At 36.7% G+C, this 57,759-nt stretch overlaps 7 protein-coding genes and 1 long non-coding RNA gene across 15 annotated transcripts; 6 read left to right on the forward strand and 2 right to left on the reverse strand.

The window, feature by feature from the left end:
- Positions 1-712: 712 nt before the first annotated feature.
- Positions 713-7,976, reverse strand: LOC143460736 (integrator complex subunit 9-like). Of its 2 annotated transcripts, XM_076958346.1 has the most exons (19): positions 7,274-7,976; positions 6,828-6,955; positions 6,469-6,535; positions 6,331-6,393; positions 5,769-5,852; positions 5,360-5,415; positions 5,185-5,271; positions 4,963-5,089; positions 4,582-4,671; positions 4,249-4,405; positions 3,831-4,011; positions 3,368-3,471; positions 3,094-3,222; positions 2,729-2,934; positions 2,172-2,258; positions 1,854-1,952; positions 1,451-1,567; positions 1,214-1,270; positions 713-1,110 (listed from the first exon to the last, which is right to left on the reverse strand). In XM_076958346.1, the coding sequence occupies exons 1-19, from the start codon at positions 7,280-7,282 to the stop codon at positions 997-999; spliced, it is 1,962 nt and encodes a 653-aa protein (XP_076814461.1). In that variant the 5' UTR covers positions 7,283-7,976; the 3' UTR covers positions 713-996. The 2 variants fall into 2 exon arrangements, with proteins under 2 accessions (XP_076814461.1, XP_076814462.1); XM_076958347.1 differs by lacking the exon at positions 7,274-7,976 and having other exon boundaries at positions 6,795-6,870.
- Positions 7,977-8,483: 507 nt separating this feature from the next.
- Positions 8,484-14,152, forward strand: LOC143460734 (chloride channel CLIC-like protein 1). Its single transcript, XM_076958345.1, has 13 exons — positions 8,484-9,349; positions 9,624-9,777; positions 10,067-10,137; positions 10,357-10,458; positions 10,581-10,703; positions 10,951-11,091; positions 11,163-11,278; positions 11,479-11,551; positions 11,638-11,806; positions 12,101-12,215; positions 12,328-12,836; positions 12,955-13,012; positions 13,108-14,152. Exons 1-13 carry the CDS (start codon positions 9,209-9,211, stop codon positions 13,304-13,306), a joined length of 1,971 nt encoding a protein of 656 aa, XP_076814460.1. The 5' UTR covers positions 8,484-9,208; the 3' UTR covers positions 13,307-14,152.
- Positions 14,153-15,959: 1,807 nt separating this feature from the next.
- Positions 15,960-25,916, forward strand: LOC143459354 (protein NLRC5-like). 2 transcript variants are annotated; one of them, XM_076956470.1, is made up of 7 exons: positions 15,960-16,093; positions 16,550-16,694; positions 16,877-16,942; positions 19,969-21,309; positions 22,552-22,638; positions 23,637-23,905; positions 24,801-25,916. In XM_076956470.1, exons 1-7 carry the CDS (start codon positions 16,052-16,054, stop codon positions 25,035-25,037), a joined length of 2,187 nt encoding a protein of 728 aa, XP_076812585.1. In that variant the 5' UTR covers positions 15,960-16,051; the 3' UTR covers positions 25,038-25,916. The 2 variants fall into 2 exon arrangements, with proteins under 2 accessions (XP_076812585.1, XP_076812586.1); XM_076956471.1 differs by lacking the exons at positions 23,637-23,905; positions 24,801-25,916 and adding an exon at positions 23,300-23,479.
- Positions 25,917-28,107: 2,191 nt separating this feature from the next.
- On the reverse strand, positions 28,108-28,615 carry LOC143460670 (uncharacterized). Its single transcript, XR_013117927.1, has 3 exons — positions 28,485-28,615; positions 28,355-28,381; positions 28,108-28,248 (listed from the first exon to the last, which is right to left on the reverse strand). It is a non-coding gene; the product is annotated as an uncharacterized LOC143460670 (long non-coding RNA).
- Positions 28,616-30,669: 2,054 nt separating this feature from the next.
- LOC143459711 (acylamino-acid-releasing enzyme-like) lies at positions 30,670-34,322 on the forward strand. Its single transcript, XM_076956958.1, has one exon. The coding sequence runs from the start codon at positions 30,734-30,736 to the stop codon at positions 32,825-32,827; it is 2,094 nt and encodes a 697-aa protein (XP_076813073.1). The 5' UTR covers positions 30,670-30,733; the 3' UTR covers positions 32,828-34,322.
- LOC143459712 (putative RNA polymerase II subunit B1 CTD phosphatase RPAP2) lies at positions 34,284-37,668 on the forward strand. 3 transcript variants are annotated; one of them, XR_013117772.1, is made up of 12 exons: positions 34,284-34,412; positions 34,522-34,636; positions 34,895-34,993; positions 35,096-35,244; positions 35,442-35,545; positions 35,709-35,989; positions 36,142-36,277; positions 36,422-36,552; positions 36,767-36,864; positions 37,001-37,097; positions 37,173-37,241; positions 37,426-37,486. XR_013117772.1 is itself a non-coding variant. In XM_076956960.1 (12 exons), the coding sequence occupies exons 2-12, from the start codon at positions 34,578-34,580 to the stop codon at positions 37,562-37,564; spliced, it is 1,344 nt and encodes a 447-aa protein (XP_076813075.1). In that variant the 5' UTR covers positions 34,284-34,412; positions 34,522-34,577; the 3' UTR covers positions 37,565-37,668. The 3 variants fall into 3 exon arrangements, 2 of the variants coding, with proteins under 2 accessions (XP_076813075.1, XP_076813074.1); XM_076956960.1 differs by having other exon boundaries at positions 34,522-34,640; positions 37,001-37,075; positions 37,426-37,668; XM_076956959.1 differs by having other exon boundaries at positions 37,001-37,075; positions 37,426-37,668.
- A 1,620-nt stretch (positions 37,669-39,288) lies between these two features.
- On the forward strand, positions 39,289-46,309 carry LOC143460656 (proline dehydrogenase 1, mitochondrial-like). 2 transcript variants are annotated; one of them, XM_076958253.1, is made up of 13 exons: positions 39,289-39,770; positions 39,955-40,062; positions 40,342-40,474; positions 40,690-40,816; positions 41,303-41,384; positions 41,451-41,555; positions 42,009-42,173; positions 42,334-42,573; positions 42,782-42,945; positions 43,572-43,682; positions 43,842-43,933; positions 44,325-44,556; positions 46,174-46,309. In XM_076958253.1, the coding sequence occupies exons 1-12, from the start codon at positions 39,324-39,326 to the stop codon at positions 44,534-44,536; spliced, it is 1,986 nt and encodes a 661-aa protein (XP_076814368.1). In that variant the 5' UTR covers positions 39,289-39,323; the 3' UTR covers positions 44,537-44,556; positions 46,174-46,309. The 2 variants fall into 2 exon arrangements, with proteins under 2 accessions (XP_076814368.1, XP_076814367.1); XM_076958252.1 differs by lacking the exon at positions 46,174-46,309 and having other exon boundaries at positions 44,325-45,450.
- A 222-nt stretch (positions 46,310-46,531) lies between these two features.
- On the forward strand, positions 46,532-52,175 carry LOC143460657 (turripeptide Lol9.1-like). 3 transcript variants are annotated; one of them, XM_076958255.1, is made up of 3 exons: positions 46,532-49,170; positions 51,535-51,630; positions 51,774-52,175. In XM_076958255.1, exons 1-3 carry the CDS (start codon positions 49,088-49,090, stop codon positions 51,853-51,855), a joined length of 261 nt encoding a protein of 86 aa, XP_076814370.1. In that variant the 5' UTR covers positions 46,532-49,087; the 3' UTR covers positions 51,856-52,175. The 3 variants fall into 3 exon arrangements, with proteins under 3 accessions (XP_076814370.1, XP_076814371.1, XP_076814369.1); XM_076958256.1 differs by lacking the exons at positions 51,535-51,630; positions 51,774-52,175 and adding exons at positions 49,298-49,390; positions 49,541-49,790; XM_076958254.1 differs by lacking the exon at positions 46,532-49,170 and adding an exon at positions 51,152-51,451 and having other exon boundaries at positions 51,774-52,170.
- Positions 52,176-57,759: the final 5,584 nt, after the last annotated feature.

Consider the following 57,759-nt stretch of genomic DNA (forward strand, 5'->3'; position numbering starts at 1 on the left):
GTTCCTATGAACTGGAAAAAGTTCCGAAACACCTTGTTTTAAAAGTTTAAAATAAACAAAGCCTGCCTGAAACCAAATTTTGCCAAAATAACCTGTTTACGCCTCGAGCAAGTTCAGCTGAAACATTTAGCCTTTTTCTCACGAATCTCTTTGACTTCACATTAATCACACATTCAATGAAACGTGACACCAGACCTTGCTAGCAAAAGTTTTGTCCTAAACTATCAGTTTTTGCTCTGAACTTTTTCCAAACTCAGTGGTACGCTTAAAGTGTTTTGCTTTTGTCACACTCCAGTGGTTACAAGTGGAACCAATTTAGCAATCTTTTGCACTATCCTAAGCCATAAGTAAATTCGATTAAAATCGAATGTTAGCAAATAGTGTGTGCGGGGTGCTTCAAACAAAGTAGGCGATAAATAAGGTTCTCGTTTTGAAAAACAAATCTCTCCCGGTAGAATTTTCAGCCACAATACATAATCCTTTCTGGACAGAAGGTAGCAGGTGACGTAAAACAGCGCATAAAAAGCGAATAATCATTTTGCACGTGCAAAACGCTTTATTGACAATTGTAATTACAGCTCAATTTCTTTCACTTTACGATATCGCCGCTAATTTGGTTTCAAAGAAAGCCTGCTCAGTCTCGCAAGTTCAAACCAACTAAAATGATGTTAATTCTGTATATGTACGAGACACTAAAACAAAAAACACAAAGCATGAGAGTGGTTTTATTCAAATCAACTTTAAGCCGGCACGCAAACTGATGTCCTGGAAATACCGGTTCAGTTCGGTTATGAATCTGGACAATATCAGGAATTTACGCCTGTCAACTGTTCCAGTCATTTTTATGTAGCAAAAACGCTGTCTTTCATCATCGCCCTTTAATGCCTTGTTTGAAATAACAGGTTATCGAAATGATATAAGTTAATGCGAAACAGGCTCGGGGATACTTGGGCCCGACGAGGCAGTTGCATATTCCAATGGAACGTCAACATAACCCTAAATGCCATCCAGGTTCTTAAGAAGAATATCTCGTAGTTTTACACGCAGGGTTTCATTTCCTTGGCAGACGATATGCGTCGAATCCCCCTCTATTTGAATGACTGTGTCTTGCTAAAAACAAAGCAACATAATTTCTACAACCTTGCAACTACATGGAAACAATGTTAATGGATAATACATTCCGTGCATGAAATCAACCGAATCCCGTACTTACCAGCAATATGATTTTTCCTGCACTACCCTCTTCAACTTTCACATCTGCCAAACCTTCCTGCGAAATTTTTTAAAATATATAAACGACTGAGTCAAAAATGCAGGACTAAACTTCAAAAAAAAGTTCAAGCGTCACGAACGATAAGCATTGTTACTCACAAATGCAGCAAAAAAATCGCTCGTTATAAACATTTTGATCATCATCTTAAAAGATTTCCTACAACGGGCTCTATCCCACCTGCTTTAGATTCTCCACAAACGAACCGACGTTGAGTTTTCCACAAAGTAACGGCCTGTGAACAACTTCTTCGTGAAATTTTCGTTTTCGGCCGATAGAAGTGCGTTTGTGGATTGGCTGAAAAGAAGGGGTATATCAATTTTTATCCAACTTCAAGTTTTAGACGTCAACATGTTAAACAGGGTGCATTGTTACCACAAAAATCGCAGGTAAAATGCACACCTAAGTTCCTGTCACCTGATAGTTTAAATACCAAGCATAATGACATTATCAATAGAGCAGTTACTACACTCAATATTTTTACAAAAATAGGACACCTTATTTCTGACTCATAACAGTTTTCACCAAAACAAAAAAATTATTATTTGTACATCTTCTTTCTATGAATAAAATTTAGGAGCACCTTCAGGATATGTTTGTTGTCTCTGGTCACGATTTGTGCAGAAATTGGCGCCATCAAGACGCCAGGTAGGATTTCTGATGGCAGAAGCGAAGAAGCAAGCTAAACATAGCAACCAGTTACGTTCAAAACGCTATACATTGCCTTACTCAGAATTAGTTGTTCCTGTTCGAAGATGGATGGCAGTAAACAAGCTTCAGCTGTCTCGACTACATTATTCAAATTTACACCAGCTTCCATAATTTGTCTTTTAAATAAAAATCGCCTCACATATGAACTATTAATTGACAAATGTTGTGCTTCATGAAAGAACTTGCATACCTCTGGTTCCAGATCAACCATTTCATGTTTTCTTTTCACGTTTAAACTTAAAACTGCTGACTTTTCAAGAATGTTCATTGGGCATCCCTGCATTGTATAAAATGAATAAATTAATTAGTTAACGCATAGTAAAGTTAATGGCAAATAAATAATTCACAAAAAATTGCTCAAACTTCAAGTTGTTTACTGTAACTTCAAGTTGTTTACTTACTATTTACAATTTTTAAACTAATTAACTAACAACAACCAACTTTAAACTAACTGTTAGCCATGGCTTTGTGAAACGTTGGTTTCATTAAAGAATTCCATCACCAGTTAAGCACCTTTTGTTGTTAACTGTTGGCCAGTATTATTATTTCCAATTTTTATTACTTAGTGACAATTTTATCGTTTAGTTATATTTTTCCGCTTTTCTGTTGTAGAAACTGAAGTTAATTTGAAGGGCAAAAGATATATTTCTTAAACAAAAACTTTCTGGTTCATCCGATAACTGCGCTTTGTTAAATTGTATCAGTTATTATAACTTTTTATGACTTCGGACTTATTAGAAAACCAACCAAATTCAACTTGAGATCAGTTCGATGAGGAAAAGTCAATGGAGCTTTCATATAACTCAATGGCGCCACCACCTGGGCGGGATGAAGACTGTCAATTAAGCGACTGGCATCTTGATGGTTGGTTCGTGTATCGATTGGGTAATGAAAGACCTTGGCCGTGAGTGGTTGAAATGGAGCCAAAGCATCCAGGTAGGAAAAATTTGGCTCTGAAAATGTAAAACCAATAATTATAGCAGTTATCATTATTTAAAATGTTAACAACATTTCTAAGGAATAAATGCTAGTAAATATATGCTATAGACTATAGACCAAGAATTCAGCCGCCAAATTTCTGGATATAATGCATGCAGACAGCAACAACCTACCGACAAATATAATACTGTTCAGTGGACTTTTTCTCCACATTTCGATAAAATGAACAGCGTCACCAAACCGTAATGAAGGGTGGCCCGCAAAAACGATGCATGGTTTCTTAAATCCTGATGAAAGCCCATCTGCATTTAAACACAGCTGTTTAAAAGTAGGCCATTATACATGAATGGATATACGATATAATTTAACTGCGAAAATATATATTATCCCCATATCTCAATCTATTGATAGGGAGAAAGAAATAAAATGATGACAAAAACCACTTACCGAAAGTGCCAGAAAACACTTTTAGTCTACCCAGTTGAATCAACTCATCGTGTGGAAAGGGGGGTTCAGGAAGATATGCTTTGTTTTGCTTGTTGGGATGTAGCCTGGGAAACAAATCTACTATTTTTAATATTAATGGGAGAAAAATAGGTATTTAAAACAAAATGTATGCTGGCCTATATTAAACTTTGAAATTAATGCTGATGTAGTGTAAAATACGACTTGTCCAAGAAATATGTTTTTAAGAATTCAGGCAGCACAAAAAACGAGAAACATTTGAAACCTAATATTTTCAATCAGAGAAACCACAAATCAAATAAAGTAAGAAACCTACCTTGGTAAACACATTTGAGAGAAAAACAAATAATACCAAGCGTATAGGTCATATATGGCACCCCAATATACTGTGTTATGAGTTGCTCATAGCTATTTAACCAACAAAAGAAGCAAAATTGTCACAAACCATTCTGCATTGATCTGTGATAGTGCAAGCGAAGCTTTTGCGCTCGGAGAAACCAGGTAGATTGGAACATTGATAATATTAGATGTCTCCATATAGGAGAGTAAGCATTCAAGAAGATCATATAGAAGTCCAAACGGAAGACAAGGAATCAAGACATTGCCTTTTGCTTTAACCGTTTTACCTAAAACGATTGATGACATTATTAGAACTAGATTAACCATAACCATTGTCCACCCAATACAGCTACAAGATAGTAGACGGAGAACAGAAATGATAATGATAACTAAATCGATCATCTCCCAGATTCCAAGTGAGAACTGTATTTCCGAAAATCACCAATAATATAATTGGCAATGAGCCTATTACAATAGAAACAAATCTAGCGGCTAACAAAGATGACATAGAAATGTTAATTCACCTAAACATGAACAGAGTTCAGCCAGCATGCTATCTGGGTTATGGGTTGGAGCTTGTGTTAGGCCGGCGAATATTAGAAGGTCACTGTTGCTTAGAAACTTCGAATCGAGAGGCTGGGAATGGGTGGTTAGAGATGAACTACTAGACAAGTAGGTGATCTAGAAATGATAATAATCACAATCATTTATTTATCATAAAACTAGAACAATGTACACCAGACGTCTAATTATTACAAAATAATATGACCATATTTAAGCAAGTGTAAGAAGTAGTAACCTTGACATTGATACAAAGTTAACTAAAATACTTATATCCTGTTATTTTCAAAAAATACCTTTTCAAAATCAGACTCCACAAGCCAATTGCAGCTTCCAAGTGAATATCCAGAACTGTAAGCTGTGACTTTCAATGCCCCAAAGATACTCTTAGACAGACATAAAGTTTAAGACATAAAAATGCATCACTTCATATCGAAAATGCTTTAAAAAATATTCCAATATAACAGTGGCAATTGTATAATAATGCATCGCATACAAGCACAATATAATGTGCAAAACAAAATTAAATAATAGACGAGTAAAACCATAAACAAGTGTAGAAAAGCGAAAAAAAGCAAAAAAAAAAAGCAGTGGTTACCTGGTGGTCTGAATCTGAACAGAAGTGAACATTCATGAAAGCTATGAACCAACCAGAATAAAACTAATGTTCTACTTACCACAGTTTCTGCGAATCTCACAACGTGCATCCTTGACAAAGCAGACTGCAGGTCGTCTGAACTGTAGCAATGTCGCCATGACGATACATCTTGATCCCAGCAAGATGATAGAGACGAAGGAAGTTGCCTGAAACCAAAGCAAAAAAATTGTTTAGCAAAATTTAATTGCTACCGTGTAATATTTGCTGCTATGATCTCTGTGTGACATATTACTGTACTCACTTTTTTAATTTTCTATTTTTCCATTTTGTCGCTTGATTGCTTTTAGGCACACGGTGGCAGTACTCTATCAGCTCTTCCATGAGTAATCTTGCCAAAAATATTTTGTCGTGAAAAAGTTTTCAACATGTTTCTTGCAGGTTACAAGTTAATTTGATTGTTTTCAAACGAAACTTACTTGCCTAGCTGGTGAGTTGGTTCAGTAGCATAGATTGTTCCATGAAAACCGAAGTACTATAAAAGCTTTTCATTAAAAACTGAAAATAATGAGCTGTGCTGCGGTGCCTGAACAGTACCATAATGTAATGGTCGTAAAAGATCAATTTAAAACTTAAGTTATTTCAATAAGACAAAGCAAGGGCATGTATTAATAATAAGTAGTGTACTTCAAAGATTTACAACAAGAAAGATTACTCAATTTCGTTCTGACACAAATATCATGTAACTTGACTCAAACAAATTTGTATTAGTATCAAGTAACAAAATTTCATCAGTATTGGATTATATTGGCTGATAACATGTAAGCGCAAGTGGATGTTCTTACAAAATTAGTCATTCTTTACAAAAGTAAAAAATAAAATACCCACCTCTGTAATGAATGGCAATGCCAATATTGTGTGTGAATTTGAAATCAGAATAATGTCAACTGTAGATAGGTCAAGCAGCTCAGTCTGTGCATAATTGTTTGTTTAAGAACTGTTAAGCTTATATTGCCATAATTTCTGAAGCAATAAAATTTCATGAAATTTTTGTAGAAATGACTAGAACAAGTTAATACTTTCAACAACCATAAATGTGACTAACAACGTGATGATACAATGCTTATTAATGGCATCTGCAGATTGCACAAACAATACGCTGTACGCAATAAACATTATATGTACAATGTATGTATAGAGACCTCATTAATTCGAACCATTCTATCCCAAAGCATTGTATCATTAAGGGTGATTTCCAAAACAAACAAAAAAATAATAAATAATGCTTTAAAAAAATAGGAGAAAATTTATTCCTTGAAATTTGTGTGAGATAGTGATACATTTAGATGAATGAACTTCGAAATAAAAGGTCTCACTGCAATTTTATTTCCAAGCAGCGTACAAGTACTGGCATAAGGTATTCAAGAAAATTCATAACTTTTTCACTAACCTCTGGAAAGCAAAATTCAGGTGAACTATCAACAAATATTTTTCCAGAACATTCTTTCAAGTCCTGCACTCGAAGCAAAAGAAACCTTGTCAAAAACAACAAGCACCCAACAATAAAAGAATCAATTTGTGAACTCACCGAATCAGTCACTAAAATTCCATTTTCATCCTTTAACTTCCACTTTGGCAGATTCATTAGTCTTGCGCTACAAAAATTAAAATCTAATAAAAATATCATGTTGGTATTTACAAAAACATTAGAAATATCAGAAATATCCCATAAAATAAGTAGGCCACAACAATGATTTTACACTAAAGATGTTTGCTTTTAATTAAACAGTTACATAAAAGTCATTTAGTTTTTCTGGAGACCTTATTAAAAATGATTATGATGACAAAGTTTGACACCTATTGCTATGAATTTTTGGTTATTATTTTTGAAAATTTTGACTCTTACAACCTTACCCAAAAGTTAAAAAATGTAAATTCAATCCTCACTTATTAACTAAGCAAGATGGAAGAAAATAGTTAAGTGACGATAGATCTAAGGTACAGTCAAACATGATTGTGCACGTCTTGAATTTCATCACCACACAAGGGCATGTATCACTTGCTGACAGGTTGTACTGGAAAAAAAAAACAAAAAGTGTATCAGTCTGTAAGGAAATGACACGTTAGCTACACTCTAATGCTATTTAGGTCTATATCGCTTGTCACTAGCAAATGATTCAGTGCAGTTAATGACATACTGTAGATCTAGGCCTATAATGTTTTTATTTGGTACAGATTTACGGAGTGGAAGATCTAAAAACGGGAGCTTAATAGTTAGGATAGGCCATATTGTAGCTAAGTCAAAATGGAAAGACTGTAAGAAGACAGTGACAGACTGTAAGCTATATCTAATCTTTTAACAGAAACACAATTTCAATCTTTTTTGCTCTTACTAGCTTCATGATTGTAGACGTAGGTTGCTTGCTTCAGTCAGCAGACAATATTTAATATCCTGCAACTACCACATTAACATATCATTAGAGAAATATATCCTTATATATTTGACATCATAGGCGTACTCAATACTGCTTTTCATGAGCTTCAGTGTGACACTTAAGATGTGATATTTTGCACTTAACAACTTGGACAGAACTTCTGTGCACTCAATTTTCAATTGATTTAAAGATTGACTAAGTTAAACTGGGTCTAGTATACAAGAACATAACCACAGAATGCCTTTGCATAGCAGACCCCAGCGAATCAAATTGTCATCGTCATCTGGTTGTGCACTAGTTTACTAGTAGACCCTCAAAGTCCTCAAACTATGTACATTACTGTTTTTTACGCGCCTAAGTGCGCACTTCCACTGCGTCTAAGCATTTCTGTGCACCGTTCATGCCAATTTTGGTTGATTGGCGAACCCAAGATCTTGCTGAAAACAGCCATACTTTGCAGTCTGGCACAAGGCCGTTATATATTTCTAAATTCCCGGCTGATTCAGTTCGCTAAGCCGCCGCTGCAAATAGTGACAAAGGTGATATTCGGGTATGGAGTCGTATCGGCCTATCTATACTAGTAGAAGTATTTAGTAATCTTTGCTAAAACTATGAAACTTGAAGTGGGGGACAGTAAAAAACCATTCCGACTCAGTACTCAGTGCTTCCACTAGCATAAAAGTTATCTATTTACTAAAACATGAATAAAAAGTATTTTGGGGAAATACCCTAGTAAGAAATTTTCTCAAATCGAAGTTAAATCGGGTAAGTGTTGTTCGTCATAAAAAATACATACTTCATTGTTTTGTAAAGGGAGCACATCCTAAGCAATGCATAGCACATATTAATGAATAAGATTCTGTATAATATATTTGTCATACACACAAGTTTGTTTATTAACTCTAGTAGAATAACGACATAGAAACCTTACTTCATAGAGTTCATGAACTACAAACTAGGCTTGCTATTCATGAATTAATAATAGCAAAATAAACATACAGTAATTGAACGGACTGCATGCTAATTTGAGTCCAGTGTACAAGTGCACAACCACAAGATGTCTTTGAAAACTAGACCACAGATACTCAAATTGTGGCTTCATGTGGCTGTGCACTTGTATACTAAACCCGATAGTTTTACATCACTTTTATGTTGTATGCTGCAGCGGGTAACCTAGCATGCATAAGCTAACAGGAAAAACGTCAAAAATAGTTTGAGGAGTGGAGTCAGCTTAGCAAAGCAACCTGTCAGTACATCAGTATACTCCGAAGAGTAAAGATGGAATGCACGGTCTGATCGTAGTGTTCAGAAGGATTTTCGAGTCAACGTGCGGTTATATGGCTTTCCGCGGCTTTACTTCCTGTTTTCGCCATTTTAACCTTCTTCTTTTTTGCTATGACAAGTGGCATATTTTCAAAGGCAAACAAACATCGCTCTGACGAGAAGTTAAACTGAAAGGAATGAACATGACTTTTAAAAGTTGGTTGGGAGAGGTGTGATAAGGCAATATCTTTTTGGGTGATATTATTGAATGTGCGAAGCGCTAAGCAAGCCCAATCACTACAAGATTATCGACACAGTAGGTGTAAAAATGATAATACGGTATGTTTTAAAATGACGCAATGGTATTGGTAGGACTTCGATAGTAGGTGGCGATAAAATGCAAGCAACGTAAAAGTTTAAACAATATAACTGGATAGTAATTTTATCAAATTTTCATAAATTTGCTTATAAAGCCTTACTGTTAAAAGTTGGCAAGATTCATGCTACGTGAGGAATTCCCTGTCATCCAATTTTGACAACAAAAACTTTCTTTATCAGCAGCCGATAGTGATAAATTATTTAGGTTGGGCATAAAAGTTTTAAATTTAGCAGGCCATTTATAATTTTCAAATGCGTTATTGTGGCTTCATTTTGTTGTTGACTGTGTCTGTCTCTGTGTCCTATTGTCAGGAAATACCTGAAGATGAATGGGTCGATCCTGGTGACATGTTGACATTCGATCCCGTACTGAAAAAGAATCGAAAGCTTCCAGTAAGTGTTGAATAGTTATACAGAGTAAGAAAGTTTACTTTACAATATCGATATGTACTTCAATTCCAGATTGATCACATGTGATCTCAGATTTTAACAAAACCTTTAAGTTTTAAGTTGAGGAATTCATTAATTGCATCTTCTGCTGCTAAACTGTTTCTTCCTAGAAATCATTATAGTTACCATTTTGATCATAACATGTAGGATAAATACGGTTGATATCATAGTGTTAAATAATGACTAAACTTAATTGATCTTCAACTTGATATAACAGAATGATGATCAAATAACTGACCCAGCTGTAAGAAAAGGGACTACTGAAGTCAGACATCAAAAGCAGTGTCCTACATGTCCTGATTGCCCGAAGTGCTCCGAAGCAGTTGCACAGAAATGCTCGTGTGACAGTCCTTCTATCATATCTGACTCAGGTATGATTGTCGTGTTGGTCAGTCGATTTAAACCCGGATGATTAACAGTTTAACTAAACCCAGGACAATTCAACTTGAGGCCTATTCAACCCATAAATGTTGGATCCTCCTGGGTTTAATCACTCTGGGTTGAATCAACCTAAAACCAATTGCCACACGCTCAATTGTAAATGACTCTATTGGTGGATTAATTAAATTATCGACTCTATAATTTTTCACATTAATTTTAGTAGTTTTCTTTTTTTATAAAAACCACCTAATGGTGAAAATTTGTTGTTGTATTTCATAGTGGAATTTGAATCTATGTTTATAAAGAGACTTGCTGCTGTATTTCAACGAAAACTGCTTGATTTAGGCCAAGTAAGCAATGACTGTAGTTTTATCTCATTTCTAACTTCATTTGTAACTCTTGTTTTCTGCAAACTTTAACGTAAAAAATTATTTTAACATTTTTGTAAAATACATCCTGACCTACATTTTTTGTATTATGCCGGTCTTTAATGTATACTTGCTACAAAGTTAGCCCTGTGTGTCAATTCTCATTTATGAAATATATATTTCAATATTATGTTGATTTAGCCTCCAGATTTTACTGAATACGACCTACGAGTTGAACTTGATAAGCGTGATTGGAACATTTTGCAAGACTTTATCGATGATTCCTCTCATATTTCTGTTCAGGTACAAACTTTAGAATACTTCGTTTTTGTAAGTCAGGCAGGCGAATTTAACACCCATTGCTTGGATTAATACTTTTCAATAAAACATCACAAACTTTATTCTCGTCAATGTATTTTGTGCAGGAGGTAACAGAAATAATAGAAAATTCATTCAAAAAAGTTTTTCCAACCCATAACGATCGCCAAGCAAGATGGCGTTGGAAGTTTGAGGATACATTTCTTATAGAGGTCGATGACGCAATTAAGGTAATATGAAAATTTTTTTACCAGAGTTGTGCTATGTTTAGGAGCAAGTTTTCTTGTATAATTATCTATCATAACCGAAACATGATAAAACATGATTTGTAGCCATTTTCTTACCTCTAGTACTAATTGTATTTAATTCTTTGAAGATTTTTGAACTTGTAGTTATAAGTATTTCAACATCAATCATGTTTAAAATTTGGTTTTGCTAGTTCACTTGAATTGTTGACTTTGGAATTTTTATTTTTAGTTTTGTGTTGTGCTTTGGTTGCTTGTTGCAATTCTTTCCTTCGAAGTCTTTAGTTCCATCTCCTGGTCATCTCAGCTGAAGAGATTTTTTGTCGTCATGTTTTTGTTGAGCTTTATCTGGACTTGGAGGCATCAGTATCAGGTTTGGAATTTCACTGTGCTTGTCTTTACAACCATGTGTACTTTGAAATTAAGATACTTTTTTGTTTTCAGCTGGCAGTTGCTGAAAGTATGTCATCAGCTACCGATGTGCCAGAGCACTGCAAGAAAAGTGACCATGTTCATTCATTTGCAGAAGATGTGTCCAACATTGCAAGATATTATTTTAGGTATGTTAACTTATTGTTTTATTGTCATTCGTACTCAATAAGGAACATATTGTCCAGATAACCAGTAGTATGTAAGAAATTTCCAAATTTTTTTAACCCTGTCTAAATTGCTTTCCTTGTTGGTTACATTATATATTTGTTAACTTTATATAGTGTTATAGACACACACATATATTGTAAGCTATGCATGTTTTCCTCAGCACTGGCAAAGATCCTTGTGTAAAATATCATGAAGCTTACATCAATCCTATTCTTAAAGTACCACCGACGAAAGTAAATCTAACAGAAATTTGGTACAGTACATAGTATTAATAATATGTTGCTAATTGTTTAATGCAATAACTAATGATATATTTCAGATACTGGCAGTAACAATATCAGGATTTGTATTCGAACCCTTGTCCCACATGGGAGCGGCTTTTAGCAAAACTTTCAACAATATGTTTGCTGAGTTACCAGTGCAGTTATGGATTCCAGCATTTGTGTTTGTCATTATTGCTATGCTTGCAGCTATTCTTTTACTGACAAGTAAATGCTTTAGTTTTATTCATGGTTTTGTGCACTGCTATAGTACAGATCATTTGCAACCACAACTGCAGTAGTTTTGAGGTAGTATTAGCATTGTCTTTTTTACTGTAAAGCCTATCACTATTAGAATATTGATTATTGCCTAGGTTATATGAATGTGGTGTTTATATACCATCATATACTAATCAAAGACTTGTATACCGAAGCCAATCATAAGGCATGTTGTAGCGCATGCCAATTGTAAAATTTATGAATAACTTAAAGGCAAAATAATCACTAGTGCATTTTTTGCAGTTTGCTTTGGATATAGCTGGAATCTTCATCTGCCGTTTTGGTCAGGAATAGAAATCGGTCCACAACGATATATAGATAATACTCCTCAAATGAATCAAATGCTAACCGATCAGAGGTTGGCATTTTTTTATTGATTTCTTTAGAGCCTTGCAGACACATACGGAGCAGGTTTTTTCTTAACATTATGAAGTTAAAGTTGAATATTTGACTTTTTTGTCGGAACCTAGGCAGCAGATCGAAACTCTGCAAAATTTTCTTCAAAATATTGACCAGCCACTACAAAACGCACCTGCCATAGAAGCACCACCACGACAAGGCAACGGTTGGTTTTCCGGTCTGCGGAGGTGGTTTTCAAGGAGCCCTCAGACACCTTCAGCATCACCACCTTCTACAGAGCCATCAAACACCACGGACTTCCCCATGCCCGCTCCTCCACCAACTTCAGCAAGCCTGACGTCACAGGGTGGTACAAGAGCCCCCAATCTTTCTCAGCAAATGCAGGAATGCCCTTACCCTAATTTTAACCCAAGAACGGTATCTCAACCCCACCTACCATATCCCCCGTCTCCATTCATCCCTGCCCAGCAACAGCCAGTGCACCGCTCAAATTCCTCACCAACCAGTGATGCTGACCACAGTAGTTTTGACGGGTTGCGTTATCGTGGAACCCCTCGACCTTGCCCTGTAGATACCAGTGAAGATAGTGTTTACGATGGCCTTGAAAACACGCACCTGGGTATTTTTAGCGTTTCTTCAGTATTTGTTTTCGAGATGATTGTTTAGTTTAGTTTTGTTTTCATTTTTGTTTCGTTTGAATTGTCGTTGTTTTATTTTTTTAACCCATCTTTATGTAGGAAATCCACCACCTTACTCAAGTAGACTGGATGAAGCTGGAGATCGCCGTCCAACCGTGTAAATTTTAATTATGATATCATTTATAGTTTTCCACATCAGTACGTTAAAACGTGCACGTTATGTTTTCAAAAAACTAAATCTTCTTTATTCAGGCACGTGGGTTTCGCCCGCCATGTGGTTGATGAACGGCCTCCGTCATACAGAGATGACAATAATGAAACGAAACCAATGGTTAGTGCTCAAACCTCAGCAGTAACCACAACAGCTGAGGAAGTTGTTGATGCGGATAATGAGAGTACGACGTCCAGTGTGGAGGTCTTATCGTTTGACCATAATGATGACCACCTTTGACCACATTGTTTTGACTTGAAAAATCATGGGTCATTTACCAGTGTTCCGTCTGCTGTAAATGCCACGAGTATTATTGCGCGTTCTTCTATTCTATTTCGTATTCATATTTTCTTAAACTTTTCTTATTTCTTGTTAAAGCTTTGATTCAATTGAATTAGCTCCCGCAATGGGGCTGTCCCCACAATAAAATCGAATTGGTAAATTGCAAAGTTAACGTTTCTAAAGTGCTTGTCTTGAAATAACCTTGCAAAAGGTTGCATTTGTGGTAGCGTTTACAAGCTTTGGCCGTTCTTGCTCGGTTATTAGCTTCGATTATTAGTTCGGTTATTAGTTATTATTAGCTTCGATTAGTTGAAACAGAAAGAAATCAGCACCTTTGCTCCCGCGTTAAATTAACAACTGTACTCTTCCATAAATCGTTACAATACGTACGTGACTGCCAAATTTCAGACTTGCAAATGCATTGTGATTGTGTCAGAATTTATATTGGATATTGATTGGTTTTGTAGCCGAATTTTGATAATTTGTAAGCGAATAAATGGTAAATTGGAAACTTTTATACAAGATCTTCGTGTAGTGTAACGAATTGCGGCGTATGCCCTTTTTAACACTCTGTGTTTTGCCCACCACTTTTATACTTTGCGGTGGAACCTATTATGACAAATTTCTATTTTTCAAAACTTTTTCACAATTCCAAATTTTTTACTGCGCATTTCTAAGTACTGTACTGTTATGGCGAACTAAGAGTGGTGGGAAAGAAGGCTTGCTGGCTTTGTTTTATGATGTGTGATGAAGTCACTGTCTTAATTTGACATTTGTCGCAAGACTACATTTGACTGCACAGAAGTTGCGTGCTTGCCAGCCTGAAGTTCGCGCATATATTCTCTAAATTAGAATGAATAGTAAAGCAATAAAACAAATGTATATGCTACGAGCCTACAGTAGGCTACATTTTATTCCTTAAATGGAAATATGATACCGACAAGGAGAAAATCGTTCAAAGGTCGCTACACTGTAAGCCTACATATGCCTTACGAGTTTACGGTATGTTTGCAAAAAGTAAACTTTACTTAAATATGTTTTGAAAATGGCATATAATGTTTAGCCGTGGACACCGAAAGCATTTCGGCAACAGTTTTCATCAACTGGCCCACGCCACTAAGGTCAGAGCGCATGCAGCAGGCGCGTTATTATCATTATTCCTTGGGAGGGATGCTCATTCTAGAGTCTAGACTGACGCATCCTAAACAACATATTCTCAAAAGATTCTAATCTAATTTTCGTATTTTTTCCCACTCTTTGGAACCGGTTTTATTTTATGATTGAAGTTTTTCATTGGCACGTGCAAGAGATGATGTTGTCGATTGTTACTTCACATTCCAATACTATGTGGTGGGTGCGTTAATCGTCATGAATTAAACAGTGTGTTATATCAATTTGACAATTGTTAACTTGCTTGAACCATACCCTTAATTTTGTGACCCTATTGCTAGTTGAAAACAAAAGCTCTACCGGTGCTTAATATTTTTAATTTTTATGCTATTCTACAATAGGTCTCAAAATTCTAGATCCGGAATAAACTATTCTAGACTGTTCTAGAATAGTCAGTTATTCTGTATTGTACATCGATCAAGATGTCAAGATGTATGCTGGGTTGCAACATAAATTGCTGTAAGCTCAATATCAACATTGTATTGTATTGTATTGAATGGCACGTTATGGCACGGAAAGTTATTGTACATAGTGAAAATAGCCTAGTCTTGGAATGAAATACAAAACAAAATGTAAACGTACAAAATTCATGACATACAAAACACGACACTCGAGTCAAGTCATTGAAGTCATTACAACACTGCTCCACTGTGCTAGCGTTTGTTTTCCATTGATTCAAAACCATAATCGGAATGAATATTATCACGTCGCAATGCTGGGAGGACAAGTTTTGGCACTATACCTATGATTGCGAACATCCACCAGTGCATTGCTTGGCTGAATTCCAAAAGCAAACGAAGGTAGACTAACAAAGGTAGATTCTTCAGCTTCCTCCGACAGATCCAGTACTCCTGGTTTTACTTTGTACCTAAGTAACATAACCGGACATAATGACGTAATAATATAACCCCAGTATTGCAAAACGCTCTTCCTTTTGTTGTCATGCAATGGGGGTTTCCCATTCAAAGAACCAAATCGGTAATTTTTTGCAATTGACTGCTGGGGCGAAAAAATTGTGCTGACGTTGTCACAGGCTGCAGTAGAGTGACGTAGCCAGCTCAAAATTTGGAAGGGGGGCGATATATTGACTTTAAGCGATTAACAATACAGTACTTTGTTTGGGGTACCGTTTATCCGAGAAAATAATGACGAAGAATGCTTTGTTGGCAAACTGATTTAAAAGTTAAGTCGCTCGCTTTTATCAACAGAAAATCTGTATTGAAGTGCTATCTTTATTGTGTTGTCTTATGATATCTATGTTGGGTCACTACGTCATGGTTTTAACATCTGGGTTAATTCAGTTTTTATAGAATCGTGTTTGTATTTTGTAACCGGCGTGATTATGAGGAATACAATACAAAAGTAGTACAAAACACTACACATAGTTCGCTTAATATGACCTGTTATGCCTCCTCTACCGTTTATACTGCTCAACTTTTAACTTTTGTTACATCAACAGATCTCTTAAATGTTACAAATATCTGCTGGGAGTGTTAAGTTTTGTGCTGTATTGATCATCAACCTGCGAGCAAGATGAGCGTGCTGAGACACATTTTCAATCGATTTCGAAATGAGGTATTTTGATTTGTGCTAACTACAAATGATTAAAATGTTATAATTTGACGATTATCAATAGTTTGAAAATGTCATGTTTAGTCTGTTTGTGTGTGTTGTTTAAATCACCTTTATTGCATTGTTGTGTGTGATGGGGGTGGACAGGTGTGTGATGATGGGGGCATGTTGTACCATACAGATCGAATATAATATAGGCGACTTCCTGTTTTCGCAAATCTGCTTTGCGAAGCTTCGCATTGTGTATCAATGACTTCCTGTTTATCGTTTTAAGTCGTGACATGAATATCGTGCCTGCCTATATTGCGGGTTATGAGTGTGGAGTACTGAGTTATTCACAGTTGTTCATTCATTCGTGTACTAAGAAAATAGCTGCAACCATATATATATACTTTGTAATGATATTATATCAATAAATTACAAATACAGCATGAATATTTTTCCATTTATGATTTTTAGCGCGATGCTCCAAACACTGATAATAATTTAGAAGTTGAACCAACAACTTCAAGCAATGTGGCGGCGATGTCAACCGTACAAATTCGTGAGAGCAATGTTGAAAATTGCCCCATGGTTTTAGGTGGTCAGCCCAAAATTAATTATGGTAAGAAAGGTTTTGACATAGAGGCCATACGCCATTGTGTTTACTGGGCGAGGTATAATCAATTGTTTTCAGATTTTACACAAGAGAATTTCAATAAAATTTCAGCCTCAAAATTTGATAAACTTTGGAGTAACTTTTTATGTCGTTGTTAGTTGTAACTCACCTTTGTAATTATATTCTAGTCACCATCAACCATCCAGTACCACAGCCAGTGGCAGCAGAAGGAAGTGGAAATGAATCAGATAGAAGTAAGTTTTATAATTCCATAAAGAAATGTTGTCATTATAAATTTATGGACAAAGTTGTTGTCATAAGTTTTTACTTAATGGACGGCCAACTTGGGTATTATGTGCACAATGTGTGTATTACACAACAATGCGCATAGAAGCCACAGTTAAAAACTGACCCGTTCTGTTACCCGTGTATTCGGTTTTGTTTATTAACAATTCGGACGACAATACAGTCTCCCATTTTTCTTGTAATGTAGAGAATGAAGGTAAAAACCGTAAAATCAATTGAGGCATCAGGGTTCATGCACCATAGATGTTTCTATTCTGTGTTCTAAAATCTAGTTGCAGTTTGTCAGATGGAGATTCCTGCATCACACATATATGGTTTCTGTATCTTCAACTATCTCGTGTGTTTTGTTTTCATGCTTTTGGGTTTTTTTCCCCATATATGTTGGCTTCTTTATTTTCCTCCTTCTGTCAATTTGCTTGACCATGTGGTCCAGCTTTCTGTGTTTGGTCGCTGTTCTTTCTCTTTCATGTGCTGTTGAGGCTTCTTCGCTCCCATTCTTTGTCATGGTCCATCCATCAGCTTCCATGTCCTCTCATGCATCTCTTTATGTTCCTCTTTTCTACCCAGTTGTGTTGTTTGTTGCTATATAATCAATGTTTCTTTAAATGTAGACGACAATTCCTCTACATCACCTTGTTCTTGTTGTCGTAAAACTTTGAATCTGTTTTTGATCTCGAATTTGTACCCTGATGCAGTAATAGGGTCAACATTTCTACTGCAAAAAGTTTTGTCTTTTCTGGTTTTGTAAGTTTTTAGCCGATTTCTTAACTTGGCTTTTTCAAAGTTTGCAATCTGATCCGATATTGGCACCTCTCTGGATTCTGACATCCTGGATTGCCAACCTTCATCGTTGGAGATGCTGGTATAATACTTCGTTGCTGCTCTACCATCAGATGATCTCTAAGTGTTTTTATGAATGGTTTTATGGATAAAGACGTTGGATATACGGAAGTCAGTGACTACGAAGCTTACATTAACAGACAGTCACCATTGTCTTTGGTTTCTCAAGCAGAACCATATTGGCCTACAGTGGGTTGTGTTCTTTTTCTGTGTTTCCCAATTTGTGCATTCTTGTCTCCTATCCTGTAGTTGCTCGTAGAAGAAATCTTTTTCTGTATCATCATTTTTTATTGTTGCATCTGAATCACTGTTGCTTCTGTTCGGAGACTTTGAAACCACCCAGTTATGATGCGATCACTTGCAGGTTTCCATCCGAGCAGGATGTTCGAAGCTGTTTATTGCAATTCCCACAGCATATTGATGATTCTCATCATGTTCAGAGCATATCATTGATTTTCCTTCACAATCGATCTTTAGACTGCCAGTCCATCACGTTTCACTAACGAGCATGTCCAATTGGTAATTAGCTAATTCGTGTAGCGATTGTTCCGGATTTCCTGTTTGTTGTAGCATTCTTACATTCCAAGTCCGAAATGTTGTTTTATTTTTGGTACTTTTCATCCATTTCGCATTCTTCCATCGTAGTCATACGTAGATTTGCATTTCTTCTTCTTTAGTCTTTGTCCTTGTACCGAATTACAGAGTTATCTTTTAATAAGACCGGTTGTGCCCGACCCTTCTCTTCAACTGGGCATGGAACCAGCTAATACGTTAATGAGTATCAAGTTATACAGGATTATAAATTGATAACTGAAGCAATTGTTATGAAACGTCAACGGCTATTATGACATCATAGCACATTTTAGAAAAAAGTGCTATCATGGTCAAATGCATATGCATGGCACGCAAAGCATAGCACGTATTTGAAAATTCAAATTCAAAAATGATTGATCTTTTCAGTAATAATCCGAATTACAAATATATCCTTCGTTAGATTCAGAAGTATTATATTTATACCCATGTTGGCTGTAACTGCTGGAATGGTATCGGAACTTTTTTCTTTAGTCATTGAAAGATTTTACTGGTGTTGCACATAACTGACACTAATAATAATATTTATATAGCGCCCCCTGTTGCCAGAGATCTGGTTCCCCACATGACAGTTCGTTGTAATATTGTGAAATAAATCATATTAACTTTTTTATTTTAATTACCGTAAAACCTCTATTTCACCGCCATGGCGCTCTATTTTTCAACTCTTGTTTAAAAGTGGCGTTCTATTAGAGGTGACGTTCAATTAGAGGTTGGCGCTCTATTTTTCGACTAGCTGGTCAGAATTTTGAAATAAAGTTTATTAATGAAAAGAAAAAACACCAAACACATTTACCGGTATATACAGGTAATTAGAAAATATACCAATACAGGGTGATTACTGGTAAGTAATCACAAATTCACTGGTTAAAATCAAGAGACCTGCTAATACAATTCCGCCGCTAAAAGTGGTGTTCTATTAGAGGTGGCGTTCAATTAGAGGGAGGCGCTCTATTTTTCAACCCTTCTTTAAAAGTGGCGTTCTATTAGAGGTGGCGTTCAAATAGAGGTGGCGCTCAAATAGAGGTTTTACGGTATATTGTATAAATTGATCATGGAAAGTACATCAGTGATAACGTTAACGAAGCCCACGAGGAATATTTTTTACTTTGCGCAAAAGTAGGTCACACAGTTCGTTGTTACAGATATGCAATTGAGTTTGGAAAAATGTTTGTCGGGAAATAAATAAATGTGAATAATAACAATTATTGTAAATAAATTTGAACTTGCTTAATATGGTATAAAACAGAGATAAAAGTGTTTATTGAAACAGACTTTTTTATTTTTGTGAAATTCGAGTAACAGCCGTTGGTGAAAACATAAATCTCAACTAACTCATAAACAAAACACCAGTCAAGCTGTAACTCAACCAACGACCAGTTAAATTTCAATTCTTTGTCTCTGATAAAATTTTTGTTGCAAGAATAAATTCTGATACCATACCAGTCGTAAAAGTTTCAAACTCAAGATTTAAACTCGTAAAATATTTCTAGTTAAGTCTTCTCAAATCATCAATTCATGTTCAATTTCTTTTATTTTTCAGGAGAAAATGCATTTAAAAAAGCGCTGAAACTTCATTCTAAATATTTGGTTCGTGAAGGTGACCTCAGCATTCAAGGTGTCAACGTTTGTAAAGATGAGATTCCCGTTGTTCACCCAGGCATAACTCAAATACCCTTCTATGAAGGAAAATCCGCTCCAAAAGAAGAGAGATACCAGCCCTCTGATAAACTCTCGAAGTTGCCGAAATATCAACGAGAAGAACCGAAACGAATCCATTTTGATGAACTTTTAAGAAAGGATGGTGGCTCTAGTTTTATCAGCATCATTGGATACCCAGGGAGTGGTAAATCAGTTCTAAGTAAAAGGTTGGCGAGATCTTACACCTGGCCCCATCACATCTGCTGGCACAGAAAGTTCATGGACATGAATTACAGGGACAAATTGACAATTGAGGAGCTTATATGCAAAAAGGCTTTACCTGGCCTCGATGACGACACATCTGCCCAAGCATTCAACTGGCTGGTAGAAAACGACGACAAAGCCACGTTGATATTTGACGGCTTTGACCAAGCCGAGTTTGAATTGAAGGGAAACTCACCTAAAGAAGATTACCAAACTCCAATGCATGTACGTGATATTATGGCCAATCTTTGCAGCAAACACTTTCTGCCGAATTGTCGGCTCATTTTTACATCTCGCCCCCATTCTATGATATTCGTGCCCAAATCTTTACGTCCCAGCTCAACGTTGCTTCTTGGTGACCTGGCTCCTGCTGACATGAAGAAGATGTTTGTCGCCTACACCGGCACAAAGTCGGATGAAATTTGGACGAAACTAAACAACAACGCTCCTAACCTTGTTCCGCTTTGCCACAATCCATTGATGCTGCAGATGATAATCTCGTCCCAATTCCATCCTTCCAAGAGGATCGGTGATGCCACAACTTTGACTCGAGTATTTGCGACGGTGGTTGAAAATCTTCGTCGTAGTGAGAATCTGAGGTACCAAGAGGATTTCAATGAACTCGTGTTAAAACTGTCCCAAGTCGCCTACAATGCAACTAAAAATGGAACTGTGGTTATTACCACTAAACAGCTGCGGAAAATTGATCTTGATCCCAGCACAGTTCAAGATATCGTCATCCAGTTGTTTGCTCACGATGGTGCCACCAACAGCAGAGTATTTGATGGCGACTGCAGACTGTATTTCTGCCACCAAACCTTTCAGGAGTTTTTTGCTGCTTTTTACATCATCTACCAAATGCTGGTGAAGGACTTCAAGGCATTTATGAAGAACCTGTTCAAAGACCACTGGTCTGTTGTTCGAAGATTCACCTCTGGTCTTCTACTTGATTTGGGTCCTCTTCCTGACTCAGATGCAAGTACGTCTTCTTTACCATATCCAGTGCTGCATGAATTGATAATTTCGTGTATAGCGGGCACGTCCAACACGCGATCCAAATGTGGCCATTTGTGAACTGGAATGTGTTCGATGGCGTCTTTAAGTTGTTTGAAGTTGAGGTTATGATGCATCAGGTTTCAGTGCTTAGCTCACTCCACTTTGCAATTGTTATCGTTGTGTTGACAGATAATTTAAACGAACACATGAGAGGATTTTTATGAGCAGGTGATTTAGTTATTCTGTGAGACAGTTGGAAAGATGAAGGAGAGAATTATGAAAGAAGTGGAAATAAGCAAAGGACTAAAAGTGAAAGTTAGTTAAGCACTGAGAGTTGGACTAGACAATTAAGATCTTTGTTTGGTTTTTCATATGTTTGGTGGTTTGCTGACAGGAGTGACGAGCTACTCATCAGTAATGATGGTTGGGAAACGAGGAGGATGATCCATGGAGGTAGTTGAAGAGTTTCGCTGCTTGGGCGATTTGCTGGAAAGGATGGAGAAGTTAGAAAGACAGTGGCGGCAAGAATATTTGCTGGTGGAAGAAATTAGTGAGTCGTCAAATGTGCTCTGAGGGAGAACTCTGTCACTGAAGTGAAGGGACAAGTTGAAAGAGCGAGGACAGAGATGGAAAACATACGGGGAAGCACCGACTTAGATGGCTATATTGAAAGAATGGACGCAGCAAAGTTTACGAGAGGAGCGTTGGCCGAGGAAGTTCCAGGAACTACTAAGAGAGGCTGATCCAAGAAGACTTGGAATGAACGAGATGAGAGAGGCTTCAATATTAAAGAGGTGCAGTTGAGGGAAAAGTGAAAACGTCGCTGCCCAAATCATGGTCGACCTTGGCAAGCCAGGATAAAGATCTTGTCTTGAGCAAAATGAAGATGAAATAACCAGGGTTGGACCTGATTCATATTTAAGCCTCATTAAATAAAACCAAACCTTTGGAGAACCGCAAGTGGCCACTTCTGATAATATAAACCAAACTCATGCGGCTATCATGACATGAAATATTAGACATGTGACTCGTAAATGTTGTGCTGCTTGACATGCCTGATCAATGGTGATATGTGCTTGTGCTAGGTATGCTGCCAGGTGTACCGGTTACCATTGATATTCAGTTTTTGCAAAACAATATGTTTTACCAATAAATGGCTATTTGTTCAGCTAAATGAGTTAGTTAATAAAAAGTAAAAATCTAATAAAGATGTTGTTCTAAACAGAAAACCTTGGAACGAAAAAGGAGATCTTTGTTGAAACTTTGCACCAACAACTGGCAAAGATCTCGTCAAAATATGTGAAAAACACAGGTAAGATATATGAAGGTTTTATTAGTGGATTATGAAATGATGTAACGAATTGGCATTTGTATTGTATAAGAATGGTTTAATGAGTCGTGACAAATGCAAATGCTTAATTGCATGCAATCCATTTGTGAATGTTTGCAACCAAACCTTGACTTGTTAACCATCATGGCTCAATGTCTCCACATGTGTACATAGGCAGCTGATGTCACCACTTTGACACACACTTGGATATAATTTTAGCAAATGTGACAGCAAAGATATGTCACGTCATTATTATGTAAAATATGTTTGTTATATCATAATGCGATGTATTGACGTTATTCCTTATTTTCCATTACGTAGCTGGTATCTCAAGATCCTTTCAAAGTCTGGATAAAATTATACAATGTTTCTGTTGATATGCAAGTTCACCATCAACCTGCGCAATACAATATAAAATTGTGATGTAACAATCATAATTTTTAATTTTGATGTTTTTTTATTATTGAGTGTTTAACCACGTGTGGTTGCAGATTTACGAGACTACATAGCAATGTAGTTTATATTTTTATTTGTTTGATTTCCCGCTGACCACCAAACATATCTGCATCGCCCCACTTCTATGGATATGTTATTGTAGCAATTCTACCCACATAATCGCTTTATAACTATTATGTTTATTTAGATCAGTGGTTCTCAAACTGTGGTACGCGTACCACTAGTGGTACGCGAGAGCTTTTTAAGTGGTACCGCGTACCGCTGAACATGATTTTCGATGTGCTGTGAGTAATGTGTTGCCCCGGATAGACAAGCTTGTGCAGAAGAAACAGTTGCTTCTATCAAATTAAATTGTGTTTTCTTGCTATTCATTGGTGTTATGGTATAGTAATAACGGTAATAACTAATAAATACCGGTACATTTGAGTAAAATAAGTCATTCAGGAGCCAGGTGGTACGCAGTGTAGCAAAAAAAACGAACGAGTGGTACGCGATCGCAAAAAGTTTGAGAAACACTGATTTAGATGATAAAGCACTCAGAGACAAACTATTCGACCTGTACGCCTGCGTTGGAAAAGGAAAAGATTCGTCCATCGCAACCAAAGCAGCAGAGCATTTTCCAACAACAATCCGATTACCGCAGCCGATGAATTCAAACCTGGTCCCTGGGTTCTTGTACGTCATGAAACACGTCACAAAGCAATTGGATGAGCTCAGTCTGACCGACTGTTTTCTGGACGAGAATTCATTTCACGAGATCGCTTCGGTCATAAAAGAGATGAAACCTGGACAAGTAAGATATTATTGACATCAATTATTTATTGTTGTTTGTTTACATTCTGCCTAAATGTTCCCGAACAGTCGAAATATTAAATTGCTGACTTGTCCCATGTAATATTGGCAAAAAGTCATAAGTACGGTCATGTCTATGAGTCACTTATGACTGGTCAAACAAAATCTTTAGTAATTTTGATGTCAGTGTAAATACCCAAGCCTTTGATATTATTACGTAATCATTGAAATATTAGTGAAATGGAAAACTTGATGCCTATTCTGACGTCATAATCACAGCGCGATTAGGTGGTTAATTGGTGATAAGTTATTACGTCACCATATTCAAAAAACTATATCTTATAATCGTGAACGTAAAAGCTGTTTTGGAACCTGCTTTAAATCACGAATCTAGTGTTACTTTGTCTACTTATTCATTACGTCACTATTTTTCTGATTACTACGTCACAAAAAGCACATATATTTGATGACGTCAAGGTTTGTGGAAGCCTGGTTGTCAAAATGTCAACAATCGCATTTCCCTCCTATAACCGGCCCCAGTCACGCAATTGGTGTTTTGATAATTTGGTAACCCGCAACCGGTGAAATATGCGCCACCTTGTGTTTATTTTTCGGATATGATAATTAATCAATTTTCCTATTAATATTAGTGTTAAGTTATACCAAGATAAATTAACTCAAACTATGTTAATTGCACTGATACAAAGTAGCATATTGATTTCCTGCATGCGCCCTACAACTTTGGTCGGTACCAGAAATGAAAATTATTTGGTATATAAATCACGCACATAGCATGTTGTAATAAGATAGAATCTGTGCATCGTTATCATTAGCAGTGAGTTGAACCGAGATAGACCAAGTTATAGTTGACGTCATCACAAATATTTCAACTCTAGATTGGAAAGATGGATATCTATGGTAACCATCTGCAACCATCCAATATCGATGACGTCATCGGGTTGTTTGGAGTCGTAAGAGATGTGATGTCGATGTTCAGATGCTTCATTGGTGGCGATGGATGGGGACGAGATGCTAACCAGGATGAAAGAAGCAAACTTCGAACAGCGTTGAACAAAATTGGATCCGGTTTGTTGGTTTATGTTGATGGCACCATACTTCGCTCACAGAAGTGAATCGGTATGAACGAGACAAACTCCAAGAAGCGCTAAATGATGTGGAATTTTTTGTTTGTTTGTTTTATGTAATTTGTTCATTTTGACAACTTAGTTGTGCTCGTTATGACGTAACAAGCAGATGTAGACGAATTGTTTATATTCATTCTAAGAAATTCAAAATTTTATTAAAACTATGAAATTAACTTCAGTTGTTGAACTTGTTGTTGATGATGTCACTCATGCATTGAGAAATTCATTTACTCGAGCGCGATTACGAGTGGTCAATGCAGCAATGTCGTGGTCACTTCTACATTTCTTCAAATTGTTTTTAAATTTGCATTTTATGATCGCGATTTCTTATGTGATTGTTGACGCCGTGTTCTGTGCTTTGCCACTCCTCTCTGATCTTTTCTAGAATATCGGAACGCTTTGATTGTTATAGTTTATTACGTCACACATGAAGGTGTTGCGTCTCTTGCAATCAATTTTACTCCCGAGCGTTATCTTACGAGTGCTTTTTTGTATAATTTTTTGTAACTTTACGATTTAATTTTGACAATTTTCCATATTTTTATGCTGTATTAATCGTCGCCTGATTATTGTTATATCGAGTTTTTATGAAGAAAATTTGATGATTTCTATGTTTGTTGCAGATGGTGGCATTTTTGATATTGTTGTTGATATTGTAGCGAGTAGTTGCTTAATAGGCAATTATGTTCTTTGCCTCCACAACTCACCGATTAACTACAGTTGTGTGGGCGAGTGCATCGTTTAAAGTCGTTATTATGCCGAGTTTCAAATCAATTTTACAATCATCGCCAAATGCAAGTGAATCTTTCGATTTATTAAACTATCAACTATCGATTTTTCACCGGATTAAATCGCACATTGAACCTATTTTTCGCGGTCACTTATAAACCCAACCTCAGTGTATCTTCTCATCCAAGTTCATGAAGATGAATTGCACGTGACCGAAGCAGCCTGCTGTGAATCGACGCCATGACCTTGGCAATAAATTAGTGACGTAATCGCGTTCAATGGCTGTTTATCAGATTGTTTGAAACTAAACTTCTGGTGAAAGTTTAATTTAAAAGAACAGCAATAAAAGAGAGAAAGGAACGAATCAAACTCAAAACACTACAAGTCGAAATAAGACACATCACTTATTCTTATATTGTTTTAACATAAGGGGATGTCTTCCCACTTCTGCTGGTTCTCTACAATCTCTCTTTTGCGGTTGGCGATGAAATACTCGGGGTGTTTGGTATTTAATATCGTAATTAGAATGTTTACTATTTACACATTTTTAATATTTCTTTTACGAAGATGATTTGATCCGTATCGATGTTTGCGTCACTCAATACTCATGAGTTTGCCAGTTCGGGAAAATAGACAAGTTTATTTTCGTTTTTAACCAACTTGTTTAGCCGTGGAGGCTTCGATTCGCATTTTGGAAGTAAACTGAAACCTCTTGAGCCTCTATATCTTACCAATGGTCGTGATAATCTTTGTCTGATAGATATTCGAGCAACTTGACTTGCAATTCTAAAAGGTATTTGTCGATGATTGACATGTCAGCAACAACCCCTTCATTGAAGCGCTCACATAAAATATCGCGACTTATAGACCCCAAATATAAGCCCACTTAGACCCCAAATATTAGCCCACTTTGACCCCAAATATAAGCCCACTTTAACCCCAAATATTAGCCCACTTAGACCCCAAATATAAGCCCACTTAGACCCCAAATAAAAGCCTACTTGGACCCCAAATATAAGCCCACTTAGACCGCAAATATAAGCCTACTTAGACCCCAAATATTAGCCCCACTTAGACCCCAAATAAACTTGCACAACTGCGTTCTTATTTTAACCAGAAATGTTTTGGGTAAAATTATCGATAAGAAATTCATTTTAAAAGATAACGAAGGAATTATCAAGACTTTTAAAATGGCGACTTTTCCTGGCAAGCTACGTCCTCTACTTGACCATATATTAAGTGTCGAACCAATCTCATTCAATGTGGAAGAGAAACTCAAGTCATATAAAGTTTTATCGTTTAGTTTGGCGGACGTGGAGATTTTGATGTCTAAATAAGGCAATGCATGGACCCCCCTGGACAAAGCTTTGTCCACCAGAGGACGCTCCGTTACGTCATGTTTTACTCCGATACAAAAAGCATGTTGCCCCAGTTTAAGACGCAACATGGCCATAGTTTAGAGCCATATCTCATTTGAACCCGATGCTCACAACTGCGAAAGAATCTTTTCTTAAAGCAACAGCCAAGCACAATATGACCACCACGAATAGTAATGAAGATAACGGGTGTCTCCCTCTTTCTATCGCTGGCGTGATCGGGCGAAAGTTGGAAAGTAAAAGATGGTCTTTGTTAGGTTTTGGTTAAAGGGTGATGATGTCATGGTTTTGGGCGGGGCTTACCCGACGCAAGTGATCGGTCAACGCAGCCAGAGAATGCGCCTCAATTTCATACCAAAAAATTTTCTAGAAACGCGTAGAAAGCCGGGCCTGGAGAATTGTTGTCAATAGACGTATAAATTGTTGTCGTGATGACGTTTTCAAGGTTCGGGAAATATTTAGCGTTTTTTTCGTCAAATTCAACCCATTTCGCTCTATTGCGTACCATTGCGCCTTGGGTAGGATTTTACTTCGAAAATGTCAGTGCTGCGATTGTTGTAGCGCCACCAGTCATTGATTGTAATGTTAATGTTTGACCGCACAAGGTCAGTAGTGAGATTGACCGGACGTAAAACCCATCACCAGCTTACTACTCGTGGTTTGTTGAAAAAGTATCACTGGCAGATCTTGGAACGTTGAAATCAGCCGAACAATGACATATTGTGACGTAGTAATAGCTGCTTGGACGTCACTTTATACACAAATAAGTGTGTTTACTCCAAAATTGCTTTGATACCAACAAAAATGTTTACATTGTAATGTTTTTATGTTGATGAACACGTTCGACGTCCAATTGCTTTTCTTTGTTGTCGCTAGTCAATGCTCATCATATTGTTACATCACAATAGACGACATTGTTGCGTCAAAGGTTTTGTATTTGAAATTTACGAAAAGAAGAAATGAAAAAAATTTCTTAAAATTTCTCTTTATGAGTTCTTGCTAACCTTCTTGATAACGTCATAGTTTTGTCTGTTACATCATTGCTATGTAGCTGTGACATCTACATCTACGTCACGGTTTTTTCCGTGCACTACCTGTGGAAGGTATTAAGTTGTTTAAATATTCTTTGCCAAGAATTATGTAATGAATTTGTATTACATGATTTATTTTATTTACGTGCAAGTATTTACTAAATCATACCTTCGGGAAGTTGAACAGAATTTAGTTCTGTAAAAAATATTTGAAATTAGTTTGAAGTCGGCCAAAGTGCCGGGGTCGCCAAACCAGCATCGACTCTTATCAGGGTCAACAACTCGGCTCTGGCACTTACCGTCACCTCCGCGCTCTGCGCATTTACTGACGTACTGGCTGCTGCGAACGCCCCGCTAGTGGCGCCGGTCTAGATCAGTCCGGAAACGTCACATGGTAGCTTGATACTTCCAGTGTTGGCAGTGGCACTGGCTCCGGCCGCTACACATGGCATGTTGACTAGAAATTTCTGGCAGCCAGCGCAGAAACAAGGGTCATTGGTGCCAGTAGCCTGACATGGCGTGGCTGGTCGTATATAAAACTCAGTGAGATTGAAACAAATTAAATTAGGCAGAAAAAAAATTGTGGTGAACAACTGACGTAATGAAACACAGGACGACGCCATCTTACCTGAACGACGGACGCCACCTGACTAGCACCGCATGCGCAAGCCCTTCTTCTGAAACATGACCGACGAACAATTTTCATCTGTGGCGCCGGTGCACATGGCGTGGCTGGTCTGAAAACGACGTTTGTTGGTGGCGCACATGGCTCGATGGTTTTCAACAATGTGGCGCATGGCTGGTAGGCTGGCATCGGTGGAGGGAAGTTCCCAGATGAAATATTTCTCAACATTATTACGTCAGATAAAAACAGATTTTCGGGAAGTATTACGTCATAACATCATTGCCAATAAAAATATTGTCACGTGACCAAAAAATCATGTAAATATTCCCTCCCTGGAATAATCTCATCGCGCAGGAGACAAAAAATCGTGCACAGCGAAAGCAAAAATTTAACACAAAGTTTATATTTAAAGTTTTTTTTTCCAGAAAATAAGGTAATTTAGCGGCAGGCGTTGATAAAATCAATTTCTACCATTTTTTTAAAATCCCGCAATGGAATTCTTATTGAGTGTATTTATGACTATTATTATTTGGGTTAAGGGGTCGCGCTAACTGTTCATGGTTCAGCAACACTGACAACCTGGTTAAGATCGTGCACGTTTCAAGCCCTCGAGGCTTTGCCGCTTTTCTCCTTTCATTAATTGTATATGAGCGAGTTTCGTTTGTATACCAGACCCCATCTACTCAAATTGTGACGTCATCAGGTTGTGCACTTGTGTACTAGACTCGAATGTCAGTCTGTGGTTTCAGTTTTAATGGATTATACGAATAAATACTCAATCTACAATTAATCACAATCCTGCAAAGAGATACTGGTACAAAATTTTAGGCTATGTCCGTCTGCTATCCGAAACATCTTAGCCTTCTTAGGCTAGTTTTATTCCGTTAAAAAACATGCATTTGGCTATTTTGTGTTCTCATTGCAATCGCATGGTCCTTAGAATCAACTTTGGCCTTTCCTACATTGTGCTGGTCCACCTTTAAGCAAATAGTGCAGTTGATATAACTGGCTGCTGTTTATTCGCCCCAAACCAGTCAGGTTCAACACCTCTTCCGCCACTGCGCTGCCTACCTTGGAATTGTTGCCAACTGCTTTGGTTATTCAGTGGCTCCAAAAACATTTTGTGGCGCAATGAGGCGTCGCAGCAAGCTGCCATATAGCCTAGCAATTCAATATTCAAAGAATGAAAGATTCACCGATCTCATTGTAGAATTTCAAGAGAACCCTATCAGATTCAAGTGACTGTTTGGTAGCTTTGTTCGCCTCAGCTAGTAAACAGTCAAGTCAGAGGGGTTCGTAAATAAACACTAAGTTTGCAGCTAAAAACGGTGATATTTCGGGATAAAATGCCTGGAAAGGATTTAGCTGGGGATGGCGCGTAGTTAGGTAGTGTAAAGTGCCCAAATACGGAGATATTTCGGGACAAAATTCTGGCACGTTATCAGACAATTTTTTTCCTGTGTTCAAAATGGCGTAATGGACGTCTAATTTGTCCAAACGGAAACTGGAAAGTATGGCAATTTTTGATGATAAATCGTGTGTGCAAGATATTAAACGCCAAACTATAATCAATAAACAAAAAATTGAGACTTCAGTGCACACAATCACACCAAAATTTTCATTTTTGCACGCACAATTTCTCGTCGAAAACTGCCATACTTTCCTGTTGGGTGCAGCATGCTACATTACAAACAAACAAAACAGTGCTGCAGAAACGTTTGTAAATCATGCATTTAGGAATTATGAAATCATAATACTTTAGCAAGGCTTGAATTTCCTATTTAGCCTCAAACTTGAGTTAATTTTGATTTATAACTGATATTAATTGGAGCTGCACTGTTTTGTAGTTCGTACGTGTTTACTTATCATTTTTCTTAAAATGACAGAAATTTACCAGTAATTAGAATATATTGTGGAATACAAATGTCGTACTTTGAAGAAAATTGCGTTTCAATTTATCGTGATTTGGCACGATTCTCTTCTCTTGATGGTGTCATTGTAACAAGAAGTGATGTAAGGGATGATGTCACACACTGGGAAGCAACCTGGTCTCATCGAGATATTGAAAGAAACTCCAAAGTTAGCTTTCGGTCAACTGGTTCTCTTTTTCTTGAAAATGGAACTCTTACAAAAGTAAATAATTCAGGGACAACTGAAATAAACGGTGAGAAATTTGTACGAGTTTCACCTTGTGGAAAGAAAAAAGCAATTTTAAGGGAAGTCTTAGTTAAAGACACAAAACATTGTTTTCTTGAGATATGGAGCGGTTTGTGCAAAACGTTTTGCATTGATTTGACTGATGAAGATATACACGGAAAAGTCCATTTTGACTCAGTCTTTGGCTGCTTGGAATGGTCCTATGATGGTAGCAAAGTGCTTTATGTTGCTGAAAAGAAATTGCAGAAAACTTGCTCATTTTTCAAGAAGAGCAAAGATGCTGATACAAAGAGAGGAGATGAGTTTTTATACAGAGATGAGTGGGGCGAGCAGTTGGTTGGATCTTATCATCCAACTCTGTATTATTATGACCTCAAATCTTCGATGGTTTTTGATCTCGGTCAGCACCTTCCCAATGATATATCCGTGAGCAACGCATTATGGTCAAGAGATGACTCGTCAGTTGTTTTTATCGGTTGGAAGTCGTCACCTTGGAAACTCGGCTTGATGTATTGCAAGAACAGGTTCAGCACTTTGTACAAGATTGATCTTTCGACTAAAGATCTATTTGCTTTTAGTGATGGTACTAGCTGTGTCTTTGCAGCTGGTTTAAGTCCAGATGGAAGCAGACTTATTTGTCTTGAAAGTGTCCCATTTGGCCCTCATATGCAATGTTGTAAACTCAAATGCTTGGATTTCAATGAAACAACAACACCACCAATAGTTGTTGATGTGGTAAACAAACCTGTTGACTCAAATAGTTTCCAAGGATTGTTTGTTGACACGATTCCACGGAATTGTTGGCTTTCAAATGACGAACTGATACTGCACAGCATACATAGAAGTAACATAGCTCTGTTGAAAATAAATATCAGAACTGGAAATTTGTTATTGTTAGAAACAGAAGGAGTTTGGAATGTTTTGTGCGTTTCGAATGGAATTATCTTTGCATCTCACTCGACACCTAATGTACCGCCTGTACTTAAATGTGCTTCTTACGATTCAACCAAAAATACTTTAGAATGGGTTACGTTGGAAACACCTTTCGCTGCTCTCACTGATATCAAGTGGTCCATTAAAAAGTTTCAACCCAAACTCGTTAATAATGATTTTCCTGACCTTGATATTGAAGCAGTTTTGCTACAACCTAGTGGTGAAAATTCTTCATGTGGCTTAATAGTAAATCCACATGGAGGACCACATAGTGCATGCACGGCTGGCTTTGATTTATTTTCTGCATGTTTTTGCAAATTAGGATTTAATGTGTTGCGTGTAAACTACCGTGGTTCATTGGGTTGTGGCCAAAACAATGTGCTATCCCTTCCTGGTAATGTAGGGAAGCAGGATGTGGCAGATGTTCAACAAGCAGCACAAATAATTGCAAGGGACCTCCACGTTCCTAGCAACAAAATATTTGTCCAGGGAGGTTCACACGGTGGTTTCTTAACCTTACACCTCGTTGGCCAATTTCCGGATTTCTATGCAGCAGGGGGAGTTAGGAATCCAGTGTGCAATATATCCACAATGGTGTCAGCTACTGATATCACTGATTGGTGTTTCTATGAAGGCGGACTGCCATTCAGTTATGACAAAATAATGACTCCGGAATCATGCCAAAAGTTATTGGAATGCTCTCCGATTCGATACGTCAAGGAAGTGAAATCACCACTCTTGTTTATGATTGGTTCCTCTGATTTAAGGGTACCACCCTCACAATCCCATGAATACATCCACGCACTACAAGGTCTGGGAAAGGAAGTACGAGTGCTCAAGTATGACAACAACAACCACCCGATTTCGAAAGTGGACGCTGAGGCTGATTGCTTCATGAACTTTGCTCTTTGGTTTCATAATCACTAAAATGATGCCTAAGTTCATGCAATGCAAAGAAAATTTGCTTTCTGTCTTGCGATTTTGTGCTTAATCATGAACCAGTTAACTGCTTTTTATTGGATGATGTCTGATGATGATGCATATGAGTAACGTCCAAGTTATATCATTTAAGTGATAATGATTTTGTGTCACCCAAATATCTTTGTCATTGCGTGTCTTGACTCGTGGTAATTCCCTTTCCTTGTTTTAGCTTCCTTTGTTTAGATCTGGTTAGCCGTGACCTGCTTTGCTACCATGTCGTTGTTAACACCCAGTTTTTTGCAGTATGATAAATTAATTTCCAGTTAACCTGTTTTAATGTCTGTTTTGTTAGCCATGCGATTAAGATCTAATGTACTAGTTTTGCCAATTATTGCTATCGCTTCCAGATTCACAGGATAGTGTCATTTCCCTTACTTAGTCCTTGATAGTGTTTTCAGATTATAAGTAATATTGCTCTGGGTTCTGTACTGATAGAGATCACACGTGCCGTAAGTACACATACAAAGTTAACTTATGTTCCTTGCTTTCATTTTCATATTTGTAGCTGTTCTGTTTCAGTGATCACTTTCAAACCATTCAATATAAGACTTTCAAGAAATTGTGTGCATTTCTAATATCCAAGGTAGGGTGGTTTTCAGGCCTTGCTACCAGCAAGCTGCATAAAGATAACTGCTGTTTTGCGGAACAATCCGTTGTTTCGTCAGCTATGATTGAATAGAATTTGGAATCGCTAATTTGTTGAACACAACTGCGTATAATGTTATGAGCAGCCAATCTCAGCAATTTACTGTGTTTTTTAATGGAGACTAAACCTCGTCGCCAAGTATTAAACCCATTCATCCACACTTTAGACTGGCCATTAATCTGGACGAAAATGTCCGCAGTGGCAGCACTGCATCTAAATGCCCACGAACATACACAGCAGATTATAACGTCGTTGGTCACGTCATACTCCACTCATTGATATTGTATGACTAAAAAATTGTGCGGCTCGCTGTAAATCAGCTGTAACTGACAAGGTGGCCCGCGACAGCGAATAGTTTCATCACCCCTGCTTTAGGTGATGAGCATCAATAAATTTGCCGTTTACAATGGTTACGTTTAGTTAATTTAAACTTTGGATTTATGGAAATCTATGCTTTTGTTTTTCATTTACGTATTTGGATAATGTTTTGTTAATGTTCGGATTTCTTGTATGAGTTGGAGTTATTTTTCCAATGTTTTTTGATATTATTGCTTTTAATATATCTGGCTGTTAACTTTGAATGCTTGACGTGCTTGTAATGCTGTATAATTTCCTTAATGCGATATTTCAACTAAAATTGTTGTAAACATTATGTTTAAGCGTTTAATCAGCTTATTGTCAACGTCTAACACACCAAGCTTTTCAGTGTGCAGCCTCCATATTTGTTTACATGTTTAACACTATTGTTCACGTAGTGCAGCAAATACCAAAATCAGTTTATTTATTTGTGTTTAGTATAGTTCGTTACGAGTAAGTGATTAGTTTGCTGTAATTTGTGATGTCCAATGCGGACAATCTGGGTGTCAATGATGATGCATTATTTAGGTATGTATTTCCTGCACAGTATATATTCTGCAAACTAGAAAGTCTGTTAAATCTAATGCAAGTTGCTTTAAAATATTATTGGTGTCCGAGCTAGATTATTATTTTTCAGTGGCAAAAAAGTGACAAAAGATGTGAAAAAAAAAGTTTTATCAGAAAAGAAAGCTCATGAAATTGTGCAACAATTGCTCGAAGAGAAGATACCAGAAAGCTTCTTCACAACTGCTGTTAGTATGTGCCTCATGGTCATGAATACCAACTTTGACTAAGTGCTGAATATTCCATGAATCAACTAGAAGTTGTGCAAGAGCCTGCGCAGCTTCAAAGATGCACTTGAATGGCTTGTATCACTGCGATGACCACCAAATTTGATTACATTGCTTGTATATTTTGGAAGGATACGGCCACAATGTTATGCTTTGATGTTATTTTCCAAAAAGACCATCACCCAATACCCCCGCATTAGTAACATTTTTTTATTTTAGGTTTATTTTTTGACGGTTGAACATTATCAAGATGTCGTGGAGGAGAGGGCAATTTTAAACATGTGTGGATACCCTATGTGTGATAACAAACTAGAAAATGTAAACAAAATTCGCTTTGGTATTCAGGCTTAGCATACTCGATGGTTGGTAGACTTACCACTGACTGATGTGCTGTTTTTGTGATTCTTGCATTTGGTTTAGGTTCCACGTCAGCAGTATAAGATTTCTGGAAATAAAGTCTATGATTTAACCCAGCGAAAGAATTTCTGCAGTAACTTGTGTTATCGATTGTCAAGTCACGTGCAAAATCAGATTCTAACTTCTCCACTTTGGCTGCGAGATCCAGAGAAGTACATTATAATCTCTCTTCATTGTTATTCGTATAACAGTAAATTTAAAAGTACTTTTAGAGTTTCCGTCTAAAGTGCGCAATTGATGTCACATTGTACTCAATGTTTTTAGTTCTATGATATCTTGTTAATTTACTTGGAACCGTGTGCTATAATTTGCCATCATTCCTAAGTTATTCAAGTCATCTTATTTTCAGAATAACACCAATAACGTTGGAGACATCTGGTGTCGGATTACAAGGAGATCGAGTCATTCTGCGGCATGTTGCAGTTGACACAAACACACATATACAGCACTGCGGTGAGATTTCCATGCATAGTCATATTTTTTGCAACAGCCATGTGATTGCATTGATCACAACTTTTTGTAAAGCTGCAATGGCATATAACAGTTAGGTATATCAGTGACTTGCTTTGTGACAAGTTTTTTGTGTTTTAAACTTCACCAATTTTCGATGATGCAGAGTCCAATCAAGGTGGTAATGACATTGATGAATCTGACAATCGTGAAGTGAGATTTGCTGAAGAATCATATTCAGATTCTGCAAATCACGCCTCCCATCCTCTTCCCAAATCTTCATCAGCATCCTCGACTAAATCATCAACTCAAAGAAAGATCCTGTCACTCGCGCAACAAAAAGCACAACTGGAGCTGATGTTTAAGAAGCTACTTTCTGTCTTGCAAGAATGGATCACAAAAGAGTCTCTGATTTATCTAAAATATTGCTCTTGGAATGTGGACGAGGTAAATGGTGTAGTTTTACCTAAGATGAATATGTTATGGACAACAAGAGTAACACTTTTCCCTGAAGTAGGTGGAGTAAATGATTGCCATTACAGTGTAGAGTTTTGAGAAAATGAGCGTGTTCTATCACTTGTTAAACTTCGACTGCTCAGGAGAAATGCACCAACACTTGTGACGTGACAAAGAAAAACATTGAAATAAGCGAAGAGGAGAGAAGAAAGAGGAACAAAATAAGATTACTCGAGGAGAGACTTCACAGAGTTGTTGTTGGGAATTCACCAGCAGCTGGTACCATAAATTGTTGTTGCAACCTTTTCACATATGCACTCAGTGCAACTTTCTGAGCCACAGAACAATCTTTGAAAGATCTGTATTCAATTTAGGGAGTAATGAAGAGTTGCATATATTTTGCAATTTGTTTATGAATTTCAGGCAAGCAGGAAGAGAGTAAGGCCGGTGAATTAGAAGCAGTTCACATCTTCTCAGAGAGAGTGGAACGCTTCTACGGTGGCCAGTTGGAATATCGAGAGCAGACTTCAAGAAAAATACCAAAACATTCTGAGGTTTGTGACAACCGTCATGCAAAGCCTCATTATGAATTGGTTATCATCCAACAGCAAATTTTATTTGTTACCTGTCATGTTTTTGATTAACTGAAATCAAAGGGTTAATGAGGTTACAGGACAAAAGCTTGTTACGTTATGCTTTTATTGAAATTAATACAATATTGAAGTTTTATATTTCAATAGAAATTCCATTCACCCATTTATTTTAAAGAATGCAGATAAAGGTGCTGTTTTTATGCGGCCTCCAGTTGACTCAGTAAATCAAGCAGTTATAAGGAGGAAAATCCTGCATCAGAAAATTTCCAAAGTGTAAGTTTTAGCATGATGCTATGAAAAGGAAGTTTCGAAGCCTCTGTATATCCAGCTGTGAAATTATGATAGATGCAAACTAGATTTTAGTTTACTACTGAATGAAATTTTTTTAACAATTTTCTGTTTATTTCAGCATGCATGATATACTGCCTACCTTACCATCGACTGTTTTGTCACACGATCTTAAAGAACTTATAGCATCATTTCGGTATTGACATGTTAATTAAAACGTAAATTTTCAAAAATCCTCATGTCGTATGTCACCAGTTACCTTCCTGATAATATTGTATTATATCTGCTTGCAGGTTATCAAGCAACAACATTGTTTTGAAAACTAACGAGTACCCAATTATGGCCATTGTGCTCTTACAGTTGTAAGTGAAGTTTCAAACTTAAAGCATACTTTTTTAAACATTTACTGCGATTCATGGTAAAATAAAAATATAAAATAAAATAAACGTAAAATATACGTCAGAGCTCCTAAACGACTTGTCTTTACTCATAGAAATTCGTAGACCGTAATTTCATGTCATAATAATAATATTTTCTGATTTTCAGAATGAGCAAAAGCAATTTAGACGTGAAACAAGCGCTTGGAGCCAACAGCACAGTGATCAACCACATGTTAAAATTATTCACATTGAGCTTAAAGTCGGTTGAACAAGCGCTCGATGCTTTAATTCATGAGCTGATATGACTCTGCAGAGTCAGTGCGACAGGTTTTTTAACGCCTATGAACTTGCTGAACTGCTTTTGTTTTTTGAAAATGTCATGAAATACAAATATAATTCTCTTTTGAAACGACTGCTATACACAAGAACAACAGATCTTACATGAAAACTGTGCAGTACGTATCTACATCATGTGATAGGTTAACGACAGGATTGCAAGATTTGCCCGACCGTGACAAAAACGTCACCTGACAAATGTACGGTATTATTCGAGGTCATGGCAGCGTAAGTTGCTACTGTTAGACAGGTTCAGCATATTGAAGGTAACCAATTGCTTGTGGCCCTATCATTGTATCGGTCTTAGGCGAAAGTAGTCTGACGCAAACACAGTGCTGGGTACAAGAAGTACGTGATATAACGTCACAAATCGTGGTGTTAGCTAGGTTCTTTGCACGATTTTATGTTACAAGTAGCACAGATTTTGGTGTCATATTTTTTGATATATTTTGTTAAAAACGTAAAATACTTCAACGGCAAATCATAAGTGATTGCGGTCCGTTTAATAAGCGTCTCAGGCTGCAACAAATTCTTGTTCGAAACGGAAAAGCGGCGTTAGCAAATAGCTGATAAGTTGGCCTACTGTAAAACGTTTGATGCTGTAGTTACATTTCCTTGTTGCAAGTCTGGCTCTTAACGGTAAAGTTTTTTCCGTTGCTTGCATTAGGTAAGGCCACATGCTGTATATGTTAGCAGTGCATGTAAGGATGTTATAATTATAACACGACTGCGGAATACGTTGATCAATTCAGAAACAAAAGTTAGCTCGACAGCTTATTTTGGTGAATACTGAAAGATACGGTAGCTTAATGTTTTCATGAAATTATTCAGGCTATTTAGAACTTACTGTGTACAGGTAACAGTATGATTCTGTTCGATCTTCGATGTGTATACTATTGGCATATTGCAGCATCTAATAAGCCCAAGCTCGTTTTCAAACAGAGAAGCACGTTCGTTTCTTTTAGATGAGATAAGATTTTCACAGGGAAAAACTTTAACCTATAGACGGGCTAGTTGGAGAGGAGTATCGTGGGCGTATCGCCTTTCATTGGTCCAATAATGTGAGCATGTTTAAAACATTTGGGTCATTAAGTTCATCACTGTAACACGACAGTGCGCATGAAATCATGTTGAACCGTGCAGATCGTATACTGTAGAGAGCATTTGTATATATTACAAGTTAAGCCTACTGGAAGCAGTAAGTGGCATAGGCGCATTTGCGCGTTTTGTGCGATGTATAGGTAGTTTTGGGTTGTCATTTCCTCATCTGTTTTGTATGTAACATTTGGCTGGACACAAGATACGTGTTAGGTAAAGGAAAGAGGCGGTTTGTTTTGGACTGCGCTCAGTCGCAAATTAGTTTACAAGCACGAATGAGTCACGTTCTCGCAATTTTACAAGCCAGTAAAATTGCGTATTGTTTGACGTATGTTGTAATCATGTAATGGAATGATTGTCTGTTGCGGTATGTTGCTATGGAGACGTTAGCAAAAGTTTTAGTTAGAATCTCTTTTTGTTGGTTTTGGTTTTGGTTTTACGTTGAACAGTTTTGCATTAAATAATCGGCAACTTGACGTCATTAATGTCATTCTTAACTTGTATTGGGAATATTGTATAAATGAGCTATGTTTTATTCTGCACAGTGTAGCTTGCTGCCAGTTTAACATTGTTACCATGACAATTGCACAGTGTGTTCCAGGTACATTTGTTTAGTTTAGCTGCTATTCGATGTATAAGGTTGGCTTAAACTGTGCCATCAGATGTGGTGTGTCACGTAAAAGCCAACTCTTTTTCCGGGAACCACCCAGACTGCAAAGTGTTTTATCTACCAGGTTAAGCTCAAGAGTGCTATGTGGATTTAATCCTTGGCGAGGATTAAATGAAGACAATTTAAAAGTACACAAAAAAGGAAGCACTGAAGTCGGCCAACTGAAGAAAGCAAGTTTTATGTTACGTTTTACATCTCTGCTGCACAGTGATTCAAAGAGAAATTTTGAAACAATTGGTGTTTCAAATGTTTCTGAAAGTAAAAAGAAACTTGTTGAAAAACAATGGGATATAGATTTTGAAAACGCTGAAAAAGCGTACATGAATAAATCAACATTTGAAATATTGAGAGCTGCACTGGTATTTCAGCTTTGCACAATTAACTTTCTTGTTGATAATGGCATTTATGTAAGTATCAGTGTAACAAATAGGGAACAATATTAAACTTTAGGACATTAGAGCAGATTAATTAAACTTGATTTTATCACAAATAAAGCGGTTTGAGTACCTGAAATAATGCTGATAGTACTTTTATATAAGTTAAATGCCGATTGTACTGTACATGTAAAGGTTGTAAATATGTTGCATTTAGATGGCGAAGTATGTGGAAAAAATTTTTGGCCAAAAGATTTTTAAGACTCTTATGAAACTCACAGTCTATGGCCATTTTGTTGCCGGTGAAAATCAAGAAGAAATAAAGGTTTGCTTGTTTAATGTTTACGTATTACATACTACAATATAAACAGTATAATATATACTGTATTTGAATACGTGTTGCTTATTGTTATTACTATTACTTTTTGTAAATATTAAGTTGATGTTTGTTTAAAACGGATAATAAGTGTAAATTGTCTGAGCTAGCTGCTTGTAAAGTTATGGTTTGTGTATATATTTGATTAAAAAGTTTGCATGTGCTCACAAAACACTGTACAAATATTTGTAGAATAAACGTTTTGAACTAATCAAAATGTTTGCTTAGACCGTGATCAATAAACTTCAAGAAAATGGAGTGGGTGCCATTTTAGATTATGGGGTGGAGGAGGATCTCTCTGAAGAGAAGGCCAAGGATCTTGAAATGACTTCTTGTACATCGGATGCCGACCACCACGAAGGTATAAACAATGCTACAAAGGGCTAAGCTCATGTGTAATGTACTGTATATGTATGGAAAGTAGAACATTGTTGAACAATGATTGATGTTTGGCTTTGTTAGAGGACTACTTTGTGTTTTGAAAGCTTAAACCAGATCAAACAAAAAGTTTTTAAATTAGCACTGACCCCAGTCTCCGTATAGATTTCTAAAAGTGTTAAGTTACTAATTTTCCAGAACATGGCGGTGGAAAATACAAACCCCATCGACAATTTGGGGATCGTCGTCAGAAAGTTGTCAGTGCAAGAACTTATTTCTACGAGGGCGAAGAAAAATGTGATGAGAACATGAAAATATTTTTGAAGTAAATAGCATCATGTCTTTAATCTTTATGTATATACGCTAAATACTCTTGGGCAAGCTTAGCGTTGTTAGTTTGATTGGCTGCTACATAAAGTTTTCATGTTGCAATGCTTACACAAATGACATGACTCACTTTTGATTCAACTCCTATAAGAATGAGATTTCATCATTACTGTATGCACATTGCACAGAGTTGTTTATCTTGTTATACACAAAAATAGTGTCACAAACTATAACTAACTGCATGTACATTACGTTAGGTGAAGTCAATTTAAGATGATTTCAAAACGTAAATCCAGTATATATATATATATACACACAATGTTTTTCAAAGGTGCATTGTTGTCCATGCACCACGTTGTTTGCCTTCTTATGAATAAGAAAACAATCTTGAACCAATATGAACGTTATGTTAGATCAAGTCAACTTTAGATTATTTCCGATACATTTATTTCAGTATGTATTTACAATCTTATGCTTATCAAAGGTGCATTGATGCTGCAGAATTCGCCACTGATGGAGGATTTGCTGCGATTAAATTAACAGCTCTTGGTCGACCACAGTTTTTAGTGAGTTAACACTTTCGTGTGTTGGTTACTTCTTCTGGTTCTTTTTAACATGATGCTTTTGTTTAGTTACAATTCTCAGAAGTATTAACGAAAGCGAGACAGTTGTTTCAAAAATACTCTGGCAGAGATGGAGATATTGTAAGCAGGAAATTTGATTTGAAAAGATTTGAGGTGATTTTATTAGAAACATTGTTATTATTAGTTTCAATATGTGTTGGGGGCTGGTGCCCAATATGCCAATCCCGATCAATTGGTCAAGAGCAAAGGCTGTCTGGGGTAGATTACATATATACCATTGAATTTTTTAGTCTTTAAACTTTTTATGAAATTTAACTTTTACTGTGCTTTAAAATCAGAGAGATTGCAGTTGTATCAAAGGTAGTTATAATTATTTAGAAAGTATACTTTAAGCATAAGTTCTTAAACGTTTTCATTATTTCGTGGAAGAGCTTATTAATTTTCGCTGGATGACTTTGGCTGCACCATTTAAGAAGTAGCTCACAAGCCAAAAATCTTTAAGTGCTTCTCACCTACACCTTTACGATCAAATGAAATAACTTTCTGAAATGAAAACGATACAACTTCATCAATCAAATTTAAAAACAAGATTATTATATGTGTCAGAACAAGTCAGAGAAGTTGGGAGTTTTAATGAGTCGTGACGAGTCAAGAAAATGGTTTACATGGATGGATCGGGATGACACAGGATTTGTCGATCTACTTGACTGGAACGAATTAATTGCTGATAATCGAAAATTTTCAAAGCTCTTCAACGTGATTGACCCAGTTGTAAGCAATTCCAAAGTATTTTTCATGAGAACAAGTCAAATTTCTTTTCAACTCAGTTATTATTGCATCCACCTAATCTAGTTGTTGTTTGAATATTCAGTTGAAATCATTGAGATAGCTATGAAATGATTAAAATGACTATGAACCGGCTACTGCTTAGACTGGTGAAGAGCAGTCGCTCCTACCCAACTTGAGTGACTCGGAAGAGGCCCAGATGAAGAGGATGTTGCAGAGAGTTGACGTGCTCGCTCAGAGCGCTCTCGAGAAAGGAGTCCGGTTGATGATCGATGCAGAGCAGTCTTACTTCCAACCAGCAATCAGCCGCATCACCATGGAAATGATGAGGAAATTTAATAAGGATCGAACGGTTATCATGAACACTTACCAGTGCTACTTGAAGGTACTTGGTACTGAGTCCAATTTTTTTGTAAATGCTGATGATGTATTTGAAGTACGAAGTACACGATGCAGAAGTTATCCAACGTATGTTTACTACATGTTTTCTATAAGACAAATGATACTTTCGCTCTTACACATTTTATTATGATTTAAATCTCGGTAAGATTAAAAAGAGTTTAGACTTTTTACACAAGCCCTCGTACGCACAGGACGCTCGAGACAACGTCCTGGCTGACTTGGCGCTCTCAAAGCGGGAACAATTCCACTTTGGTTTGAAGCTTGTCAGAGGTGCCTATATGCTCCAGGAGCGCGAACGAGCTCAAGAGTTTGATTATGATGATCCGATACAATCTAATTATGACGAAACAAACAGGTGAGCTAAATTTCCGTCAGAAATTATGACGTTGCTAATACTTTCATGACAAGATTTTCCAATCACCAGCACGTATTATTTAAGTACTGCGAGTAATTTATGATTGTTCTCCTAATAGCATGGATAATGCAGCTATTAACTTTGAAATTATTTGCAAACGACTATTAGTTTAAAACGGTTTTCACGGAGCCCACTTTGGTAAATGTGATTAATTACTTTAAAACCTGTTTGAACTAGTTTGAACAACTACCACCGAGCCCTTAATGTGGCCTCTTGGTACTCAAGTGCTTTTCAAATCGATTTTTTATTATCAGATTTGTGACTATTGCACAGTAATAAACTGTTGTGCATCCATTGAATTGAATATTTACAGCTTGTTTTTGCGCATAATTTTTGGTAACTGTAACAGCGATGTTAGTACGTTTCCATAATGATTAAAATTACTGTGTTTTAACAAAGTTAAACTTGCAGAATTAGTTAGAACCTGGCTGCGTTGTAAAATGTGTACCTCTGACACTAATAAAACACTAAAAGTTGGGTGCGTTTAATGTTTTTATTGAAATCTTAACCCAGTATATTGCTTTGTAAAGTAATAAATTGCGTCATAAGTGGTCTATTTTTTTCAGCAATTACAACCAGCTCCTCAATTTTCTTCTGCAAGAAATTTTCTGCGAAGGCAATATCACAATCATGGCGGCAACTCATAACGAAGAAAGCGTGAAATACGCACTGAAAACGTAAGTCTCTAACAGTCAGTTAGAATTAGAATTATATCTGTACAGTACATTGTGCACATAACCATTAATTTTCAAGTAGAAAGAACACACTTGTCAACGACGCGTTCATCATAACTTGCACGCGGCCAAAACTCTAACTTTGCAAAATTATTTTGTCAGAATGCGAGAGTTGGACATGACGTCAGAACAATTGTCGCAAGTTTATTTCGGTCAGTTACTTGGTATGTGCGACCACATCACGTTTCCACTTGGTAAGTTGAAAATTCATTTTCAATTATGTACAAATGGTCAACACGAACGTTGCTGCGAGAAAATCATGCTCACTTTCTTGTCCACTGCGTTATGTGATTTTGTCTGGTTATTCTGCGTTTTATAAATCAAATCTGTCTTGTGGTGATTTGTCTATAAATGCTTTAGTCTATAAATAGTTACGCCAAATGCCAGCCGACAGCAACATTGTACACATAAGATTTGGATAAAAATTTGTGTAAACAATTAAAATGCATTTTGTCAAATTTAGGAAAGATTATTAATTTTGCGTTGACATGTGATTATGGTTATGATTTATAAAATCAGTTTCAATTCCACCATAGCTATTACACATTTGAGCGTTTTAACATTTCTTTATCTTTTCATTTCTAGGACATGCAGGGCACCATGCATTCAAATACGTCCCTTTCGGCCCCGTAGCAGACGTCTTGCCCTATCTTCACAGACGTGCACAGGAAAACAAATCCGTTCTAAGCGCATCCAAGAAAGAGCGTCAGATGTTGCGACGCGAGCTTTGGCGTCGAGCCAAGAATATGATGCACTTGTCGAAGCCACAAGTCGCTCGTAGTCACGTGACGGAATAGGCTGGGCGGAATTGTGCTTGGTGAGTTCGGCGAGCAATTGATATTGCGTTTTTGGTGAGGCTTTGACCATACCACTTCATGTTAAGCCACGAATAATACCCTACAAGCGATGTTGTTCTTGCATTTATCGTTAAAGCACTTCTTTTAAAGAATTTATTGCACGCACTATATTTATCAATACTTATTGTTGATTTTCATTGCGATTAACTATATGTCGGTACCTTATGTGCGTTTTTTGCTTGTCCTATGCATTTGCCAGACTTGTAGATTATTTTCGTAATTTTGTGTCTGCATATAGAAAGATTCGAGCTGTGTCTAAGGAGGTCATCTTTTAACTCTTTTCTTCGTATTGTTCATTCTATGCTTTTCTCGCTTTTTAAAAATCTCATTTTCAGGGCTCTGTGGCTGTAAATAGTAGGACACGTCCCGATATCTTACTATCGTGTGTAGGCAGTTTCAAGTCGTTTTAAATTATTATAAATTAGCTTATTTGTAATTAGATCGTTTTTAATATTGACGTTATGACTGACTTTTGTGCTGTAATTTACATGACAACGTCGTTAAATGACCTTTTTCGTGTCCAGCATGTCGTGTTGATATTAGTTATTGATAGTTGTAGCTACGACTATTTGTGATTATTTTTGTGTATTTAACGACTAGTAGTTTCTTACGCCGGTGATGACATACATTTTGTTTGCTATTTCTCTTTCACATTACGTCATTTCTCTCATCGCCTTTATATTGTGATGCTGCACACCGCTCATATCATATGCACATCTTCATTTGTGCGCGCTCACCAATTCCTGACTTTTCTGTCTATGACGCAATCATGGTCTGTCAAGGTGTATTACATATAAATACGATGTTTATGTTTGGAAATCTTGGGTATCCGGAGTTTCACCTCAAGGCAATGCGATCTTTGAAATATCCTGTAGTTGTGACCCACGACCTGAATAGTTAAGTCATATTTGCAAATTTAAGTACGGCGATGTCAGTTTTAAACTTAACTATAGCGTATGGCCAAAGTACTGATACAACTGGAGGTATACAGCTCATAGTAACTTTATTTGTGTGAAGGAACAGCCCTAACTCACCCCATATGGTTTTAATGCGGAAGCATTTACAGTAGAACGCATATTAGTCACACTATAAAACCGGTGGTGTGTCATATCGTGAGATTTTCTTGAAAGTTACCGGCTGTAGTTTAGCTGTAGAGTGCACTACGATTAAGACGAAAAAAATGGAACTTTCAGAGAAGTTAGCATTAACTGAACCGGAAGATCGTTCCAGTTCAAAATGGCTGAAATACGTTCTTTGTCTAATGAATTTTTCGTTTTTTTTCGGAGGAATCTTTCTCGGAATCTTCGCACTTTCGTCGTTACTGGAAAGAAACGTTTTATATCAACTCATTCTTATCAGTGATAGCGTCGTCTTACGTCGAGCATTTATTATATTGCTGGTCGGTGCTTGCTTGCTGCTTATAAATGCTGTACTTGGGCTCTTTGGTGTAACGACAGAAAACAGATATCTCCTCAGCATCTGTTTGATTTTAAACTCATTAGGTTTCGGCATCTTCCTCACAACCCTGGTGTATATTTTCATCAAATTTAACGACATGAAAATGTTGTTGCTTTCAGTGATTAGCAGCAACGCGGGTTGCATGAAATCCGATCCCTTATTTCCGGCGCTGAAGTCGATTGAAGAGTCCTTTCGCTGCTGCGGTGTAAATGGTCCGGGAGACTATCACTGCCGTCCAATCCCGACAAGTTGCTATGGCAACTCCTCTGTTTTTTCAAATTCATCCCACTATCGATCTGGTGAGGCTCTTTTCACCTCCGGATGTGCATCTTACTCCCAATTGCTGTTGGACGTCGCTGGAGGAGTGGGCTTATTTGTTCTTATCCTGGAGATTCCAGCCGCCTTGTTAGCAGCTTGGCTCATTTCAAGATTGAAAAATAGTCAAGCTCCTACTGAATACCCACGGACAATGCAATGATGCGACTGCTCTGCATACAAACATCCTGCTGTGACTTATTTTGTACCGGTATGTACAATTTTGGGATACGTCGATTCTAAAACAAGTTTTTAAAACTAACGAAGTTAACGGAGTTTTTGAAATATATAGTCTTCAAAATATCATTAGATAGACTATATGAGTTAAGATCATTTGTCTTCTTAAAACTTGCTGTTATCTGGTAAATTATATTTCTTAATGGAATCTTGCCTGATCGTGATGCTGTGTTTCAAGTCGCCACAGACATTATTATTGCGAACCATAATAAGCAAGTTGGACATTTAAGCTCTATCCGAAAGCAACTGACGAGAAACGTACTCTGCGATGCGCATGCGCAAAACGTGACTTTGATTTTGTTTTATAAATAAAATTATTATACAGTACAAAAAGTTACAAAATTTCAGAAAACGATAAAAAGTTGAAAGAGCATTTAGCATCACAAAGTATAAGGCATCTACGATGCCAAGACAGGACTTTTGCTATTTGTGGGTTTGGTAAAGCATTAATTGTCAGGCTGCGTGTATAATCTGCATTTAGAAATCGAAGTTTCAAATGCAATTCTCAAACTTTCTTACTTAATTTGAAAAATTCAATGAAATGTTTGTTTAAGAAATACAGTATATAATAAAGTTTTTACTTTCAGCCTATATGCTCGAAGTATAGCTAATACTATACAAAAGTTGCGGGACTGATTACCTCGCGTTTAAAGCAAGTCTGAGATCGCAACACGATGTAAGCCACATTAATGGTAACCAACTTAATTAATCTTTGCCAAGTGAATTCAAAAAAATCAACGCTCTTATACTTTCATCTACTGCAATTTCCAACCAAATCATTTAACATTTTTCGAACGACCCTCGTCGTATCTTATAACTCTATAATTTTATGTCCACGCTCGGAATACCTAAAAACCTAATGCAAAAACTCTCGTAAAACTAAGTAAAACATCATCGGAATAATTGGAAATCTTACGCAATGTTAGTCTTAGGCAGTAAGTTTCTCACGCGCAAGTGTTTTTGGAAGGCAGCTTGAAAGAAGCCCTTGCTTTGAAAATGTTCGGATGTTGTAAACGATTTAAAAAAAGTTTGTAGCGCGAAGCATATGCGTCGACGTTAAAAACTTATTCACCGTTACATGTGTCTTTGTTTTATTTATTTTAGTTTTATTAATTGGCGCGATGAGGACAAAAAACAAGACCATAGTTGATAGAAGCCATGCTGCCCTAATGTCCCAGAAAAAGCAACAATGTCTATCTACTGTATAAGGTTAAAAACGTGAATGAAAATAATGATGATATGAGCTTGCTAGTTGCCAGTGACAGCTATAGCTCGCGTATTAAACCCGAAGTAAATTCAAAAAAGAAACCAGTACGTGTTTGAATCATATGTTGCCACCGAGTGGCTATAATTTCTGAACTTTACTGTAATCGCTACGTCATTATTGACGATTCCTTATTTATGTTAACGTCATGCGTATATTTGCGCGTCGTTGTGTCGCCTACAAGGGTAATTTCCCCTGATTATGTTTCCTGGATAGGTAATTTATGAACTTGAACTACCTGGCTACAAGCTTTCGTGCCAGGTTACAAGCCAATTCAGTATATTTTTAGCAAAAGTTTCCAGCTAACTCAACCAAACATGTTTTTGTCACAGAGACAATGGCGATAAACAAACGATGTGATGTTTTGACAGATTAGAAAAATATTTTCAAGCTTTATTACTGGAAAATCAAAATTTTGCAGCAAAATTTTGATTAAAAGCGGATATAAAATTTTTTAATTAAATAGCTCTTTTAAAACTTCAGTCTGAGTTTAGCTCTTCAAACCTATAGGCAGGGTCTCGGTTTAAACTAAAAAATAAGGACGAGTAGGATACGAAAGAAGAATACTACCTTAAGCAGTGCAGAACAGGAGAAGGCAATCAATGTTCCTAAAAAAAACAAACAAAAACGAGACACTAGAAATACGGACGATATGGCAACCCCCCTATAGGCCTAACACCTTCCACAAAATTGAATGATCAAATTATACAAGGTTAAAACCTTCGCAAGTTGTCGTATATCCGATGAAGTGTTTGCTTGCGTTGAAAAGGTTTTACAACCGATTTTACAAGCTTTTTTTATAGCGATTAGTAAAATGAAAATTGAACTAAAACGCCGATACTCAGAAATTGTAAAAATGATTTTATTGCGAATCGTTAATCTTAGAAATTACACCAGAGCAGCAGCCTAAAGACTTTCATTTTAAAAATCACGTAACCAAGAAATCGTAAGTAGTTATAATCAGCTTACAAAAATTTTAAAAACATTTAGTTTTAGTAGCCTACGTTAGAAGGTAGTTATAGTAAGACCTAAGAAAGTTTTATTTTGGACACCTTTGCTATGATTTATTTGTAATAAGTTACAGCAGCCTATACCGTATATACAATGTTTTGGTTTGTAATTTATTGGTACGATACATGCATAGATATAAGTTTTCAGCAAGCAGATTTAGCAACTGCGGTTGAAGTCAACCTTTGAAGAAACTTTTGATACCAACAATGAAGACAACTTATCTGAGCCTTATTCTATCCTCCATGCTTGTGTGTGCTTGTGTGGGAAACCCTGTACAACGTTGTCCTGAGTAAGTCAATGTTCTTTCAAGAATTAAAGAAGTTGACATAAAAAACGATGGATTGTGAACATTGTTTAGGATCAACTGAATAAAAGACTAAACACGTGTACCAAAGCTGATTAAAATACTCTTTCAGCGTTTGCATAGCTGTATACGATCCAGTCTGTGGCAGCGATGGCGTTGTTTACTCAAATTCATGTTCTTTAGCGATAGCATCCTGTCATACACAGTGAGTCTCTAACTCTGTTGTCTATGTTTGAGTGACTTAGACATCCATACCTGCCCGTCAAATGCGGTCACGTTATATGGTATCACATAAAGTATCTCTGTAATAATCTTCTATTGTATGATCGGCCAAAAATCTGGGTATTTTTAACAGGAAGAGAATAACGAAAGCGAAGTTTCCAGACAAAAAATGCCCCGATTGTAAGCTGTGTGGCGGAGGCATGGCTATCTGACCAGTTCTTTAAAATATTAATTATTAATACATCTGACTGGTGTGATTATAATTGCAAAATGTGTACTGTGCATATACAAATGTAATAGTTGTAATAATAAATGTAATATACTATTTACAAATTGATGTAATTTGACAAACTGTATCAAGTTAAAATAAAAACTTTTATTGGTACACTGTAGTTGTTGTTTGGCTTCTCAAAACTTGCAACTTGGTTTGGTTCCAGAAAAACGTGATCGTGATTATAAATGTCTGTGCATTCCACATTCGTCTGACGGAGTTAGGATTGCATTGAGGAGGGGGGAACGAGTGTTTAAGGCGAGGTCTAAAATTCCACGTTTGTCCACCCGGTTTAAAATGCACGGAGCGACATAATTTTATGTTTTTAAACCTAAAAATACTTTGATTAACTGGTTGCTAGCAATTTATGTTGTACAATTTTGAAACGCTGTAAGCTACAAAATACTATTATAGGCCTATATTTCTAAGTTATGTGCTAGTCGATAAGTAGGCCCAAGTACAAGCATGAAAATGCTATGAACGAAAACGAATGAAGACGTAAAACACCTATGTATATGGCCCTCAAAAATTGGGTTCGTGGTGGAGTATGGCTTAATTATCTCCTTCGCCCTAAATACGCTAAAGTGGCCAGCACCTTCGAACAGTCCTAATATTTGCTTATTGTCGAGATTTTGGATCAACGCTCAGAAAAATGCAGGTTTTTATTTCGATCAGTCCATAGGCGGTATCGAAGTTATAACAAAACATGTCTTACCATGGTGCATATATAATTTATTTTAAATGCTTTTTAGACGATACAACTATTATACTGCATTTTATCCTTTCAAATGACTTATGAAACGAAATGACTTACGCTACACCTTGCAGCACAAAACCATAGGTTACCATTATGTAATTCTGAAAATCTCATCGTTCCTTTATAGGCCTATTGTCATTACTCAGTAGGTAACTTCTTTGGTGTTGCGGTTGGGTCGACAAATAAGCCTTCCCAAAATATGATTGGATGTGACATTTGTTTTTGAGCGAGCGGTCCCTTGCAATGGCACTAAATTTCAGCTTTTCAAGGAAAACAAAATTCCATAAATAATAACATTTGACCAAACACTTTATAATATTTTTTGAAATTATGAATCACGTTGTGGATCATCACTATGAGTCACAACCTTTATTATTACATCAAGTTTATATTGCGCCAGTTTATTACGTAGATAAGTCAGCACTCATTGTTATATACGCCATTGTCAAACAAAGCGGCTTCCACTTGCTAAATATTTGCAAACTTGTTGTATGAGCATTTCAACCGACTACAAGTTTTCCGATAACAGTTAAAATGACGACACCTGCACAAAACAAGTTTAATATACTGTAGGACATCAACAAAAACTATTACTCGTTGAGTAGGTAGACGAAAAATATATCTAGAAAAACAACTTTGATGGAGAATGCTTGCTTTCTGAAAAAAAAACATCAATTGAACACGTCAGAAACGCAGACAGTTTCGATGTTGTAACCACGTGATCAAAAACATCTATAAAATATAAAAAGCGCTAAAACTACTGTCAGTCATTAGTTGCTTTGGGTCGTATAAAGCATATAGTTTCGAAGTGTAATTGTAAATCTAAATGCCTATATGACAAATTTTTAATAGATATTTTCAGCAATATTTGTAGGCAAACGTATTAAGTGTAAGATTTAATTAAAGAAGGTTTTGATACCAACAATGAAACAAATTTATTTTGCCGTGTTTCAAGTGCTCGTTTTGTGTATGCTTATGTTTAGATGTATGGGAATACCAATTGAATCATGCCCTCAGTAAGTTAATATTTTGTGCAAAACTAAGTGTAACAAAAACTTAACACAGCTACGTTAGCATGCTAATTAAAGCACTTGTTTAGAATTTGTCCAGCTGTCTACGATCCAGTGTGCGGCAACAACGGCGTCATCTTTTCAAACTATTGTACACTAGGAGTAGCTGCTTGCAACTCGCCCTGGTGTGTTCCTATATCTTGTTGTTTATGCAGTTTGTATGAAATTTTTACCCAAGAATGATATGGATTATGTTTCGAACTTAAACTATATGGTTAATTTATATTTGACGGTAGTATTCTCACGAAATAATTGATTTTTTTTGCAGGGAGGACATCAGGGAGGCGACGGACCCAACGAAAACCTGCCCCGATTGTTTGCTATGCGCTGGCGGTGGAATTCATGCCTGACCACAACTGTTCCAGATACTGTGAAGTGTCAACATTACATTTAACTCGTGTTTACTTACTCTACATAATTGCAAGATATACAGTACAAATAACTGTGATTGACTTTGGCAAACTTTAATCTGGTATAAACACGTCAATTGATATAATTGGAATTTCTTTGCAAAGGCTGAAGGATGCTTTATAAGAAAATTATATGAAAACGAATTGCGTTAAAAAAGTTGGCAATGTGTAGAATGTAATGTTTGACGTATGACATATGACGATAACATATGAAGATTTATTTATATCAAGCGCTTTTACAACGAAAGGTGTGTTGACTCAGGTTACTTATGGCAGCAATTTAACACAAAACTAAATTGAAAGCAGCACGTGCGCTTGTCAAGAGAAGCTGTGACCGAATGATTGACCGCTGTGTGCAAACGCAATTAAAACATAAAACACCGAAATCGCTTTAGCGACAAATTAGGCTACAAACATAACACAATAGAAACATTAAACAGAACAGAACACTCACCAAAGACCCCCAATTTCTTATTACCATGACCGATGTGGAAAAAAAAGCATGGCTCTCTTTCACCGAAGTTGTATCTAAATTTCTTGGAAATACTAAAGATCCGGATTACCAAAATATTGTAGAAAACATGTTGGTTTCTTATCAAGCACTTGGATGTCTAATGAGTTTAAAGGTTCATTTTCTACGCGCACATTTGGACAATTTTCCTAAATTTCCTACTTAAGTAAGGTAATAGTATTTTTAAAAGCGCCCAAGGAAAAACTATTGCACAAGCAATATTAAAAAAATACATAATGATAGTCAAACAAAAAATTGCATGTGCACTTGTACAATGCTTGGCAATGTTATAAGAATGACTTCGAATAGTAAAACTTAGATACTATATTCTATCCTATCACAATGTTAAGAAAAGTTTTGAGGCAGCATGTCGATAATGTTAACATAGCTCTACAAGTCTACATGGACATGTAAAAAAGCAGTTGTAAAGAAAACACATGAAGGCAAATTAATGGACAGCTATGTAACTAAAATTAGCTCAATGTTACTGTTATAAATGGTTCTACGACAATTAACCGTGTGAAATTGACCGCGAACAAACTAACCGGGGACAACTGACCGTGACGTAAATTGACCTAGAACCAACTGACTGGAATCAAAATTGACCGTGAGGTAAATTGACCGTGCAAGTGCTGAATTATTGTGTTTAAGTTGATGGTAGTATATTAGATGTAAAGCAAATATTTGTTTGTAATTATTTCGTTTTTTTAACAAAATTTATTTTTATTTCAATACAAATTGAAACATTTATTTAAATAAACAAAAAGACTTCCGGAAATACGAGTAATACATTAAAACAACTTCGCTGCAAAACACATATGACACTACATAATAAGGGCACTAAAATTTACACAAACAGTTATTTGACAAATAAGGAAGTTTATTGCACAAATTGTAGGTTGTGGGCGATGCCTCTGAGAAAATCTAATATGTCACGGTTTGCAAAATCTTCAACGATGGTTTTAAGTGGCGCATCCAGATCCTTATATTTTCCCCTTTTGGCAGGAGGGCCTTGGGCACAGAGCGCCTCAATCTTGTTTTTGTTTATGTTCTGCAATTTCCTCAAAGCTTCTATAAATTTCCAAATGGTTGGGTGTTGCATTGATAACATCTTGTTTATTAGATTGTGGTGACCTTCAACTTTGTTGTTGGTTCTGGCGTCGCCATTTAACACCCGAACATGGACGTTCCAGAAGTCATGTGAATATGGCGGGTCTCGTCGGCGAGCCCGAAAGCGACGCCCGATGTAAGTACACTCAAAGTAGTCGAGAAGCGGAAGCATTTCATCAGGCACAACTTCCTCTAATGTTTCAAAAGCCTCAATTAGATGCTGTATTGGAACAAATGCCAAAGCCGGTATGTGACGCAGCAGTAGTGCAAATTCTGGATCATTTTGATACCTTCTTTGAAGTCCGATTTTCTGCATGTGCTTCCTAACATTTTGATTTAAATGAAAAAAACAACCACTTACTGTGAGGTCATCATAGTCAAACACCATCCGAATTGCATTTATTGCAGACATTTCAAAATCAACCAAAAAACTTGTTGGATGTGCATTTGGTATCAGTTGCCACACTGCGCGAAATAACCGCTCATATGTTTCTTGTGCTTTGTTCGGTAGTAAACAGTAAAACGCTGGGACAAGGTCGCCATGTCGTGAAGCATGGATAGAGTAAACCTGTGAAAATATTGGCGGGGTAACCTTGAACGTCCCATCAGCTTGCCAGTTTTCTGATAATTCTAGTACTCTTTTGCTCTCTTCGGTGCCAAAAATTAATATCCTATTTTCTTCAGCTCCCGAGTCATACTGCAAAAAAGTTCAGACCCCTTAGCATCATCTAAAAGAATATGTTTGTATGAGTCAGGTATTTCTAAATCTGTGCAGTTCCGTGGATTTGCAGGTGCTGAAACAGTCCTAAGTCGTGTTCGTTGTATTGTTTTTTTCAGATTTTTTTCCACAATAAGCGCTCTGACGGCACCTGGCAATCCCACTGTCGCGTCAGATATGATATTTGCTGGTGTGGACATATCGTTAGCGTTGCCCGCGCGTTCCTTGACGACCGTAAGTAGTTTGGCCACTTGAACATGTCTCTCTTCTTGCAAGTGACTGTGTTCGTGCAACTCTTTCGTGACTAAGCCATCTACAGTATGGAGACGTGCCTTACAAGAACTCTTGTAGTAATTGCTGCATCTCCAGAATGTAGTTTTCCCGTCTAAACTTTGTCCATCTCTCCAGAAAATGTAATGGTTGTAAACTAATTTTTTCTTACCTCTCTCTGAGATTACTTCTGCCATTTTCAGACCTTAAAAATCAGTTTTATACTAAAAGTGTCGGCATCTAGTATGCAAAAGTATCTCAATCACGTGGCTAACAAATATAGGCATTACAACGGGTTTACTGGCAACTCACTTAAACAAGTCAGGCTAACAACTGCAATACACATACTAAATTGGCTGGGATTAAAGCTGATGCGCGACTAGATATAACACAAAGAAACTGGAAGCACATGGTTAGCAAGCAGGTCACGGTTCACAATAAACAACAATGCTAATTTGGACTACTTATTTCATACAATTGTACGGTTAAAATGCATAGCGGTTGATTTGTGTCGTCGGCCAATTTGTTGCCGGTCAGTTGATCAAGACCAATTGTCGCCGGTCAATTGACGTGATCCCGTTATAAATATGGTGACATGCAAACAAATTGGCAGCAACAAAAGCCACCTTTTTAAGCAAAACCAACAATTTTGAAAATAATCATATCTTTAAAAATAAGTTTAAGTTGCTTTTACCATTTTAGGACAAAGACCAAAACTTTTACAAATAACATAGGTATTGTTGGTTCCATGACATATGACCGCGGGAAAATGACCGCGAACAAACTCACCGGGGACAACTGAACGTGACGTAAATTGACCGCGAACAAACTAACCGGGAACAGACTTACCGGAATGAAAATTGACCGGGAGGTAAATTGACCGTGCAAGTGCTGAATTATTGTGTTTAAGTTGATGGTAGTATATGATATGTAAAGTAAATATTTGTTTGTAACTATTTCCTTTGTTTTTAACAAAATTTTTTTTTTATTTCAATACACATTGAAACATTTATTGAAATAAACAGAAATATTTCCGGAAATACGAGAAATACGAGTAACAACATTAAAAGAAGTTCACTGCAAAACACATATGACACTACATAATAAGGGCACTAAAATTTACACAAACAGTTATTTGACAAATAAGGAAGTTTATTGCACAAATTGTAGGTTGTGGGCGATGCCTCTGAGAAAATCTAATATGTCACGGTTTGCAAAATCTTCAACGATGGTTTGAAGTCGCGCATCCAGATCCTTGTATTTTCTCCTTTTGGCAGGAGGCCCTACACCCTACAAGGGGCCAACAAACCCTACGAGTGGCAACCTTGACTGCAATACACATACTAAATTGGCTGGGATTAAAGCTGATGCGCGACTAGATAGTGAATTAGAATTTTGACCTTTTGACGGCCAATTTATCGACGGTTAATTTCATCGCCGGCCAATTTACGTCACGGTTAATTTGATCGCCGGCCAATTTGTTGCCGGTCAGTTGACCATTACCAGTTGTCGCCGGTGAATTTGTTCACGGTCATTTCACGTGATCCCGGTATTGTTTTTCTCGAATTTTACCACTGACAGCTTTGTGTCAATGCTTTAGTTAGCTTCATTTTTAACACTACAATATCTTTCTTGGATTATAAACACAGTCTGATTAAAATGAAAAGGCATTAATACTTGGTCGTCATTTTGAAACTCAAATTTATTTTACGAATGTAATGCAACAATCGGTCTTTATCAGCTATTTCTGTGTCAAAATAGTATATTTCATGGCTTATCAAACTGTTGTTTAAATTTAGACAATCCCACATCACATCCATAGTAATGTCTTATTTTGTAAGACGAACATATTGTAGACTATCCAAAGTGCGGTTTTAAAACGTTTCTGTCAAAACACTGACAACAGTAACCAATTAACCATCAAAAATCGCTTTAATTTCCAGATTTTCAAGTTTTGCCATGGTTCTCAAAATTTCCACAATGACTGTGGTTTACATCTAACCCATATTTAGTTTGTTTATTTTAAACATTATTCATTTGTTGGTGAAATCTTAGAAAATATTGACAACCACTTTACTGTCACAAGGTTACAAGTAATTAAAAGCAATTCCGTGTTAAATTAAAAAAAATTATGATGCTATTCAAGTTTAGCAGGGTATTTATCAATTGCCACAATCAGTTAAAGGTTCTTCAATCAGTTGTGTAAAGAACGAATCAGTGAACACTGATTAAAGATTACATGATTATAGCAAGCACTGAGCAAATACATTGCAAGCCAGTCTGTAGAGTAAACAGGAAAATAATACATGCTGGAAAATGGACTAACACTAAAAACTATCCTGTCAGTAAAAACACTGGTAAGTAGTTGTGTAATCTTGTTGACTGTGTTTTTACCTCGTAACTTTTCACAATTAACAGATTAAAAAAAATTAAAAATCTTCTGGGAAATTTTTGGTCTTCATATCTGGAATATTCCATGTGAGAATTATTAATAAAAGCGCTTTTCTTATTTGACAGTCTAAAACATGCATGTGTGCTAACTGCACGAGTCGTTAGGGCTGATTGTTGTTAATTAATTATTGCTTGATCGATTGTTTGTTAGTTTGACTCCATCGATAGTGAGTTTATCAACCCCTGATATCCTAGCTGAGCATCACAGTACCAACACCAACTGTCAATGTCTTGAATATTTATGTATTATTGATTTTTAAAGAAACGGTTACTGCTCTCAGAGCACAGAATAGAGTTGCATTCAGTAGACTGTGAATATTGGACTGCCGTTGATAGTTTCCACTATTGAGAACTAACGCATAAAACGGATTATTGCTTTGAGTGTCTTATTCAATGTGCATCACGCACTGCTAAGTGAGAACTCATATCAAAGTGTTAGCATTGTAATTGCTCCTTGATGAAACAGGTCCTTTTAATTTTTTAAAGTTTTTGGTCAGCTTTTAAACAAAAAAGAAAACATCTTCTTTGCTTCAAATACAGCTTCAATTTATTTTTTGGTTTCGCCTAAATTTGGGTTGCACTATGAAAGGATAAAAATAGGCGAAAATTCTGCTCTGGCAATCTGCAATAAAAGCAGTTCAAAAACAATTCTATAGAAAAATAATTAATAGTTTCCTTTAAACCATTTATTTGTGAAAACGGTCAACATTATCTGAATAAAAAACATCCACACTGCATTTAGTTTTCCTTAAGCAGTCTTCAAGCTGCACACACTCATGGTTAG

Source organism: Clavelina lepadiformis, chromosome 5 (genome assembly GCF_947623445.1).
Source record: "Clavelina lepadiformis chromosome 5, kaClaLepa1.1, whole genome shotgun sequence".
In the NCBI taxonomy this organism is placed as follows: Eukaryota; Metazoa; Chordata; class Ascidiacea; order Aplousobranchia; family Clavelinidae; genus Clavelina; species Clavelina lepadiformis.

Excerpts from the sequence above, each read along its gene's own strand:
- LOC143460734 (XM_076958345.1), top strand. The coding sequence starts at position 9,209 with ATGCGTTATTGTGGCTTCATTTTGTTGTTGACTGTGTCTGTCTCTGTG. Across the intron at positions 10,704-10,950 it reads AGGTCGATGACGCAATTAAG|TTTTGTGTTGTGCTTTGGTT; the intron begins GTAATATGAAAA and ends TTTTATTTTTAG. Across the intron at positions 11,092-11,162 it reads CTTGGAGGCATCAGTATCAG|CTGGCAGTTGCTGAAAGTAT; the intron begins GTTTGGAATTTC and ends TTTTGTTTTCAG.
- LOC143459712 (XM_076956959.1), top strand. The coding sequence starts at position 34,366 with ATGTCCAATGCGGACAATCTGGGTGTCAATGATGATGCATTATTTAG. Across the intron at positions 35,546-35,708 it reads CACACATATACAGCACTGCG|AGTCCAATCAAGGTGGTAAT; the intron begins GTGAGATTTCCA and ends TCGATGATGCAG. Across the intron at positions 36,865-37,000 it reads CATCAGAAAATTTCCAAAGT|CATGCATGATATACTGCCTA; the intron begins GTAAGTTTTAGC and ends TGTTTATTTCAG.
- LOC143460656 (XM_076958253.1), top strand. The coding sequence starts at position 39,324 with ATGTATAAGGTTGGCTTAAACTGTGCCATCAGATGTGGTGTGTCACGT. Across the intron at positions 39,771-39,954 it reads TTGTTGATAATGGCATTTAT|ATGGCGAAGTATGTGGAAAA; the intron begins GTAAGTATCAGT and ends TGTTGCATTTAG. Across the intron at positions 42,946-43,571 it reads AATTATGACGAAACAAACAG|CAATTACAACCAGCTCCTCA; the intron begins GTGAGCTAAATT and ends TATTTTTTTCAG.
- LOC143460657 (XM_076958254.1), top strand. The coding sequence starts at position 51,360 with ATGAAACAAATTTATTTTGCCGTGTTTCAAGTGCTCGTTTTGTGTATG. Across the intron at positions 51,452-51,534 it reads CCAATTGAATCATGCCCTCA|AATTTGTCCAGCTGTCTACG; the intron begins GTAAGTTAATAT and ends GCACTTGTTTAG. Across the intron at positions 51,631-51,773 it reads GCTGCTTGCAACTCGCCCTG|GGAGGACATCAGGGAGGCGA; the intron begins GTGTGTTCCTAT and ends TTTTTTTTGCAG.
- LOC143459354 (XM_076956470.1), top strand. The coding sequence starts at position 16,052 with ATGAGCGTGCTGAGACACATTTTCAATCGATTTCGAAATGAG. Across the intron at positions 16,695-16,876 it reads TCAGCCCAAAATTAATTATG|TCACCATCAACCATCCAGTA; the intron begins GTAAGAAAGGTT and ends ATTATATTCTAG. Across the intron at positions 23,906-24,800 it reads AAGAGATGAAACCTGGACAA|ATTGGAAAGATGGATATCTA; the intron begins GTAAGATATTAT and ends TTTCAACTCTAG.
- LOC143459711 (XM_076956958.1), top strand. The coding sequence starts at position 30,734 with ATGTCGTACTTTGAAGAAAATTGCGTTTCAATTTATCGTGATTTGGCA.
- LOC143460736 (XM_076958346.1), bottom strand. Across the intron at positions 6,536-6,827 it reads CCATCTTGCTTAGTTAATAA|CGCAAGACTAATGAATCTGC; the intron begins GTGAGGATTGAA and ends TAATTTTTGTAG. Across the intron at positions 1,271-1,450 it reads TTGTGGAGAATCTAAAGCAG|GAAGGTTTGGCAGATGTGAA; the intron begins GTGGGATAGAGC and ends AAAATTTCGCAG.